This window comes from Callithrix jacchus, chromosome 4, assembly GCF_049354715.1.
Source record: "Callithrix jacchus isolate 240 chromosome 4, calJac240_pri, whole genome shotgun sequence".
In the NCBI taxonomy this organism is placed as follows: domain Eukaryota; kingdom Metazoa; phylum Chordata; class Mammalia; order Primates; family Cebidae; genus Callithrix; species Callithrix jacchus.
In genome coordinates, this window is record NC_133505.1 from 68,516,886 (window position 1) to 68,588,974 (window position 72,089).

Here is a 72,089-nt window from a genome sequence, read left to right on the forward strand (position 1 = left end):
CAAGATTGTGCTACTGTGCTCCAGCCTGGGCAGCAGAGAAGGACTCTTAAAAAAAAAAAAAAAAATGAAGTCAAGTAACTATTTATCTCTTAAAAGAAAGAATAGATTTTACTATTCCTGGATGGGATTTTTTAGTGTTTGACCAACAAATCATCCACTTCCCTCTTGCAAGTTCTTTTTTTCTTGCTGAATCCTTTTTTTCCACCATCATTTTACCTCCCAACAATGGAAAGACTTCTCTTAATTTTCAGTTTCTTTATGAGTCTGTGGTTCAGAAAATTGTTTTGTCATTTCCAGAAGACTTTTCTTCTTCCCTCCAAGTAATTCCAACATTTGACATAATAGAGGTAACTACCTTTATTCTTGAGAAACTCATTAGCTATCCTGAGGCAAGTATTGCTAATAGAAATTCATTCTTATCAGAAATGGTCTGCCTTTGGCTTTACTGTCCAATGTGATGGCAACCATCCAGTTTTAAAATGTATAAAGACTTCTGATTTACCATGCAATTCATAGAAGCTAAAAGGTGAATCCTATTGTGAATCTCCATTGATTTAAAGTACAGAGAAACTTACCATGTAATTCTCTTGTAAAATGCTATTGATTTACTGTACAATATAGAAGCTCATACGTAGCTTTATTGTGAGACTCCTATTCACTGTGCAGTAGCATGAAACCAACTGAGTCACTTTATGGTGAAACTCTGATTTAATATGGATCCCAAAGGATTGTACTGTGTCTCTCTATGGTAATAAAACTTGAAATTTTGTTATTTCATTGATAATTTCTCAGTAGAAGCCCTTTTGTAGCCTGAGACAAGGCTTTAGCCAGCCACGGGCAACAGCAAGCACAGTCTTACTATATGGAAGTCATTAAAAAAAAGAAACAGAAGATGTTCATCTTCTGGCTTAAGACATGTGTGTTACTAATCTTCCTCTTGATAAGAAAGAGTAAGGATTTTATGCTTATCAGGAAATTATTAATAACAAAGTTCTTAGTATAAATATGCCCAAATCTGAGAAGGAAAATAACAATGTGATCATCTTTAGTGTTAATTCACTTTAAGATTAGCTATATTTTGGCTTTTGATGCCATTGCTTTTGGTGTTTTAGTTATGAAGTCCTTGCCTCTGCCTTTGTCCTGAATGGTGTTGCCTAGGTTTTCTTCTAGGGTTTTTATGGTTTTTGGTCTTAGGTTTAAATCTTTAATCCATCTGGAGTTAGTTTTTGTACAAGTGTAAGGAAGGAATACAGTTTCAGCTTTCTGTATCTGGCTAGCCAGTTTTCCCAACACCAGTGGGATCTAATTAAACTTAAGAGCTTCTGCACAGCAAAAGAAGCTATCATAGAGTGAAGTGGCAACCAACAGAATAGGAAAAAGTTTTTGCACTCTACCCATCTGAAAAAGGGCTAATATCCAGAATCTACAAAGAACTAAAACAGATTTATAAGAAAAAAACATACAACCCCATCAAAAAGTGGGCAAAGGTCATATACAGACACTTCCCAAAAGAAGACATTTATGCAGCCAACAAATATATATTTTAAAAAAAGCTCATTATCACTGATCATTAGAGAAATGCAAATCAAAACCATATGATACCATCTCATGTCGTTAGAATGGTGATCATTACAGAAGACAACAGAGGCTGGAGAGGATGTGGAGAAATAGGAACACTTTTACACTGTTGGTGGGAGTGTAAATTAGTTCAACCATGTTAAAGACAGTGTGATGATCCCTCAAGGATCTAGAACCAGAAATACCATTTGACCCAGCAATCCCATTACTGGGTATATATGTTGCATTGAACTTAGCACAGAAAGTCAACACCAGAACAAAAGTATGCCAAATTGCAGGGTTTATTGCCGGCGACCATGGAGGACTCATGTCTCTCCAACCCGTGGCAGAGAAAGAAGAGTGACAAGACCTTTTTATACCCGCAAAACCACCTTGGGAGTGGGGGTGAGGAGCGGAGATGGGAATGAAAGCTGTCAATCACCTCCTAGGCTGAGACGAGGGTGAGGGGGCTCCAGATATTCCAAGGGCCAGGGGACTTTTGTCATTCCGATTGCCACTTAAGTGGTTTACAGAAGTCAAGATAAACATTAATTTATACATTATTTGGACAGGTGTGGGGTCCACATAATTTTAGGTTACTTGGCGCCAGGATGGAATTATCTGGGGGTGCTTACTTTGGTAAACAAAGGCCAGCAATTCTGGCAGTTACAGATAGGAGAAAGTATGCAGCTTGTCCTCTCTTTGCATTTTGCAAGGTAATCTTAGTAGTTTACAGAAGCCATGGCTAGCAGTCATTGTGAGGAGAATGGAAACAGTTTTCCCATTTTAAAATGGCATTGTACTGGTTCTAATTCTAGGCCAGCTATATCACATATACATAAAGGATTATAAATCATTCAATTATAAAGAAACGTGCACTTGTATTTATTGTAGCACTGTTTACAATAGTAAAGACTTGGAACCAACCCAAATGCCCATCAATGATAGACTGGATAAAGAAAATGGGGCACATATACACCATGGAATACTATGCAGCCACAAAAAAGGATGAGTTAATGTCCTTTGCAAGGACATGGATGAATCTGGAAACCATCATTCTCAGCAAATTCACACAAGAACAGAAAACCAAATACCACATGTTCTCACTCATAAATGGGTGTTGAACAATGAGAACACATGGACACAGGGAGGGGATTATCACACAGCAGGGCCTGTTGGGGGATGGGGGGCTAGGGGAGGGATTGCACAGAGTCGAGGGATTAGGAAGGGATAACATTAGGAGAAATGTAGATGACGGGAGGATAGATGCAGCAAACCACCATGGCACATGTATACCTATGTAACAAACCTGCACGTTCTACACATGTGCCCCGGAACTTAAAGTATAATAAAAAAGAGAGAAAAAAAGAAAGATTAGCTCTATTATATAAATACTTTGAGATTGCTTGTGACTATCTTAAGTTGCCCACATTTTATTTTCTATTTAGATAGTCTGTTCATTATTATTTGAACTACAGAACTAAATGAGATAGCATAAAATAGGTTATTATTTGAGGAGTGATGTTTTAAATCTTCAGAAAAAAAAGTATATTGTGGAATATTTTCAAATTTGAAAATTATATAGAAAAGGCCATAAAATATATAAAATTTTATGCTATTTCTTCGTCTAAATACCATATTTATAATCTTTTTTCTAAATTTACAGATATTTTTCATTGAGAAAGAGTTATTGCTTAAAAGGTTATAAATCTGTTACTCTTTAGAATAGGCTTACTTTCTTGAAATTTAATAAAATAAGCTATTTTCAGAAGAATCTCAGTGTCAGACATCATTTTTTAAATATGTTGGGGTTTTGTCTTTTTTATAAATTATCAAATCTATCTTTTCCTTAACTCTGCATGTATCTTCTCTAACTTGTACATATCTACTTAGTAGTAAGAAAATTAGTGAATAACTGTATTTTCAGTCCTGTCTATTGTTCAATAAATACATTGTGATTTAGTGTGCTGGAAAGATTCTTTTGAACTTTATAGGCAGATACAAATCTGTAAGCTGTCTTCCAGAAAGTTTCATTTCTGAATGTTCTCTTTTGCTCTCTTTTTCTTAAATGTATAAAGAATTTAACTGTGAAGAACCATGTTTGAGGGACTGCTTGAATCTGATGCATCATTATAATTATCTGTCAGTCAAAAACTAAATACCTCCACAGTCTATTACAAGTAATCAAGTATTTTTTTTTAAAAAAAAATCACACACACTCAAAGAAAAGTGATTATCCTATTGAGAGCAGTGAGAATTATTGAGAATGGAAAAAGGGAAACAAGCCAAGAGGCCAGAACATATTGGGTTTAAAAGCCTGAAACTGGTCCCACGTTTGCTTCTTCCTCTTCCCCTCAGCACCGCATATCTGCCTCCAAGGGAACTCCTTTCCTGCTTCCTTCTCCAACTGGAATAGAAAAAAAAAACTGGAGAAAAATGTAAATGCATGCTTAAGAAATGTCAGGTACTGTTTTAGTAGTTCTGTCTGCATTAATTAATTTAATCCTCACATTGACTTTTGAGGTTTTATCGTGACCCTCATTTTACCAGTGCAGAAGCTGAGCACAAAACGTGTAAAAAAAAAAAAAACTACTTGAAGACTCAAAAGATAGTAAGTGGTAGAGCTGAGCCTTCAACCCAGATAGTCTAATTCCAGAGACTACACCATGTAAGACTCCACACTCAACTTCCCCAATAAGCATAGTAACTATACTTTTTCAAGTTGTACAGTTGTGTGTGTTTCTTTGTAGAGAGTTAGATCTATTATAGATAAATACATTATTTTTCTCTAACCCATTACTCTCATTCTCTCTGTCTCCCTCTGTCTGTGTGTGTGTGAGTGCACGCGCGTGTGTGTATGCATGTGTGAATCTGCAGTGAATAGTGCGTTTCAGAATGCTTTACAGTACTGTGGGCAAATGCAATGTGTAAAATGTCCTTTCCTGTTATAAGTACATATCCTGGCATAGCTGTCTCCGTCCTATGAAAAACTGGGCTTTTTAGTAAAGAGAATTAAGAGGCATTGCATAACTCCAATCAGTATCAAATAAAAACCATGTTATCTCTTGACATTGCAAGAATTTTCTCTCTTAGGAATATCAGATAGCTCAATAAGGTTAAATGTGCTGCCAAAATTATGTTCTCAAAAATATCCCAAACCAAATAATACAGAAGCCATTCAATCAGAAACTATTCTTTATAGAGTTTCTTTGCTTCCTAAAAGAAGTAAGTGATAATGCAAAATGAGATCGTTCACGTGTCAAGAAGCTTTTAACTGTCTTAACTGCAAATTTGATTAATAGTCATCACATTGGACCTAATAGCACCGTGGATAACATATTTTTGAAGCATTTAAAAGCCTTCCTTGGATATTAAGAAAATACTCTAGGTGTGAGAACAGCTGTTTGGCTTCTGTAGCAGTTTAGAATAGCAAATGTTAGCTCCAAGGGCACAAGAAACTATAGACATGGAAGTGCATCTTGAAAGCAGCAGAACCTCTGTGGATTTTTTTTCCCTCAGATTCAGGGCTATGGAAATCTCTGTGAACTATCAGACAGGTCTTCATCTTGTAGGACACTTCTTCTCAAACTTAAGCATTCAGAGAATATGCCTAAAGCACTTGTGAAAATACACATTTCTGAGTCTGTAAGTTTGCACTTCTAAAAAGCTCAGAGCTAATGCTTCTGCTGCTACAAGGACCCCAGTCTAAGTCACTTTGAATAGTGTTATTTCAAGTCATCCCATAACCACCGTGATTCCTGAAACTGCCTCACTTTTTTCACTATTCTTTTCTTTCATACCAATGAGACAGAGAAAGAGCTCTGGCAGCCATAAGGTCACTGTGCAGTATAGGGCTTCTCTAACTGGGCACAAGAGTATGAAAAATCAGTATTTCTGAAAAATGAGTATTCTGAAATGAATTGTTTCATTCTATGAAGGGAACCCACGAGGATCTGAAGTACATGTAGGGTCCAATTCAAATGCTCTTTGCAGATTTCAGTTAAAACATTTCTTTATTCTCCACTTGGCTTTAGGCTTCTGTTAATCCAACCTGTAGCATAGTTTTCAGTTTAAGTGTTGAGTAATTAAATCACACAATCATTCACTTAGTGCCACATCTTAAGAGGAATATCCAAAGGAGCTTAATATAATACATTTGTGAAGCTTCTTAGCAACAGGATCTGATGTTGCATGTAGTATTTTTATGTTAAAAAAAAAAAGAAAAACAATTAGTGTAACAGATTTGTTGTTATAGGTAAAAAGGATATCCTCATTTAATAGACTGGGGAATTGTGGCTCTGAATGTTAGATGAATTTTTCAAGAACATTGAGAGACAGACAGCAGGCCTGCTGTGTGCCATAGTATGTGGATTGAGGTGATAGCTGAAACAAGCTGCCCAGCGGGCCACCTAGGTCCGTCATTGGATGAAGGACACAGCTGAAGCTAGAGCACCTACAGTGTCAGAAACAGTTGAAGTAGTGCTGAGATGGCAGAAGAAAGGGATCTGGAGGATGCCCTGACCATGTGAAGAAAAGAGACTGCATGTCTTCACCAGCCCTCCTAGCCTGAAACAATAGACAGCAGCAGATGACTAACGCCGGGTGTGACGAGGCACTTCTTCTAGAAGGAGGCCAGTGAAAACTCAAAAAATAGTGAAGAATGAATATGTAGATTTTAAGGCCAAGAGAGTGAGGAAGAGCTCATAAATTAAACACCGATGTCTTGACTTTGAAATACCTGTGGGACATTCGAGTGGATTTACATTTTGAGAAACTAATTTGATAATCATTTGCTTGTAAGTAAAAACTGAAGGTATGGGCCTTAGCATCAGCATCATTTGGTTTTTATGCCTTCTCACCAGGACTCCCTTTGCCTGTCCCATCTGTATTTATTATAAATAAACAGCCATGTTCACACAATGTGATATCTCCTTTCCAGGCCACAGTTAACTGGATGAGGAGTGAGTACATTGCCCAAACTGAACCAATGAATTTGGAGTTGGGACTAGAAGAGACTAACTTCAAACATGTTGCTTGTTCAACATAAAAGACATAAATTTAGGAAGTCGTTTCAGCAGCCGTTTTCCATCATGTAGAGAAAGTAACAAAGAAAGCCAGTCTAAAGCAGGAGTGAGAGGATGATGCGGCATGAGGAGAAACACAACAGGGCATGGTGGCTCAAGCCTGTAATCCCAGCACTTTCGGAGACCGAGGCGGGTGGATCACGAGGTCAAGAGATCGAGACCATCCTGGTCAACATGGTGAAACCCCGTCTCTACTAAAAATACAAAAAAAAAATTAGCTGGGCATGGTGGCGCGTGCCTGTAATCGCAGCTACTCAGGAGGCTGAGGCAGGAGAATTGCCTGAACCCAGGAGGCAGAGGTTGCAGTGAGCCGAGATTGCGCCATTGCACTCCAGCCTGGGTAACAAGAGTGAAACTCCATCTCAAGGAAAAAAAAAAGAAAAGATGTCCTGGGTTATCTACAATGCTTCAGTATCTTAGACTCATTCCCAAGACCTAGACACACTGAAGGTCTTAGGGTCCATGAGGCACTCTTCTATCTCAAGCAAAAAAAATCCTTATTTTATTTAATCAAGTTCAATTTGATTTCCATTACTTCAAACCAAGAGTCTTGTCCAGGCACAGTGGCTCATGCCTGTAATCTCAGCACTTTGGGACGCTGAGGCGGGTGGATCAGTTGAGGCCAGGAGTTCAAGACCAGACTGGCCAACATGATGAAACCCCATCTCCACTAAAGATACAAAAATTAGCCAGGCATGGCGGTGGGTGCTTGTCACCACAGCTACTTAGGCTAAGGCAGGAGATTTGTTTGAACCTGGGAGACAGAGGTTGCAGGAAGCCAAGATCATGCTACTGCACTCTGGCCTGGGTAACAAAATGAGACTTCGTCTCATAAATAAATAAATAAGAGTCTTAATCCATGGAAAGTAATATTGATAAGATGTTGTTGAGACAACTTTTAGAAGGAGGAAAGGACGAAGAATGGAAAGATCTTGAATAATAACATTGAATTTTGGGCAGAAAAGAGGAATTCACAAGACGTTGAAAAGCTAAGAAGTGGCCAGAGACAGATCATCTAGAACCTCTATTGTCTTGCAAGTCAGGAGAAAACCATTTTGACAAAGAGGTAGAGGTCAGCAACTTTAAATTCTGTTTGCTCATCATAAAACATAAATGAGATATATCCCTTCTATTTAACAAGAGGGAGTTTATTATTAACCTTGGTGAGAACAGTTGGAGTGGCTTGGTGGAGGAAGAAACCAAAATTTTGCGGGGCAGTGATGGAGAACTATGAGGAGTAATAGTAAGAGGAAGTAGAAAGAGCAAGGACATGTAACCCAGCCAATAAATTTGATTTTAAAGACAGAGAGAAGTGAGAAGAGTACTTGGGATTAATAGATTTTTTTTTTCAGGTGTGTGAGTGTGTGCATGCGTGTGCATGTGCACTATGCACCTTGTAACCATGTCAACGTGATACCAGGAGAGGGACATACTGGAGATACAGTAGACAGAGGGTACTGGTAACAGGCCATGAGGTGGCCAGAGAGGTGGGATCTTGACAACTGTGAGAGGCACCTCTTCCACTGCAAGTTGAGAGAAGGGAGAAAGGTGGTAAGTCTGAGATAAGATGCTTATTCTTTGTCAGGGAATTAAGCAAGTGTGGCCATATGACACAGCTCTATTTTAGAATTAGTTTATTTGCCCCTTCCTAGCCATATTCCTTTTCCTTCTTCAAGTGCTGGAGACGTGGGACCTTATTACTTTGCCATCCTGTGAGAAAGGTGGTTGGAGCCAAGGAAATCTGTGATTCAGCCCAAGCCTTCTCATTGTTTGATCAATGTCAGCCTGCTGTTTTGTTGTCTCCTCACCACAAAATTTCTGTCCTCTGTCCATGGACGTTTAGAAACATTTATTCTCTTAATTAAATTAAAAGCTCTTTGTGGGAGAAAAACATGTATTGTCTAGTTTGTATCTTCCCCTTTAGTAATTTACATACAAATGGCTCTCAAAAACAATTATTTCATAAATTGAATAAAAATTCTACCTAATATCTAACTTAAACAACAATTTATTATCTAACAATCCTTTTTCACTTGAAATACTAAAGTATTATAATTTCTGTTTACCTCATAAAAAGTGGTTGATATATGTTTTCTAAAGATCACAGAAGATACTTTGTAGCATTTATTTCATTTGTAGATATTGTAGAAGCTCTTATAATGTGATTCATTTTAATGAACCTCCAAATAAGCAACAAATTACTGGATTTTCTTTTTTTCATAGTTTATTAAAGATTTCTTCTTTAGTTCTTTTCAGATCTATGTATTTCAAATCTCTTTCAGAGTCATCCAAAATTTAAGAAATCTAGATTAATTTTAGACATCACAGAATGCAGCTAGTGTTTCTGTGGTTTCATATGTCTAATGTCTCTTGAACACACCCTTCAATATTGGTAATGTCATATCCTGTCAACATTCCTTTTTCCCCCTCCCCTCTGACATAGAGCCTGTATTTAATACCTGTTAACCTAAATATATTCCAACGCAAGTCATATGGTTGGGAATTTCTTTCTGCTGTTAGTATTTCTAATACATTTTTTTTCGATTTTCATTTATTCAAAGTAACTAGATTCAAAATCCAGTTACTTTTACAAATGTTCAGCTTTGCCCTGAATTCTGAGCCACCTACATTGTCTATTTAATGGTACTTTGCTGCCCTCTAGCTTATGTTTGAAAAGTTTTCTGTAATGTAACAATTTATTCAATAGTCTCTTGGATATGCCCAATAAATTGATATTCATTTCGATTTAATGAATCATTTATTTGTGGTTTTATAAAAATTAAATTTTTATAGTTATAAATTAAAGTGTCACTTTTCTTTCCAAGTAAAACTGATCTTATTAATCTTAAGAAACATCTCAAAAGAAAAGAAAAAGCTTTGTTATGTCACTGTGTAGCAGGTTCTCAGCAAATTCCTTTTTCCCTTAACTTACACGTTTCCCCTCCATGTAGGTTGATTGTTTTCAAAAATCAATGTGTTTTCTATATTTTATTGCTTTAGCAGCCAGAGAGAAGTAACAGATCTTTTTTGCTCTCAGTGAATGTTGAGTTCTTATCAAAGAATATTTCTAAAAATAAAACAAAATAACTGAATAGCACTATTTTAAGTTCTAAGGATGGTTAGAAATTTCAACCACATGTTTTTTGTGTGTTCAAAAAAATTAAACTACTTAAGGCTTGAATTACTATTCTCAGACAAAAGTTCTGAAATAATGTCATGGCATCATACTTCTTTGTGATAAGATCTTCTGACCTGGATAGAGTTATCAAGCACATATCTACTACCAGAACAATTCCATGTCTGGTTTGCTGAGATTTATTTGTATTCTAACATATAACAATGCAGTGAAACTACATTAACTGGAACTGCATATTAACAGAAAGGACAGGTCCAATTATTTACCAACTTCTGTTCGTTTTAATGCCTAGAAGCCTGAAAATTAAAATGTAATGTTCAGCATAATTTTCAGTGTTGTACTCAGCTGAGACTGTGTAGTGAAGGGCATTTTGGTGTAGCGCAGAGACCGTGAGACTGAGTAGAAACCTGGATTTGATTTCTAGTTTTTTCAACACAAATTTTCGGGGTCTTAAATCTTTTGTTTTTAAAAATGATAAGCATACCTTTCTTGTAAGATCGTAGAGAGCATGAAATAAGGCAATGAATGACAAAGTGCCCACATGATATATGTTATACTAGGAGTTTAATAAACCTTCATTTATTCTGTATCTAGTATAAACATTCAATTGTTCCTAGTCTTCTAATTAAGGGTAATTCTCTGCCTTTCTTTCTCCTTTTCTCTTATCAAAGTTTTCATGCTCTTTGTGTGTCTTTTTATTTACTGTTTTTCAGTCAGGCTTCTTTTTACAAAATCTAGCGATTTTAAGGAAAAAAGAAATTTATTAAAAGATATTAGATATTTAACAGATTCTGGGAGGGCCAGAACAATCAGGTTCAGAAGCTGCACTTGACTGTTCCAGAGACCTAACAGCCACTGACACTGGGCAACAGTACCACCGACGCCCCCACCCCCACAGTGCCAGCCCAGAAGGGCACCCATGGCTTCCTGTCACTGCTGCCTCCCTCAGGCTCAGCAGAGTGGAGTCCAGGAGGATTTTATGTCTGCATCTGATTGGTGAAGTCCTTCTACCATGGCAGCATGAGCAACTGGGAAGGTGAGGTTCTGATTTCTACTTTGGGAGACAAGATCCCAAAGAAGAGGAATTCTGCAAATGTAAAAAAGCTATTGAAAGGTTCCACATGGCTAAAAAGCATTACAACCTCACCTTGCTCTCTGTTTTTTGTTTCTGTTGTTGTTGTTTTTGTTCATTTGATCCCATCAAGCTAATCAAATGGTGTTTACTTAGGAGTTTCTAGAAGCAGAAAACCTGAAGAAGTTCATCTAATGGCAGAAATAGTAGGATCAGCAAAAAAAAAAAAAAAACTGTTGATCTTCTCCACTATCTCCAACTCTATTCCCCCCTCTCTCTGGGTATGTGAATTTCTGTGTTTTATGCTGGACAAGCATAATACTAAACTATGCTAATAACACATGCATTGATTGATGGATTAAAGATTAATTGAATTCCAGAACATATGCAAGGAACAAAAAATATTAATGCAAATGTAAGTAAAATCTGTTCCTTTTATTCTTAGAATGTACATCCTATTTAGAAAATATCATATAAACCCCTAGTCACAGGCAGCATGAGAAGAGCTTTAACAGGGAAGGCACTGTGCACATAGGTAATGTTTAAAGATACAAATTCTAACCCCTGTAACAGAAAACCCAAGGTTAAAAGTATTTTTTAGTTATACCTTTATCACAAACATACTGGTAAGTGTATTTTGTTAAACAGGTGACTGGAGATATGTCAATAGACTGTTCTGTTTGTGATAAGCTCAGACTTCACTGTATGCTTTCAATTTTTATTCAGACTCAAGTTTTTTGATCTTTCATTGCCTTCAAATCATCATTTCAAGCTTTGTTGTTATTCAGACACTGTAAAATGAAATTTTAGATTATAGAATGTCCTTGAAAATAGACTACAATACTAATGTTTTAGTTTCTAGTCTTAAAACATTATTGCTTTTAATTTATATTTCTTCTGTATACGCATTTAATAACCAACTTTAAATTCAGTAATCACATTTTCCCCTAAGCTTTGATTAGAACAATTATAGTAAATTAAAATAAGAAAGTCATTTTTGTAAAACTATTCATAAAGCATCCTTTTCGAACCATAAAGAAGCTTTCCAAATAGTTTTTTTCAGTGTTAGGCCTATAAAAAAATTATTTTTGTTCTGCTCAAGCTACGCAGATCCAAAACTCTTTCATTGTCTGTTCATCTTCTTTGTCTTGGTCTCCCCTAGTATGATGGCTCCCAGAAGAAGGCTTAGCATAAAAATGGTACTCAGGAAATGCTGTTGAATGAATTTCTGACCCTCTTAACCCAGAACGAGAAGGTGGAAATATCAGCAGAAAGTCCCTTTAATAATAAAAAGTCTATGAACAGATGAAAGAAATAGAGAAAAAGATAACTGATTTTTACGTGTACCTACCCCAATTTGTCTTTAGCCCTGAAGTCTGTTGGCCAATGCCTCTTCTGGGGTTGCTTTAAAGAACAAGAATATACATCAGCACATACCTAACTGAAATCTTGGTGGAGACTGCCACACCAACTTACATTATCAATTGATTTGTAATCTATGGCTGAATATTTTCTGTTGATTCACTACTGTATGCTTAATACTGAAGATCATATTCCTAGTTATATAATTCCATCACATGGCATTCTGAATACTGTGTTTTTAAAGTTATGCTAATAATGTGCATGGGGAAAAAGGGACTTCAAACCACTGTGATTATCAGACTTTTTATAGCATCTTTTACTCATTATGGTAAAATGAAGTCAATGCATTAGACATGTTTCAGCCGGGCATGGTGGCTCACGCCTGTAATCCCAGCACTTTGGGAGGCCAGGGGGCAGATCACAAGGTCAGGAGTTCAAGACCGCCTGGCCAACCTAGTGAACCCCCATCTTTACTAAAAATACAAAAGTTAGCTGGCCATGCTAGCAGGCACCTGTAGTCCCAGCTACTTGGGAGGTTGAGGCAGGAGAACTGCTTGAACCAGGGAGGTGGAGGTTGCAGTGAGCTGAGATCACACCATTGCACTCCAGCCTGGGTGATAGAGCGAGACTCTGTCTCAATAAAACAAAAAGAAAAACATATTTCGTTAAGACCCATGGACTATAAAGGGATATGCCATTTTATAAGGATGGGGTAAAGCCAATCCCATTTTTTGCATGTGTGGATCCCTTTGATTAACTCAGATTATCCTCTCTGGAAGTGGGAAGATTGGAGAAGTCATCAATCACTGTTCTTATATCTTTATTCTTTCATCCCCAAATCCCTCAAATTTCCCGAGACTCCTTTGCAAAAAGAAAAGAAGAGAAAATGCACGAAAGAACTTCCATACAACACTTCTACTTTCACCTCTTTGCACTGAACCTATTAACGTGACCACATTCAATCTTAATGAAGGCTCAGAAGTTTCATTTTATTTTTTATTGCTTTCAACGAACACATTGAGGTTTTATTACTGAGAACAGATGGGAAAAGGAATATCAGCAGACAGCTAGAAAATTGGCATGAGGGTCCTCCTTATCCCTCCCATGATGTAATGTGTGGGATTTCATTCTGGAGGTTTCAGGAGAGATTCCCTTCTTTCCCCCACCTACACTACACTACCTTTCTCTCTACTCCATATGCATCCATGAGCTTTATTCTTTTCTTTTATTTTCCTTAGACAGTGTTTCACAATGTCACCCAAGCTGGAGTGCTGTGGTGTGATCATGGCTCACTCTACCCTCAAACTCCCAGGCTCAAGTGATCCTCCCTTCTCAGCCTCCTGAGTAGCTGGGACTACAGGCATGTGCCACCAAGCCAGGTTTTTTTTTTTTTTTTCTTTTTTTTTTTTGGTAGAAACAGGGGTCTCACTATTTGATCCAGGCTGGACTCAAACTCCTGGCCTCAAGCAGTCCTCCTGCCTTGGCCTCCCAAAGTGCTGGGAACTTTCTTCTTATGTATCCAAATACACTTCTCCTGCTCAAAGGAGAAAAGAAGGGAGTAATTAGTGAAGGACAGACCGACTTTCACTATTTATGCTACTGAGTACTCTGAATTTTAATAAGAGCATCTGAGCCAAATTCTAATCCTCTGCTTGTGTGTTTGCTATCTAAATTGAGACCACAGTCCATTTTAATTGAACATAAAATCTGCTGTTTGATCCTAAGCAGTAGAACAGTGTTTTCATTTGCTAGTAAGTAGATTTTGGTCTTCTTCCCAAAAGAAGCTAAACTTTAGTGATAGTTACAATATAATCTCATTCAAACAAAGGCCTGGAACATGTAATATTCTCTGGGGAGGTACCAACCTCTGTGAGCAGAAGATTCAGTGATTTGAATAACAAACTTAAACTCCAGACATAGCTCTGGCTCGCCAGGCAGTTATTCTCACACTCCACAGAACACTAGAGGTTTCAGAGGGACATCTAGTTTCAAAGAATGAAGCAGAGTAGATGGCCCACCCACCCTCACACACATACTTCATTCTATCTACATTTTATGTATTGAACTTCTATATGAAGGATTGTTTAAAGAAAGACTTTAACTTTTGAAATCTGACCTCGTTGTTTGCAACCCCAATTCTCTTCCTTATGGATTTGTTTCTTAAGGATGTTATAACCTTGAAGTTCATAAGCCTTTCAGGAGCAAGCGGAGAAGTGTGAAAAGAGAAGAACTTAGGGGTAACTTCTGCCTACTTGTCATTATATTTTGACAAAAGTTTCTTTAACTTATTGAGAAAGACCATAATGATGCATACAACCTAGATTCATAACATGATTTGATTAGCTAGACTATATTAGTGTGTTTGTCTCCCTGGAAGTCATAATTTATTTGTACCATTAAAATTATTCCTCCTTTTTTTAAGTCATTTAAATTTTGCTTTCTAATGCTAAGTCTTTTTTTAATGTGTGAATATATTTATTGCCCCCCAAAATTCGATATTTGTATCCAGGTCAGCATACACATAGAAGATGATGACTAACTGACAAGATCTGGTAATTTGCCTATTAAAGCTTCACCACAACTATTGTTTGTTTCTGTTATCAGGATCTTCTCAGCAGTCCTACTTCATCTGTCAAATATTCCATGGAGACAAAAAAAATAAAGGCAAGTGTTCTTAGTCTTGTTATTGTCACTGTTGTTAACTATAAAAGTTCAGTCTTTTTGTTTTGGTAGATTAAGTAATAATTACATCTCTAAAGAGTAATTGTGAGTTCTATTCTAAATAAAATACTCTAAGAATTTATTTCTCTCTGCATCTCTTTCTTCGCTCTCCAACTCATATTTCTTCATGGCAACAAAATACCGAATAAAGGTTTCTCCTAGAGCCTGCCTCAGACATTGGTCTTCTTCCAGTGCCACAAGGGCATCTTCCAGTTTTAAAGGGATCTCGGAAGGTTCTACTTGGTAAAAGTCTGTGCTCTCATCTGGACCGGCCAAGACCTCATCACTTGTATGAAGTCCATCTAGGCCTGCAGCCACAGTTGCAGCCAGCACCAAGTAAGGGTTTGCTGTTTCTGAGCCTAGTTTATTTTCTATCCGGGTGCCTTTCTCTCCATGACACTTGATATTAAATATACAGCTGTTATCATTGTATCCCCACGTTGTAGGCACACTCTCCTTCAGGTCTTTTCTGTCCTTGGAATAACGCTTTCGGCAGCTAACAGCAGGCGCCATCAGGCAGCTGAGAGCAGCAGAGTGTTTCAAGAGTCCTGCCAACCATTTTTTCCCAGTGATCGTGAGCTGCTCAGTTCCAGAACTGCTGCAGAACATGTTTTTCTTCCTTTCGACATCCCAGAGACTATGAGACAAAATCCCTGAATTACAAAATCCAGTCTCAATGAAGAAGCTGGTAATGTAATTATATTTGCTTGCTACTTCTTTGACACCTGTTCTGAGGGTAAATGCGTTATCAGCTGAACTAATGCCAAATTCAGGCAGAAAACAGATTTCCATCTGACCAGGCCTGGTAGAGGAGGAAAAACTCTCAACATTGGCTCCAGTGTGATATAAGCCATCAACAAGTTCCTGCATGAAGGGCTGATCATGGTTATTAAAAAATGTTGAAGCAGGAAAAGATATGGTCTTTGAATTTAAAATTTCGGGCACACCAAAAATGCAAAAATCATAGATGAAGGCAGAAAGCAAGGAAAAGCCAGACGCCTGTAGCTGGCTCAACTGCCTTTTTGCAATGTACCTTGGGGAAGTCAAAAGAGGCTCACCAGTCACAGTGAAGGTATCACATATCACTCTTGCAGTTCTCTCAGCCCATGGCAAAACTCTAAAGGTTGATACCTCTGGCATTAGTACTATGTCACTATTAAAACAGGTGGCTCTTAGGTGATTCATTTCATTGTCCTTAGGATTTGGCATCACTTCAAGATAACCTCGGGGCATGCAAACGCCTTGGCTCACTTTCTCCTAAAGAAGGGAAAAAATTAAGAAATTAGGTTTTGAAAACAAACAAAAGGGTTGGGGGAAAAAGAATTGCCAACTTTAAAAAAAAATATATATATATACACACATAAATATATATATACACATATACATATATATATGTAACATCTGTTGGTTAACACTAACTTGATATCAGATGTTAAATATTTTAAAATAAAACCCCCAAAGGCAACTTTATAAACAATGCATCGTTTTAAGCCTTGAGGGCCTTATATGCTCTTAGATCTGAAAATTGCAATTATAAATAAATGGCATAATGATAAAGAAAATCACATTATAGCAAAAGAGAAAGGTAAAGCCTTATGGAATTATTTTAAATTATCATCAAAACTACTTTCTGAAGCACATTTTATATTATAGTACAGTTAAGTCTTCAGATAAGGCTTTATTTTTGCTTATTTTATTGTAATCCTGAGTTAACTGACTCTCTAAAGTCTGCAGTAAACAATTCTCAATCCTTCTCAAATTGCAGACTATGGTCAGCACTGTGACACACAGCATGTCTGTCCTAACACCAGAGGAGCCAGGGAACTAACACCTGCCTTCCTCTCTTTATTCACCTTTACAACCCATTTAAGAATTTAAAACCTCACTGTCTCACAGTCCCAGAAACCTCATCTGTGAATGTGGACCTATAACTCCAAAGTTATAGCTTCCAAAATGTTGTTACCTTTAAGTCAGCATGAACTGGGTGTCAAAGATCTGCCTTCTCATCCTAGCTCTTTCATTAATTACTTCTGTAGATTTCAGCAAGTTACTGGACTATGTGCCTCAGCTTCCACATTGGTAAAACAAATGTTAGACTAGATGACTGCTAAGGTACTTTCTAGCTATCTGTCTCTGGGATTCAGTGATTTTGGTCCTTTATTTAACTTTTGCTCTGTGCCAGGCAATAGGGAAGTGATAATAAGGTTATTAAGTTGAACAGACACATAAAACAATTTCTGGAAATTATGTGTAAGAAATATCAACAAGGTTGAAGGTTACATTACTAGTTGGAGAAAAATCACTGACTGTAAAGGTTGATTCCCATGAAGTCAGTGAAGATCATGAGGTTAATAAAACACGCTAGCAATCTGCAAGGCAGATGCTTTCTTCTTCTTTCTTTCTTTTTCTCTTTTTTCCCCCCACTTATAAACAACAGAAACTTATTCCTCTTTAGTTCTGGAGACTGAGAAGTACAAGATCAAGGCACAAGCAGATTTGGGGTCTTATGAGGGCTGCTTTCTGGTTCCTGTCTTCTTGTGTATCCTCACATGCTGGAAGGAAGCCAGATTATTTATGTTACCTCCAGACCCCAACAAGCATGGCTATCAAAGAGGGGCTGGTATTAGCCAAAGTAATTTACTTGTTTACTCTTCTACATTTGCCCAGGAACCACTGCCTCCTTCTCTTTCCACCATCTCTACACATATTTTCAAATGCTGTTTGACCGAACTGATCCAAGTCTACTTTAACCAGTAATAAGTTGAGTGAGCCAAACACTATTTGGTGCCTACCTAATTCTCCAACTCACTCATGGACCCGTGCATGTAAACTTCATTCACACACACACATACACACACACACACACACACACACACACACACAGTGGGATATTAGAATACTATAATATGGAATCATTTAATTCATATTTTCCCTATCAGCAATAATGTTATTTCCCTGCTTGTCAGTTTTTTAGCTTGAAATTCTGTATATTACTTCTTTACATATCCAAAATGAGGAATAATATATTTTATTCATGAGACTTCTGTGAGTTTCTGCAATTTAAATCTGTGTTTGTATTCACTTGGCTGTGAGTAGCAGAGAACAGCCGGTTGCTATTTCATTCCAGTAGTCCTTCATGAACTCAAAAAATAGTAAAATATCACACTTTATTCTTTAGACTATTTAATCCATATTTTTCTGAGCACTCTTTCCTAACACTGTAATTTGTTTTATTCTTTTCTTGAACATAGAGAATGCAAACTACTTTCCATTACTTATGGAAAATATATAAATATATATGAATATATTCATGATAATATATTGTGTTAAATGGTGTTTATAGATATAAAGCACTGGAACAACTTCACTTAATAAAATTTTTTCAGGATAACTTAAATCCTTATCACAAATGAAACTTGGACCATAGTAAAGGTTATCTTTTGAAATAAGCCAAGAATTAATTATGCATCCTATAGCAAATATCATGTTTTGACTAGATCAAATATAGAAAGAGCCTACATTATTTGCATGTAATTTAAACAAAAATCAACCCTACTGATAGAACAGAGATAATATAAGTTGGTTGTAACGTTTACACCTTACACATCACACACACATGCAATATGTAGGTTACTTTGCACAAATGAATCTTGGTTTTTTAGGGGACAGAGTAAGGAATACACACACACACACACACACACACACGTACAGTGTTTAGATTATTTTGCACAAATTAATCTTGGTTTTTTTTTTTTTTTTGAGTCACAGTTTCACTCTTGTCACCCATGCTGGAGTGCAATGGCAAAATCTTGGCTCACTGCAACCTCAGTCTCCTGGGTTCAAACGATTCTCCTGCCTCAGCCTTCTGAGTAGCTGGATTACAGGCATCCACCACCAGACCCAGCTAATGTTTGTATTTTTAGTAGAGATGGGTTTCACCATGTTGGCCAGGCTGATCTCAAATTCCTGACCTCAGGTGATCTGCCCGCCTTGGCCTCCCAATGCTGGAATTACAAGCATGAGCCACCATGCCCAGCCTCTTAAACCTATTTTTAATGTCTATTCACAGCAAATTTTCCAGAATAAATTGTTTTGTCTTAAATTACAAATTTCAATTGTGCTAATATTTATTATTTGTATCTTTGCAAGTTTCAAAAATAAATTTTAAAAAGTTTATTAAAAAATATATACATACTCTGTGATTATTGAATGAGAAGAAAATAACTGGGTAATGAAATTGGAAAATTAGTTATTCAGAAGCTGGTACTAAGATTAAATTTAGCCTTTGTGAAGATGTATAATAAGTTACATTAAAATTCCCATGATAAACAAACTTTATCTCTAGATAAACTCCAGAAAAAAAAAGTGTTTTTTATATGTGGGATATTGAACAAAATAATGAAAAATATTTTCAGTAGCAGTTAGATTTTAAAAAGCATGTAGAATCTTTCTTATGTCAATTATATCAATCCTTAGCAAGAATAAACAGCATATTGTTTTATTTTTGTAAAAGGATTCCACTGAGAAACTAGGGTAATGTTCTATATATGGTCTTTTAGATGCCATTAGTAAACTAAATGACTAAATTTTGACAAAAACTGAATAGCAAACAGTTTTATATTGAAGTATTTGGCAAGTACTTTGAAGTGCCAGTTATTTTTCCTTATGATTCAAAGAGATTCATTTGAATTATATTCTGAGCCAGTCCACAAGAAAATACACATTTTTCATAAAAATTAAACAACATGTATTCTTGCCTGGATGAAGAAGAAACAATATCTGCAAGCAGGTCCAAGTAATTCCTTAAGAAACAAGTTTGAATCTGTTAGAATTCTTTAAAAAGTGTTTTTGGAGATGCCAAGTTTTTCCCAACATAAAGCAAATTTTAAAATTAGGATCCGATATTAAAGTGATAAAAGTATAACATTTTTAAATAGTTAAACCTGGAGCATGCTTAACTTTTACACTTTCTTAAATAGTACCTACCTGATGTCCCTTGCTAAGAAATGTGATGTTTGATTAACACAACTCAGTCATCGCAATAAACACATGACAAATACTGACACAAAAATTAAGGAAGTCTCAAAACAACAAAAACACAATATCCCTTTTTATCATTTTTAGGAATTTGATATATATTAAGTCATCCAACAATGGAATGTTTTCTTATCAGAATTAGGAGCTGAAAGGGATATGTTGCTTAACTAGAAAATTCTTTCTATTTAATCATTTTTTCCCTTTTATGTTTGCTCTTGGGTCTTCTGTTGCAATTTTCTCATGTCATATAAAATATAATCTTCATAATTGCAGTAAGGGAGAAAACATAATTCTGTGGCACAAAATTAACTCAATGCAGAAGGACTAAAATTACCAGTCTTAATTAGTTTTGTATTTCTATTGGGTAAAGAAATTGCTGTTTGAGAGCTGAGAGTAAATGTTTAGCTCCTTGGGGAGCAATAATGTGTTTGGGAGGAACAAGAGAAGAAACAAAATAAGTTATTGATTTTCAGCTTGAATTACTGTATAGATTACAAGAAAATAAGAAAGAGTAATAAGAACCATTTGCTTGCTAATGGTCATGAAATTACATTCAGTCACAACTGTGTATAAAACTCACTTGAAAAAAGTGTGCAGGGATACTCTTAAACCTGGACACACCATGAAGGTCTGTTGCTTCAAATCGTACAAACTGGAGACGATTTTTGGCCATAGCTTGTCTAATGTGTTTCATTCTAGAAGAGAGTTGAGGTGGGGTCAATATTTGACTGCTGTCCCTCATGCAATCTGCAAAATAAAAAAAAGTTCTAACTCAGTAGATCATGATGAACTAAGAAGCAAAGGAAACTATAGAGTAGTGAATTAATCCTTATGATTAGCAACAACATTAAATATTCATCATGTCACTGGCTTAGAGTTGGATATCTTACCTTTTTTATCCTGACCTTACCATCTTCCCAAAGTTACTGCGTCTAAACAGCCTAAGAGATCGTTTATCAATTAGGATGAGGACAAAATTGACATTATTGGCATAAGGATATAGCAATATCATATGTAGATACTTACTGAAAATCCCTTCGCTTATGGAAATTAGAATATATTTGCATGAGTTCACAGCAAAAAAGAGACCATAAAAGTCTTTCTGCAAGTGACTATTGAACATATTTTGGCCTCTTGAACTGTTAATTTCTATATCATTAAAAGTGAATTTGGTTTTGTTTATTTTCTGGGATTTTGTTTCATTCTGGGAGTTTTTTGCCCAAAGGGCTTTATATCTTTTTAATGGCATCTAACTTTAAGAAGTCTACATATTTCTATCAAATTTAAAACTTGCTTAAATAAGCAAACAAAAGTGTTTTTTTTTTAAAGAATGAGTGTGTAGGAGATGAAAAATCTGGACTGCATACTCAATTTAAAATTAGAAACATAAATAAATGTTCTTTTCAAGATTTTTAAGATACTTTGCGAATTCTAACTTTAGAGCTAGAACTTTGGAGATAAGTCATCTAATTTAACCAACTCATTAGCTAGAGTCCCAAAGTGGTACAATGAGTTACTCCAAACCATACTATCAGTCCTCTGCAGGTTTGAAACTACAATTCATGCTTTTGATTCATGCTGTGTAACTTATTACCACAAATTAGAATAATATGTCTATAGGACATAGAACAGTCAGGCAAATAGTATACATTATAAATGTTAGTTGCTGTCAGAACTTTTAGGAGAGACAGCAGAGTATAGTGGTTAGCACAAAACACTGAGGCCCATCTACCTCCCTTCCAATCCTGCCTTTGCCCTAGCAACAATCTTATCTTCATGCCTCAACTTTCTCATCAATAACATACAACCTACTTCATAGGCTTGTTGTGAGGATTAAACACCTTATTAACAGTTACTGGCAGACAGTAAGCACCATATAAGTGGCACTTAAATGCATAAAGTGAGTACAATTACTCTAGCCCTAGTAAATGATGCCACAATCATGTCTGCATCCAAACACCCATCTGTCACATCACTGATATTGAGCAGCTATAATTTTAAAGTGATATATGCGTATCCTTTTTGAAGATATAATTAGGCTTTAGAAATAAGCATAAAGACTGACAGTTTAGAAACATAGATTAAGTAGATTTTAAGTACATGAAGCATGGGAAAAAACAAATGACTGCTTCCACATATGCAAATATATTACTGATAATGTCCTATCACTGATACATTTGGCTACTCTGAAAGTCTGGAGGCTTTATAACTACCTTCCATTTAACACAAACAATTAAACTGTAGCAATTAAAGTGTTTCATGCTACATTAGCGCTTGCTGTATTCCCAACCTACTCTGAAATACTGGGTGTTCAGCCCAAAATGAATAATGCTCCTTAAACAAAATTTATAGGCATTTTAAAACGTGGAAATAGGGGTCAGGTATGGTGGCTCACTCCTGTAATACCAGCACTTTGGGAAGCTGGGGTGGGCAGATCACTTGAGGCCAGGAGTTCAAGACCAGCTTGGGCAACATGGCAAAACTCTGTCTCTACTAAAAATACAAAAATTTGCTGGGTGTAGTGTCATGCACCTGTAGTCCCAGCTACTGAAGAAGCTGAGGAATGAGAATCGCTTGAGCCTTGGAGGTGGAGGTTGCAGTGAGCCTAGATCACAACATTCTAGCCTGGGTGACAGAGACTGTCTTAACAAATAATAATAATAATATGGAAATTTTTAGACAATGAATATTCTTAACATAATAAGCAATTATGTATAAGCTATAAAGAAGACATCTCCTATAAAAGGAGAAAGGTAATTTTATTGGTTCACCAGTAATAGGATAACAGATCATCTTACTAGTGTTTTGCCTTATCTGTATCTCCTAAATTTTCTATAATGAATACATATTATTTTTAAATAAGTATAATATTTATTCACTCAACATAGATATTTTTCATCATCACATACTGTTCATACTGAACGTGTATCTAAGAATCAGCCAGAAAGAGCCTTGCCCTAATAGAACTTTATATTATAAAGTGGGGCAACTATAGATAATAAACCTGCCATCAAATGCAAAGGTGGGAGAAATTCACTCAGTGAAAGTGCTGAAAAAATATTAAACATAGGGCCGGGCGCGGTGGCTCAAGACTGTAATCCCAGCACTTTGGGAGGCCGAGGCAGGTGGATCACCAGGTCAACAGATCGAGACCAACCCGGTCAACATGGTGAAACCACGTCTCTACTAAAAATACAAAAAATTAACTGGGCGTGGTGGCACGTGCCTGTAATCCCGGCTACTAAGGAGGCTGAGGCAGGAGAATCGCCTGAACCCAGGAGGCGGCGGTTGCAGTGAGCCGAGATCGCGCCATTGCACTCCAGCCTGGGTAATAAGAGCGAAACTCTGTCTCAAAAATAAAAATAAAAATAAACATAATCACCTGAAGTATTAATTGTGTGAGACTTGATCACAATGTGGACAGGTCTAACCCTTGATTCATTTTTAAGTCTCCAAGTTGCCCTGTGGTTGGACAGTGAGTACAGTACATGTATTCATTTGGTAGGGCCACCATAACAGATGCCCCAGACCAGGTGGCTTAAACAGAAATTTTTTTTCTCACAGTTCTGGCGGCTAGAAGTCCAAAGTCAAAGGTGTCCACAGATTTGTTTCTTCTAAAGTCCCTCTCTCCTTTGCTTGTAGGCAGCCATCTTCTTCCAGCATCTTCACATGTTTTTTTCTCTGTGCATGTCCGTGACCTAATATCCTCTTCTTATGAAGACAGGAGTCATACTGTATTAAGGTCCACCGTACTAATCTTATTTAACCTTAATTATCTCTTTAAAGAGCATATCTCCAAATTTGGTCAGATTCTCAGGTACTGAAGGTTAGGATTTCATTATACCAATTTTGGAGAAACACCATTCAACACATAACAGTGAATAATTCTGTTTCTATTTTCTTCAGTGTCCTTCCTTACTGGCACCTGCCACACTGTATATGCATATGTTCCTGTCATCCCCCATTGCCTATCAGCTCCATGAGAGCCGAGGCTTAATTTTATGAGCTGCTGTTTTTTTGGTACTTGTAACAGTACAGGCATCTCATAGGCACTCGACAAATATTTTTTGAAAGAGTGAGTGAATGAACAAACACATCCTGTGTGATTTGATCTTGTTTAATTAATAAAAGTTGTCATGATATATTTTAGTATATATCCTAAATATCAATTTTTTATTTAAAAGTTCAATTCGTTCACCACATATGAGAACCCTATCCAATTCAATTTTATTTTCAAGGCATCAACTGATCTTGCTGCATCATTGTCTGAATTTCTTTTCTTCAAGTAAATCATACTTGTTACTTACAATTAAACCTTTTGGTCAGCCTCTCCCAGCTGCACATGATGAATAGCAGGCAGATAATTGCCAGTTCAGGAGTTCATTTGTTTTTCCTACAGTGTGGTTCCTGGGAGGTGTTCTTCTTTTCTATTCCCTCAGAGGACTAATAAATTAAATCAATGTGTTTTTAGAGAAGATGTTTTAGTGCTGTGAATGTTTAGGGAAAAAATAAGAAAACATTTTTAAAGAAAAAAAACCTCAAAGCTCTATAGCAACTAGAAGGCCTTAGAGAAATTTTATCCATGTTCATGACGAGGACATGTATCAGTTATAGAGAACAAGCCATGGTCACTTATAAAAGGGAGATTGAAGAGGTATTTGGGCTTTCAGAAATGCCAACTCAAAGAAAGAAAAAAGTGCATTTGACAGAAAACTCCAGAATACATTCAGTTATTGCACATGTAGCATAAGACCGTGCTCTTTCAAGGTCCCACCATCTTTCATTATTGTGGCTATGTTTGTACAAATTTAACCCTGCCTTCTGGCCACATTATACTAGCCCAGCCATTGGTGGGAAGCCCAGGTGGCAGAATAACCAGGTACAAAGCAGGAAAAAGAAAAAAAAAAGCAATACATAAAAAGTAGGAGGAAAGGGCAGTTTTTCTTTGGAAGAAAAGAAAAAGTTTTGTTTTTAAAAAAACTTGGAGAAGTTATTCCAAAGAAGAAATACCATATCAAAATTCCTTACAGTCATTTTGGTGGGGTTATTTTTAAATTTATTTTTAAATTATGTATAGGTGATTGGTTTGTGGTTTAAATGTTTGGTACTGAGGGCCTATAGAGAACTTAATATACCCTGGGCCAAAAAGAGAGCTTCTGAGCTAAAGAAGTTAAGTTAGTAATGATACCCATGCTCCAAGTCATGGTTGACAGTGCAAAGAGAGCTCATGACACAAGACCTTTCTCCATATTTTTGACTTACGACAAAGAAACAGTAAATCCATCTCTCTTTTGTAGCTAAAACTAGAATATATAAAACAGTTGTCACAATCTCTGGAGGAGCCTATGTGGCCAGCAGATGTTATCTGATTAGTCTTCCCAGTGTTTAGAAACTTTTTTGAAATAGTGGGCAGCATTTCACTATTAGAAAATTTTATGTAGAAATCTTGAGTTCAAATTTCTTTTGAAACTAGATCTGGCAATCAGGGTAGATATTTCTCCATAGCAACAACTTGTTGGAACTCTGAGGTAGTCTAGATGGGACAGGCAACCTTTACTTCATGGGGTAGCAAACATTTCTGTAAAGGACCAGATAGTAAATATTTGCAACTGTGTAGGCCATATGGTATTCATTGCAGCTACTGATTAAGCACAATGTCATCTTAGCAGCTATCAATAATATGTAAACGAAACGTTATTTACAAAAACTGACCAGCAAGTTGAATTTGGCCCTGGGGCCCTAGTTGGTTGCTCTCTGCTCCAGTTTCTCATGAGCAGCACCACTCCCTATTTTCTTACACCAGTCCATCATTTGTATTAACCGTCTGGCCCCTGTGGGCATTTTTATCAATAGCTGCCTGATGTTCAGAGGTCATTAGTGCTCCTGTTCTCCACTTCAGAGAAATTCAGATATGAGAGATAGTGTGGTAGTGAGACCAGAGAGTTCCCTTACCCCCTCGAGAGACTTGCAATGGGGATGTGACTCATTTACTGGGCCACTGTGCTCAAACCACTTGTGGGAGGGGGAACAAGCCTGTGAGCCAAGCTGAGAGCTTTTGGGCTGCAGCCCTACGGCAGTGTTTAGGGGTGTTACCATGCTCTTTTAGCTTTGTCATTCACCAATCGCTAGGTGTTAACCAGCTCAGTTGAGAGTCAGGAAAGCAGCCTTTTACACCACCCTGTCCTCTAGGTACCTTGCTCCTTATCTGGAGTTTAGGAAGAAACAGGTCACGTGGACTTGAAGGATGGTGAATGTGGGGATTTTACTGAGTGATGGAGGTGGCTCTCAGTGGGATGGTTGGGGATCAGGAAATGAGATGGAGTGGGAATATTATTTTCCCCTGGAGTTCGGCTGTCCCACCACAGATCTCCTGTCCAACCATCCCCAGCCAAGCTCCTCTCCACATTCACATGCTCCTTCTCTTCTCTCCTCTCCCTTGCTGTTCTGCTGCTCTGCCAGTGGAGCTTGGAGTTCATATGGGCATAGGATAGGGGCATGGTGGGCCAGAGTGCTCTTGGAAAAGGCAACATTTTCCTTTGTTGGAAAAAGGCAAAAACAGAAATACCTTTTTCCATTTAGAGCCATGGGTTTCCAGGCTTTAGGGTGGGGTCTTTGCCAGGGAACTGCCCTCTTCTACCCAGTATTTCAGTGGCTAGTCTCCGTATCAGTAGGGAGAATAGCCCATGGAAAATTTCTACCATGCCTAATCCCTGGAGCACGTGAATGTATTAAATTGCATGGCAAAAGGAAATTTGCAAATGTAATTAAGGTTATGAACCTTAAAATAGGAATATTATCTTTGATTATCCATCGAAGCCCTTGAAAGCAGAGGGCTTTTCCCAGCTGAGAGCAGAAAAGGGATGTGGAAGAAGGGGAATTCGGAAAAGTTCTAAATAGGAGAAGGATTTGAGGCGTGCTATCTCTGAGATATAAAACCAGAGAGAGGCTACTGGGAGACAAGGGCCACCCCAGTTGACCAGCCAGGACAGAATAACTTCACTTCTACAGTCACAAAGAACTGGATTCTCTCAACAATCTGAATGAACTTGTAAGTGTACTGTTCCCTAGAGGGTCTAGATAAGAACCCAGATGGCAACGCCTTGACTTTAGCCTTGCAAAGCCCGAAACAAGGAAAGCAGATGAGCCGGCCTAGACTTCTGAGGTACAGAACTGTGAGATAGTACATTTGTATTTTTTAAAAGACAGTAAATTTGTGGTGATTTGGTATGGTGGCAATAGAAGACTAATACATACAGAATTCTGAGAGTGTTTATTTTCCAGGCTCTAGCTCCTCCCTAGGCCCTGTGTGTACTAAAGGATTTACCCTTGCCCAAGGAGAGCTCTGGTCTCTGCCCTTGGTCCCTGGGAGATAATCTCCAAGCAGTTCGAATGTCTTGCCAGACAAGAGTGTCTGTTTATCTAGGGGTTCTAGACCATGCCAGAAACTCTAACAATGTTATTTATAGTGGTGATTTCAACTCATGCAGTAACCAATTGATTCCCAAAGGGGCTGGAGAGTGAGGTCAGCCAAATGCCCAATTAACCATGATGCCCCAGTAAAGACTCTGGACACCATGACTCAAGTGAGCTTCCCTGGCTGGCAACATTTCTCACATCATTGCCAAGAGAATAGTGCTGTCTGTCCGTGACTCCACTAAGAAAGGGCAAGGGAACAAAGGACAAGTGAATATTCTGTGCTTAGAACTTCCCTGGACTGCCCATGGCCGATTTTAATTTGTATTTTTTTAGTGTAATCAATCATAACTGTGAATATAACAGCTTTCTGTGAGTTCAGTGAGTCCTTACTTGGGGAATTCCAAAACTTGTAATTGGTGTCAGAAGTGAGGGTAATGTGGTAGAAACTAACCCTCTAACTTCCAACTCTGGTATATTCTCATCTTTCCAAATCTTATATGTTTAACCTGTCATTATAGATTTCCTTCTTTTTTTGGCAAGGGGTGGAGGAGGCAAGGTCTCTCTCTGTTACCCTGGCTTGAATGAAATATCACAATCACAACTTCCTGTAGCCTCAACCTCCTGGGCTCAAGTGATCCTTCCACTTCAGCCCCCTAAGTAGCTAGAACCACAGGCATGTATCACCACATACAGCCAATTTTTTTATTATGTAGGAAGAGAGTCTGTGTATGTTGCTCAGGCTGATCTCGAAATCCAGGTCTCAAATGATCCTCCCACCTCAGCCTCCGAAAGTGCTGGGATCACAGGTGTAAGCCACTATGCCTGGCCTTTAGACTTCCTTTTAGAACCAAAATCTAGCATTTTCATACAAGAGAGTTTTAAACAATACATTCATGTACCAAAATAGTTACATTACTATCAATAAGCCAGAAACTTAGAAATAGGATTTTACTTTTAGAAAAAGTGAGACATCTTCCATTGCAAACCTTCTATTTTTCACATGAGCAGCCTAAAGGATAAAAAAAACTACAAAGTATTTTATAAAAGATAGGTATATAAATTTTTTAAGTGTTCTGACTCCCAGGCTGGTATTCCTCAGCCAACATTACATTCTGTCAATTCAAATACAAACTTGGGGTTAGTGGCTAGAACCACATATCAGTTTGTTCCAGAATCCTTACCAGTAAATCCTTACCAGAGTTTGGGTTAAATTCACCACCAGGAACATTGGTTGTTGTTCTGGGGGACAATAGTTTTATCACTGTTGTCTCATCCTGAGAGTCCTTGTTATCATGTGACAGTTGAGACTCAGCAGAGCCAGCTCCCGTGACTGGTTTGCTCATGTTCCCTAATTTGTGGCACACCATTTGGTCTCTGATCCTCTCTGCAGTAATAAGGAAAAATGTTAACATATGTTGCCCTTGTTTTCAGCTGTCTCTTAATATAATATGGAGAGGAATACTTGAGAAAATAGTATATTCCTGGCAGTGACATATTAAATGAGAGGCAATGAGAGTGGTCTACCCTAGTCGCTGACCAACAAAAGTGCATTGTTTGTAGAGAATTAAAAATAGGCCAGGCACAGTGGCTCATGTCTGTAGCCTGTAATCCCAGCACTTTGGGAGGCCAAGGCAGGTAGATCACTTGAGGTCAGGAGTTCAAGACCAGACGGACCAACATGGTGAAAATCCGTCTCTACTAAAAATACAAAAAAAAATTAGACTGGCGTGGTGGCACACCCCTGTAATTCCAGCTACCCAGGAGGCTGAGATAGGAGGATGGCTTGGGCCCGGGAGGCGGAAGTTGCAGTGACCAAGATCATGTCACTGCGCTCCAGCATGGGTGACAGAGTGAGACTCTGTCTCAAAAAAATTATACATAAATAATAAAATCTTCTAAAATCTCACTGCTTTTTATTGTAACCATATGCTGGGAATTCCTACTGTCCTGCCTTGGGACACAGTGATTCCTAGGATTGAGCCTGTTGCCCAAATTAACTTCTAGGTTTAGCAGTGTCTCAGATCTGTTGAAATCTAGTTGGAATTCCAACATGTGTTATGAAAACACCTTCCCTACCATTCTTATGACCCCCCCCCAAATCCTCAGTAATGATTTCTGTATTCAGTTTCAGAGCAGAAGACTGTTTGTCTTCCTACTCATGCTTTCCTCTGTTTTGTTCTTTTTTTTCCCTACTATTACCACTCTAATTCTAACCCTCTTTAAATTGTAAATATTTTGATTATTTTTATATATTTACATTGTAAGCTTATATTTGCCATCTTTTATGTCACCTATATAGGAATAAATTTAGTTCCTTTTTCCTTTTGCTTCTCCCAAAGAAGAAAGGAAGATGTTTTATTGAAAGAAAGACCAAATGGAGATTGCCATTGACCACACCATTTTTGAGGGCTCAGAGGAGTTAGATACCATTTAAATTGGATATATCCATTTCTCCCACTTCAGTTGAACAAACATGTGATTTAGTGACTTTCTTCCTCGTCTTTCTTAATTTATACATGCTGTTGGCTTCAGTCTCATTGCCTTCATCTCTTTTTGAGTCCTGTTGATAATAAATAAAAAGCCAAATAAAAGATTATTTATGCAACTACATATGGATGTCAAAAAACTATGACAATTGAATAGCTAGATTTCTTAATGAGCATAGAACACTTTTATAATGATGAAAATTTTGTCACTTCTAAAATCACTTGAATAACTCAATATTTAAAAGCCCAATTTGTACTTATAGGCTAGATATTCTCTATCTCCTTTTATATGTGGCACAGAAAATATCATTAAGTAAATTAAGATCTTGTCTAATTACTCAATATTTCTATGTTTATTTTTTACTTTGGGAATTTTATGTTATTTATTTCTAAATAATTTTGCAAAATCTATTTCAGCTAAAAAGATTACTTTTTATGATTTCTGTTTTTCAGGATCTCTAACCTTTCTGTCTGAAGCCATAAGTATCTGAAGAATTGTATTCTCTGCTCTCTTTTTTCTTATGAAAGAGGAAATATGAATATTGATGCAATGAATAATTAATAATTGCATCAATATTTAATTCAAAAAAGTACTTGAATTCATCAAGTGCTATTTTGTGACTGTGTTTTATATGTGTAAAACAAATATCATACCCAAACCATTTTATAGCTTAAGAAAATGCATTTAAAAATAATAACCTAACTTTCACAATCCAGTTATAATCCTTGACATGACAGGATATGCCCAGCAGGGAGTTGGGCAGTGAGGCAGGGGCTGGCGCTGGGGAGTTCAGGAATCTCAGCACTATCAGTGAACAGAGTCACCCCTGCAGTCCCAAGACAAAGAAGTTGTCACTGAAAAAATATATTAAAATTTTTGAAAAAGCTGACACTGGCATTTTTAAGGTTTTTTTCTTTTTGCAAACCTCTCACAGTGGTTTGAGGGTAGAGGAAAGTGACAGGGTTGGGGTCAAAAAGTATATTGCAAATGTTTTGAGCTTAGTATCTTTTTGAAAAGCGGTCTCTGAGAGGTTTTACATCTGTGAGAAAGTTACATAAATATATGTTGAGTAGTTGCTGGGGAACAGCTGTATCAGTTTGTCTATAAAACCGATTCAGTCTCCCAAGGCTAAAACAGAAAAAGAAAGATTTTCATTTTTTGGTGTTTATATGTAATTATGATACATTAATATTATTGTTATATTAGCAAAGTTATAGTTCCCAGATTTCTGTTATTTTAAATTTTTCTGTAATTTTAAAGTTTCACTTATTAGAAAATTGTGGTCTTTTTCACTCCAGATAACCTTATATTTGGATAATATGGTACTTAATATGTGATATAATAATTAATTTTTTAAGTAATTTAGGATTTAATTTCAATATTTGCATAAATTTTCTCAATACACTTCTGATAAAATCTGGCAGTAATATAAATCTTTATTGTACATATTCATTATGTCTAAAAATTGTTTTGCTAGAAATGCATAGTCTAATTGTACTTTTGTTTTATACACACACACACACACACACACACACACACACACACACACATATATATATATATATATATATGGTCTTTTAAAGAAGTGTTATTTAGAAAATGAAATACTTAGCCAGGTATTATCAATGCAATAAGAGCAGACTAACATTTATCTTAGCTTGACACTTTAGGAATCTTTTCATATATAAATTGAAGGAATCCGGTGAGAGAAACTTTACATCTCAAACTCTAACCTGCAACTGAATGAACAATTAAATAATTATGTTTAAAATTAAACACACTGTCAAGCATGTTTTCTCATGGTACCCTTCAAGGTAATAAAATCACACCATTTTACAAATAAGAAAAGTGAGACTCAGAGTAACTCGCCCCAGGCCACAAGAATTAATGAAAGATGCAGTTTCTAAAACGATCTTCTGATTTTCAAAATGCCAACCTACTCCCTAAAAGCCAGAGATCCAAGACAAGAAAAGGTCATTTTAAAAACATTCACCTTCCCTCATATAAACCAAATCAAAAGGGAAAGTTTCTTAACCAAAGTAAAAACAAACCTAGTTACTAACTGAGAATTTCACCAATAAGAGCCCAAAAACTGGCCAGGTGTCATGGCTCAACCTGTAATCCCAGCACTTTGGGAGGCTGAGATGGGCAGATCACCTGAGGTCAGCAGTTTGAGACCAGCCTGGTCAACATGGTGAAACCCTGTCTCTACTAAAAATACAAAAATAAGCCAGGCATGGTGACACATGCCAGGTACTCATGAGGCTGAGGCAAAAGAATCACTTGAACCTGGGAGGCGGAGGTGGCTGTGAGCTATATCGCCATTGTGCTCCAGCCTTGGCAACAGAGCAAGATTCTGTCTCAAAAAGAAAACAAAGAAAAGAAAAAGCCCAAAAACTAAGTTGTAATACATTACCTACTCCATAAAAATGCTCAGAAAAGGGAGTAGGGGTTTCAAATAAAGAATACATGTCACACATTTCATTCAGTCCTTTAGTTTTATTTTATATACTAAGGTGATCAACATATAAACATAGCTATAATAGATGAAACAAATGTATTGAATCCCTCATTTGCCCCAGCTTCAGTAGAGTATTTTTTTTATTCCCTTTAATCCTTCATCTTTTCATTACACTTAGGTGCAATGTGAATGATGTTTCAGTAAAAACCTACTATCCCTGGTGATTGAGGTTTGGGTTGTAATTCTGACCTTTCCACAAAGTAGCAAGTCCTGCTAGAGCTTTGGCATTCTCCTTTATAAACACTTATATAAATTAAATCATACTGTTAAATTAAGTTGAGCCTAAAGCTGCCTCCTTACATATTTTAAGTTTGTCTTAAAAAAATTTCTTGGCAAACTATAAACTACTCTTGTACCAATCACAGTGTTTCAGCCAACCATAGTGGCTAATTTTTCAAACCCTGTTCAAACACTAATTCTGTACCTCATTTCCATCTTCTGTACCTCACTTTCCTTTTCCTGTCCATGAATGTCATCTGACCATGTAACAGGCTAAGAGTCGCTCTGAACATATTCTCGTTCTAAGGGCTGCCTGATTCTTGAATTGTTCTTTAACTGAATTTAAAATTTTATTTTTCTAAAGGTTTCATCTAACAGATGGCTTTAGAAGTGGGTTTGAAGTAGAGCTTCCAGCAACCCCCAGGAGCATTGAGTGATTAAGCAATGTTCGAGCTGGGTCCATTGTATGCATTGCTCTCTAGAAGCAACTGGGGATCATGGGTAAGTTGTCTCTCAGATTATGAAGATCCATGCGTTTGTGTTTTGATTACTTGAATCTGTATGTGCACATTTTTTGTCTTAACTGGGTTCAGAAGTCATGACAGAAACTGGACTGGCTTGGACTCAATAATTAACTGGATTATATCCAGTTAGAAGTCTTAGAGGCTGACTGGGCAGACAAACTAGAAGGAAGTGGCAATACTACAGAAGGTGTGAACTCTGGCTTTCAGAAATTCACCAGGATTTTGTGTTCTAACCTTTTTGTTTTTCTAATGCTTTAGGTAGGGGAAAATCTTTGGCTAAGTTGCTCATGATGTGAGTGCCAAAAGCAATATTCAACATAAAAATGGGATCCTTAATTTCTGAAGAACTGAGCGCTCCATTTTCGTCTACCTGTACCTCTACATGCATAATTATTAGGTCCTACCAGCCGCAAATATTTACAAAAAAGGCAAAATCTTATAAAGATAATTTAAAATTATAGTGAAATGTTCCAAATGAACAACACCTAACTTTAAGAAGTGCATTTAAAAAATGAGGACTCCCAGCCGGGCGCGGTGGTTCAAGCCTGTAATCCCAGCACTTTAGGAGGCCGAGGCGGATGGATCACGAGGTCAAGAGATCGAGACCATCCTGGTCAACATGGTGAAACCCCGTCTCTACTAAAAATACAAAAAATTAGCTGGGCATGGTGGCGCGTGCCTGTAATCCCAGCTACTCAGGAGGCTGAGGCAGGAGAATTGCCTGAACCCAGGAGGCGGAGGTTGCGGTGAGCCGAGATTGCGCCATTGCACTCCAGCCTGGGTAACAAGAGTGAAACTCCGTCTCAAAAAAAAAAAAAAAAATGAGGACTCCCAAATTAGCCATATCTAGGGACACCTGTTGATGTGCAGAAGCTTGTAAAAAATGTGAATATTTCTATTGCCTTTTTTTAAAGCCTTTCAAAAGGCAAATAAAAAGCTTAACAACTAATTGATAAGAAAAATTGAATCTGCTAATCTTTTGGCTTAGTTACTATCCTGCCCCAAGGATAAAAAGAGTTATATAAAGTGTTCATGAAAGGTAAGCCCTCAAGTAAAGTAGACTTTTTTCTTTTTCAGAGCTATCGATGCTGAGTCCACACAGAGAATTATTTCCTGGCCTTATTAATTAATGAGCTCCAAACTGACCTCAGTAATTTTAGCTAAAAAATAGTGGCTAACTTAAAAAGACTGCCTATTGAACTAAATTGGTCTCCAAATTCACCTTTCTGGCACTTAGCTGGCTATTTTGAAACACTTTTGTAAAATAAATGTAGATCTATAAAAGAAATCTTCATTTTTAAGGATGCCTGCCTCTGTGCAGCAGGAAGAGAGGAAGGACTAAGTTACTAGAGACTTGTAATCGACTTAGATTTATGTAACAAGTCTCATCTTTAACGTACTTTTTCTTGTCCATCGTGTCTTAGCTGGGCATTTATCCACATCCTCCTTTGTTGATTTGGGCAAAAGACGGAACAATATTTAGGCCTAAAGTCTCAACTGTATGCATTTGAGAGATAAAGTTTCTATCTTGTTTTACCTAAAAGTCATCCCTTTAGAAGTGAAATTTTAGGGTTGTCTACCTAACAATCGCTTAGGGCATTGAAACAGGTAATTGGAAAATCTATAGTCTGAACTGGGGGAAAGAAAAACGATTTGGAAGCTAGCAAATGAAAAAAATTTCTGAAAACTATAACTTCTGCTGTTGTCTCTGTGTCTGTCTATACGTGTTATTTGTATCAGATATTTCTTTCTGATACAATATTTGGCAAATGTAGCTAGTTTTTAAATTGTTGGCAAAATAAAACAGGAATGTCTTCAGAATTGTCAGTATTAAATATAATTCAGACTTTTTTTTCTGGATCTACTGGTCAGAAAGGTTTATGCTGTTTTTGCCATGTTTTAAGGTCATAAAATTGCTGCTTCTGTAAAGTTTTGATATGTGCTTGCCTGTAAGCTGACACTGAAAGGGCTGGCTACTGGGCTCCCCTGAAGCCTTTCGCACATCTTACTGTGAGCTTATGTCTTTGATTTTGTGCCTTTGAATTCTGAGACCTGGAGACATGTGTGTCCACTGTACCTGAGCCACCAGCTGCAGGGTATTGCCAAGCCCAATATGGCCCTATCCTCCCTCCTCCAGCTTTGCCTCCTGGCCATGCTGAGAGGGGTTGGATCCTCCAGACATCCTTTTCATAGCTCTGTCCTCCGTCCTTAACTCTACACCTGGTGTGTAAATTAAGGACCCAGATGGGCACTGGCCTTCCTAGCCATCCTAGGTGTCACTCAGGATGCAGGATGACTGGGACAGACATTAGGGAGAAAACCTATGTTATTTTTTCAAAATTATTTTCAGTAACTTAAAATCTTAATGCCATGTTAAATTCAGAAATAGGGCAAGGAGCAGTGGCTCACTCCTATAATCCAAGCACTTTGGGAGACTGAGGTGGGAGGATCACTTAAGCCCAAGGATTTGAGACTACCATAGGCAACATGGTGAGATGCATCTCTACAACATTTGTAAAAATTAGCTGGGCATGGTTGTGTGTGCCCATAGTCTTAGCCACTCAGAAGGCTGAGGTGGGAGAATAACTTGAGCTTGGGAGGCAAACATTGCAGTGAGCCAAGATCATGCCACTGCACTCCAATCTAGGTGATAGACCAAGACTCTATCTCAAGAAATAAAAATAAGAAATTCAGAAATACTCACTAAATATCTGAGTCATTTCTAAGTCAGTTAAAATATTGAAGTATTAATTATTAACATATATTTATATTTTAGCATCTTATTTTTATATGATACTGAAAAGGTAAGTATATTGAGATCTATTAAAAATAATTGAAGAAATAATTTTCTAAAAATTATGAAATAGTTTTCATCTACAAATACTGATATAAAACATTTCAAAAATCACTTATTTCCTAGGTTTTACTCTGATAGTTAGAATTACTCTAAGAGTTAAAATGTAAGTTAATATATGTAATTATAACTACTAAAATAAATAATTCGGTTGGGTACAGTATCCATGCCTGTAATCCTAGAACTCTGGGAGGCCAAGCTGGGAGGATCACTTGACGTCAGGAGTTGGAGACCAGCCTGGCCAACATAGTAAAACCCCGTCTCTACTAAAAATGCAAAAACTAGCCAGGCATGGTGGTGAATGCCTGTAACCCCTGTAACTTGGGAGGCTGAGGCAGGATGATCGCTTGAATCTGGGAGGCAGAGTTTGCAGTGAGCCAAGATCACACCACTGCACTTCAACCCAGGTGACAGAGTGAGTCTCTGTCTCAAAAAATAAATAAATAAAATAAAATAAAAATAATTCTATATACAAAGTACACAAGAAAAGCAAGATTATTTTTGATGAGAAAATGAAAATGAGTTTGTTGAGAAAAAACAATTTTGTCTAGTTTAGAAGTTATTTAAAATTTGTTTCAAAATGAAAAAATGATATAGATAAAATTAAATGGATATTCAAAGTTGGGGAAAATAGAAAAAATGTAACATTCTACAAAAGATTTTGGAAATTTTGTGTGTTGAAAAACTGATTGAGGGTGGATGTATTTGTTTATAAGGTTTTATTAAAATTAGCTGTGGTATTGATTAGATACTAATGCATAAGTAAAATTCATATTTCTCTGAAGAGTTCACAGGGAAAAAGGTGAAATTCTGTTTTCTCCTTTGAATAATAATTTCTTGTAGTATTAATAAGAGTAAAAGATTTTCTGTCACCTTTTAAGTAAAATGCCAAGAAAAATAGAGGAGAGACAGATTTTGTTTCATGTTGTCTTTATTATGTCTTTTGATTATTTGGAAAATTGAGTCTCCTCTTCATCAAAGAATTAGAATTTTTGCTTTTGAAAACCTTTTAATTATCAATTAGGCTAAATGAAATACTATTATTTTGCAGTAATCTGTGATTCTGTTTTGATAGTGTTTAAAACCTTTGACTTCCTAAAATTCAATTTTGAATTCTAAAAGTAAGTATTTTTTACTTCATACTAACTTTAGGATGTTCCAAAAATTCCCTGAAGCATCCAAAGAAGAGATAATAAACAGGCTAATTTGATATATTAAATAACATGGAAAGCATTATAAAATAAATGATACTTAACTTTGAGTTATATTTTTATGGCTATATTATGAATATGTGTTTCAAAATTGTATGTGATTCCTAATATTCTGATATGTCTTAGTATATATTATCAGTAATAATTACTTTTATTTATCTAAAATTATTGTAGGACACAGAAACAGCCAAATTTCCCTGTTAATTGCATCTTTAACCACAACCATTTTAAGTCTTATCCATAGTTTATTAATTCTGATGAACTTTCTGAAAGCTCTTCACAATCAAGTAAAATTCTAAAATGTTGTGTTCTTACAAAGGTTTGTGGAAAGGATGTAAAGAATACTTACAAACACTCATGAATACAGGTTTCTGATAACTCAAGAATTATATCATTTGGATGGGATAGGAATGCTAAAAACACAAATGAAGAAGTTGACCAGTTTATAAAATTGCTAACTTAAGTAGAACAAGAACTAGTTGAATGTCAAGGAAAGACTTTGGCAAATTTCCATGCTATATCAGCCAGGGTCAAAATCGTTAAAATATGCAATTTGAATATGGGTCATGGTTCAAGTTAAATTGCCTATAACCCATTTACTAAACAATGCTGTGCAGCTGAATTGAAGAAACACAATTTGCATTTAAGAGAATATGAATTCAGTGTTGAGTGTGGACTCATGGAGAGTCTGGAGAACTGCCTGGTCCTTCCTGAGTGATTAAAACTTCCATCATTGAAAGCTCTACACTAGGCTGGGTGTGGTGGCTCTCACCCATAATCTCAGCACTTTGGGATGCCGAGGTGGGTGGATCACTTGAGGTCTGGAGTTCAAGACCAGCCTGGCCAATATGGTGACCCCATCTCTACTAAAAATGCAAAAATTATTCAGGCGTGGTGGCACATACCTGTAATCCCAGCTACTCGGGAGGCTGAGGCAGGAGAATTGCTTAAACCCAGGAGGCAGAGGTTGAAGTGAGCTGAGATTGCATGACTACAGTCCAGCCTAGGCAACAGAGTGAGACTTTCTCAAAAAAAAAAGAGAGAAAGAGAAAGAAAGAAAGAAAGAAAGAAAGAAAGAAAGAAAGAAAGAAAGAAAGAAAGAAAGAAAGAAGAAGAAAGGAAGGAAGGAAGGAAGGAAGGAAGGAAGGAAGGAAGGAAGGAAGGAAGGAAGGAAGGAAGGAAGGAAGGAGGGAGGGAGGGAGGGAAGGAAAGAAAGAAAGTGCTACACTTCATGAGTCATCATGGAAGAGATTAAATGAACCAAATTATATTTTAAAAAATATATTGGTGTCATGACTATTCTAAGTTGCCAAGGCTGTTTATTTTGTTTGGTCAAATCCATAATCCTGGGAAGACAATAAAAACTTGAGGTACATTTTTGCTATTTGATGGGTCATTTGAACATTTACAGATGGCTTCTATTCAATTGTCATTTTTAATGAATGTTTTCCAGTTATATAGAAGCTTTCTCATGCACGAAGGCTAATGCAATAACAATAGGTAAACAGTTATCAAGAAATGTGTTTCTCAGTGGCCAGGCACCGTGGCTTATGCCTGTAATCCCAGCACTTTGGGAGGCCGAAGTTGGTGGATCACGAGGTCAGGAGTTTGAGACCAGCCTAGCCAATATAGTGAAACCCCATCTCTACTAAAAATACAAAAATTAGCTGGGCATGGTGGTGCTCACTTGTAGTCCCAGCTACTCAGGAGGCTGAGGCAGAAGAATTGATTTAACCTGGAGGCAGAGGTTGCCGTGAGACGAGATCATGCCACTGCACTCTAGCCTGGGTGACAGAGTGAGACTCTATCTCAAAAAAACAAAACAAAACAAAACAGAAAAAAGAAATGTTTTTCTTTCATGGAACATTCCTAGAGAAATCACCAACAATAAAGGTACTTGTTTCACTGGACAAGTTGTAAAACATAAGGTGTTACAGATATAATGGCATTAGGCAAATCTAAATGAATGGACTGAATTGTCTTGGTCCAAGGTATTGCAGGTTGATGACAATCAGGTCCTCTTCCAATCAAAAACATAAGTTGACCATTTGTGAAATAGTCACTGCAAGGTCTCTAATAACAGAACCTTATGTCTCTTCTGCACCTAAATTCTGATATGAACAAATGCTACAATGTAGGCTTTAATGCATTGTGCCAAAGTGTATTTTCATCAGGTAAAGAGAGCTTTTTATGATCCACTAAGTGCAGACAAACCCCAGATGGTCTGAAATTTAGAGTTTGGGCCTTCTGGAAACACCATCAGAGAAAGACTTCCCTTGCCACCCATACTGCAGTAAAATGTTGGGACCCTGAACCTTGAGTCTGTAATATTACAACTCAGAAGGCCTGTCCAGCCTCTTGAAACCATACACTTGTTAGAGATCTTAAGGTAAAACTAACCAGAGAAATTTCTCCCTATAAGCAGATGCTGTCCTAGACGTAGAAAGCTGTCCCAAGATCATAGAACAAGACTCTGTCCTGTCATGAGACTCTTAACTTTTCTTAACTTTTTCCTTGCTTATGCCTCTTTAAACAATAGAGTGGAAAAAGGGGCCCTGTTACCCATGGAGTATATTTTTATTTGTGTTCAATTTCACAGACAACCTTATAACACAAGCAACCTTATCCTTTGATGGATGCAAGATGAAGGGTCAGTGTAGCCTAGGAATTTTAATGACATCTTTGTTGCTCCATGACCAGTCAGAAACAGAACATCAGTCCACTTCTCTTCACCTATATCCTAGGTTAAAGAAAACATTACCAGGAGGCCTTCACCTTTCTAGATGGGCATGATCTGTTAGGTCCCTTTTTCCGTGGCTTGGAGTAAATGAGGTCATGACTAGAAATGTATCTCTTACAGTCATCTCTATAGCAGATTTTACTGCAAAACCTGTGGCTGCACGTCAGTCTTCATCAAATTCTCTTACTAAAGTTGTGCTAGATAATCAAATTTCTCTAGATTACCTCCTGACTGAACAGGGAGAAATCTGTGCAGTGGCTTACACTTTTTATTGTACGTGAATGAATACATTGGGTTTTGTAGCGATTCAGTTGCAAGAAATTAATGAACAGGCTGTTTAATTAAAACATGTAGACTTTTCATCTGGCTTATTCTTTGATCTATTTGATTTTACTTGCTTAATAGGAACTAATAAGCATTCTGACTAAGGAGCATACTCCAAATTCGTGGTATGCTCCTGCCAGTCACAATAGTAGTCATTATCATTATCATTCTGCCAATCACAATAGTATTCTCCCTGGTGTGCTGTATTCTTTCCAGTTTTAAATGTTTGCATACAGCCATGTGTAGAATGTCAAATGATCACTTTAACTGGAATGACAAAAACTCAAAAAAATGCCTGATCATGAGTACACTATAACCTATCAATAGTGTGCTAAGACAGAAAACCCAAAATAATGGTAATAGGAAGTAGCAGCAAAGCCCTAAGTTTTGGTCACACTCTCATCTAGGTGAGGACCAGACCAAAAGAAGGTAATTGTTAAAATTATGAAAGACCATTGTTCTGGACTGAACTCTTGCATTAGGCCCCAGCAGACCACATCAAATCAAAAGAAAATCACTCACGCTAATGCAGCATAATCACAGTGAAACTTTAGGGAAGTAGATAGATTCCAAAACAGTTTTTTTTTTTCTTAGAGCAGGAGATGCCAGCATAATAAAGAAGTTCCCTCTGCTTTAACCCTTACAAAAATTAACCTAAAGTAAACAATCAGGTTGTTCTTCTCTCTTTCTGTTTCCATATTCGCACCTTACAAAACCCACTGTGCTGCTATTTCTCAGTGGAATTTGAGACCAAATAAGGCCCTTTGCAATGGTGTGAGAGTGACGTCAATGCCTAAGGTTTTGGTCAACTTCTCAATCTTAAGAGGTTGACCCAAAGGGAGGAGTGGTTTACATAAAGCTGCCTCTTTACATATCTTAAATTTGGCCTAGAACTTTATAAACAGACTGTGACTTACTCGTACCAATCAAAATTTCAGATTCCTGCCAATCACAGGCAGCCAACTGTTCAAACTATGAAGCTGTACTTCATTTCTGTCTTCTGTACATCACTTTTCTTGTTCTGCCCATAAATGTTATCCATCAATATGGCGGCTCCAGAGTCGCTTTGAACCTATTTCTGTTCTGAGGGAGACCCAATTCTGAAATCATTCTTTGCTCAATTAAACTCTGTTAAATTTGTCTAAAATATTTTAAACAATATCCAGCTGAGTATGGTGGCTCACACTGTAATCCCAGCACTTTGGGAGGCTATGGTGGGCGGATCACTTGAGGCCAGGAATTCAGCACCAGCCTGGGAAATGTGGCAAAACTCTCTACTAAAAATACAAAAATTAGCCAGACGTGGCAGCACATGTCTGTAGTCCCAGCTACTCAGGAGGCTGAGGCATGAGAATCGCTTAAACCCAGGAGGTGGTGGTTGCAGTGAGATAAGATTGAGCCACTGCACTCCAGCCTGGGCAACAGAATGAGACTCTGTCTCAACAAAAAGAATAAAGTATTTTAAACTATAAAATATTAACATTTTAGGCCGGGCGCAGTGGCTCACCACTGTAATCCCAGCACTTTGAGAGGCTGAGGCGGGTGGATCACAAGGTCAAGAGATCAAGACTATCTTGGTCAACATGGTGAAACCCTGTCTCTACTAAAAATACAAAAAATTATCTGGGCATGGTGGCGCGTGCCTGTAATCCCAGCCACTCAGAAGGCTGAGGCAGGAGAATTGCCTGAACCCAGGAGGTGGAGGTTGCAGTGAGCCAAGATCACACCATTGAACTCCAGCCTGGGTAACAAGAGTGGAACTCTGTCTCAAAAAGAAAAATGTGTATATACATACATATATATATATATATATATATATATATATATATATACACACACACACATTTTAAAAACATTGTTATATCTAGACAATATTTTGTATTTCATTTAATGCTATTATTACCTACATTTTTTTCCAAAGCAGAAAGAAGCCCACAGGAGTTAGGTAATTTGTTCAAGGTCCTGTCTGAGGAACAATGGGATTTCAAATCCAAGTATTTCATTTGAGATGCTTCCTACATCACCATAGCTTGACAGTTAACTTAAATGGAATTCCATTTTTATTGTATAATGTTATCAGTATAACTCATAAAACTTGTTCAACCTCTTCAATTATATATTCTTTTTCAATTGTATTTTTATAACTCTTTTCTGTATAAGGGTTAAACCCATCTTAATTCATATCACCACCAGTTTAAACTTTCATTAGTCCCAACAGTGAGGATGTAACCTACTATGGATAAGGCAAAAATCAAAGAAATAAAAATAAATAAAACATAAAACATGAGTCACAAAGAATATTATAATCTAGTAGAGACAATAAGTGTTGTTGTGGCAGTTAAGAGCCTACATGTTATAAAGAAAGAGATATGTTTAGGTTAGCCTAGCTCAAGCAGTGCAAACTCACATACCAGACAGATAACAAAAAAACACAGTGGGCTGGAAGGTGAACACAGCAATTGATACCCCTTCACAGGAAGGAACCAACACTTGAGTCCAGCCAGTTGTTGCCATATTAAAACGTGACTCTGACTGGACTCAGTGCCTCACGCCTGTAATCCCAGCACTTTGGGAGACCAGGGCAGTTGGATCATGAGGTCAAGAGATTGAGACCATCCTGGTCAACATGGTAAAACCCCGTCTCTGCCAAAAATTAGCTGGGTGTGGTGGTGCATGCCTGTAGTCCCAGCTACTCAGGAGGCTGAGGCAGGAGAATCACTTGAACCCAGGAGGCAGAGGTTACAGTGAGCCAAGAACACATCATTGCACTTCAGCCTTGCAACAGAGACTCCATCTCAGAAAAAAAAAAAAAAAAAAAAGTGGCCCTAGTGTTACCAGTTTTACAAATTTTCAAGAAAATGCCAGAAATCTGGATTTTTATTTGAAATTTCATGATTGTTAAATACTGTCAATTGATTTAAAATACAAGGTAAAAAGTAAAGAAATAGAGTTTCTCAACTACCACACAACTAGGTCTCAAAACTACCAGAATGCTAAGCAAAATAGGCAGCGGCTCTAGAGATACGAGGCACAACATATCAGCAGTGACCACCTGTCTTTTCCCCAATGGTGGTATCTAGTGTGGTACTAGAGGGTGATAGTCAAAATATTTAGCCATTAGTATATCTAATAAAAATAACCAACACTTATATTGCACCTATTATGTTCTAGATCTCTTCTAAATGCTTTACCTGTATTAATTTATGTATTTACCTGTATTAATTTATCCCATGTGATAAATACATTACCATCCTGTTTCAGAGATGAGAAAAATTGAGTCAAAGAAAAATTAATCAACTAACCCAAGCTCACAAGTCTCAGAGTGACAAAGCTAAGATTTAAAGCCAGTCAATTAGCTCCAAAGTACCAAGTACTTGGCACACTCTTAAGGAACACTGTCATCAGAATATCCTCCCAACCATTGCTAGGGTACTGGGAAGCTATGGCAAGGTCCTGGAGGAACCCTTTAGGGTCAGGTCCTAGTTCTTTAACTCTTTAATTGATGGATTATGGACAGGTCCAAGATCTCCAGGGGAGTAGTAGGACAGATAGAAAAGTTTGGGTAGAGTGGACCGTTAAGAGGCTCTTGTTAGCCACTGTTTACCAGTTAATTTAGAAACATTTGTCCGTTTATCAAGTATTCAATTATGCGGTTCTCCCTGCTTGCACCATTATGTTGGAAAAGCAACATCTGATGCATAGTAAGTACTAAATAGAGGTCAGCCACAATTGTTACCTGTGCACCATGCATTACTGAGGATTCCTGGTGGAAAGGTAATTCATCCTAGATTACCTCACAGGCCCTGGCCAGCCTACAGGTGACTTTCATTGGGTCAGGCTCTATCCTCTAATCTAAGAAGCTCTAGATTCTAAACACAATAAAACAGGGAAACTCTCAGAATCATGAAGGCATATCAAGTGGTCCAAGGATTCTCAGAGTGGGGCAGTGTAACCCAAATAGCCTTGCTTGGACTGCACAGTAATGCTATTTCTACACAGGCAGAATATGTCAGTCTTCAGATAGGCCAAGCTTAAACAGAAGAGGGAGCATTTGAGCTGAAGATGGGGGTGAGGTAAACCAGGCTGGAAGAATCATGAGCATAAATACAGATATGCCATTTCATTTTGATTGCATGGCATAAATATACAAATTTAATTCATGCTTAATTTGGACAATCCCAAATTTCTACTGCAACAGGTTGATTTTCATTCTTTTGACATTTTCACCAGAGCCACTTTTCGCAATTCCAAAATGTTTCCGCTATCATTTTGTCAGATGGCTCATTTTTGTCTCCTACATGAGAATGGCCATAAAGAATGTTTCCTTCTTACATTCAAGTTCATTATAAGACATTTTCATAATTCATGTTTTTCTCACCATGGTGATTCTTTTGAAATGGTGTTTATATGGTTTAAGTTTGTCATTTTGCATTTCAACTCAGTGACTTGATCAAATTAACTAAAAAAGATAACCGAAATGAACACTGCCAGGCATTCAATTTAGACCCTAATTTGACCTAGTAAATTTCTTTCCAATATAATAATTAATTATTTAATTTCTAAATATCACTTATTTTATTCATTTACTTTTAATTTTCTCTAAAAGTTACCTTTTTAGTATCAATACCTTAAAAAAATGAAAACCTTTGTTTTGACCCTGTGTAATAGTTATAGTCTGAGGTGTAACTATTAATGCATTTGCCAAACACTCTGATTTTGTTAGTGAGAGAGGTGCATGAAAAAGCAAGCAAGCAAAACAAAGTTTCATCAAGTTTTAAATTCTGTTAGAAATAGTGGGAAAAAGGATCAATAACTATCAAATTTAAAAGAATATGTCAAAGAGGAAAGAATGTGCCTTCAGTTGCCTTAAAGTGTATTCTTCAAAGAAAAAAGAAAGAAAATGTACCTAAAATATTTACAAAAATGTAATTTCAAAGACTACATCAGATACTAGTATTAACTACTTTAAAAATATTTGAAACTATTAACCTTGTATTCCTACTTCTAGCAACTGGTTTAAGAAAAGAATCTAAAATATGTTATGTTCAGTGTCAACTTTATAGTAAAAATGTAAAAGCATACAACAAAGTAGGAAGAGATAAATACACATGGCAATTCTTTTCAATTGATTTACCATTTAAAAATAAGTGCTTCTGGCCAGGTGTAGTGGCTCACCCCCGTAATCCCACCACTTTAGGAGCCTGAGGCTGGCGGATCACCTGAGGTCAGGAGTTCAAGACCAGCCTGGCCAACATGGCAAAACCCCATCTCTACTAAAAATACAAAAATTAGTCAGGCATGGTGGCAAGCACCTGTAATCTCAGCTACTCTGATGACTGAGGCAGGAGAATTGCTTGAACTCAGGAGGCAGAGGTTGTAGTGAGCCAAGATTGGCCATTGCACTCCAGCCCGGGCAACAGAACGAGACTCTGTCTCAAAAACAAAACAGAACAAAAGTGCTTCCATTTTACAGGATTGCCTGGTGGGGTTTTGTTTCTTTTTGTTTGGTTTGGTTTGGTTTTCCTTTAATTTTTTACATTGACAGGTAAAATTATATGTATGGTATATCATATAATGTTTTAAAGTATATATACATTACAGAATAGTTACATCTAGCTAATTAAATATGAATTATCTCACATAGTTATCATTTTAATAATGAGAACACTTAGCATCTGCTTTCTTCGCATTTTCAAGAACGTATATTATTAGCTATAGCCACAATGCTGCATAGATGTCTTGAGTAGATGTTTTGAACTTCTTCCTATTTAACTATAATTTTGTATTCTTTGACAAACTCCACAATCTCTAACCATTCTCTGTGCATCCATTGTTACCCTTCTTCTACCCATCCTTCATACTAATGCCATATTATTTTTCTGCAGCACAATTTTGGTTTTGTTATTTCTTTGCTGAAAATACCTCCACAATTCCCCCTTCACCTTCAGTGATAACTCAAATTGGTATCCACTAAGTCTCTGCATAATCTACCCTCTCAGCAATCTCTGCAGCCTACAGAGCTGGCTATTTTCACATACAAACCCTGTCTCCATCTGAACAAAAGTCGTTTTATCATTTCTTGGGCCCACGCTGTTTTCTTATTTCCTAGGCTCCTGTTGATTATCTAGCCTATTCTGGTAAAACAGTTACCTACTTTCCTGACCAAAAATTAACCTGCAGGGTGGTTTGATGTAGCCATCCAGTTCAAAATGATTAATGTTCTTATTTGGGGAGAGAGGGGCTGCAAAAAGTGATCTAGATTCTACTCCTTTCCTTTTAAAATGTGTATTAATTTTAATTGACAAATAAAAATTGTATGTTTATGGTATACAATGTAATCTTTTGATATATGTATACATTGTAGAATGGCTAACTCAAGCCTTTAGGATAGCTATTATCTCCCTTTTTTTGTGGTGAAAACACAAAATCTATTCTCTCAGCAATTTTTACATATACAATATGAGGGTATGTCAGAAAGTTCATGGAAAATGGAATTAAAAGATAAAAATATAAAATATAAACTTTATTTCTCAACATAGGCTCTATCAAGCTTAATATACTTTTGTAAGCAACCATAGCAGCCATTTAGTGCATCCCTTTCAAAATGAGGGTCCTGAAATTTATATCAATGCAGTCTTTTGACATTATTAACTAAAGAAAAATGAATGGTCTTTACAGATTTTTGTAAGATTAGGAAACAAAAGGAATGCAGAAGGAGTTACAAATCAGTGCTGTAAACTGGATGCATATGATCTCCCGTCAAAAAGGTCACAAAATTACCATTGTTTGATGAAAGGCATGAGCAGGAACATCATCGTGGTGAAGTAGAACTCTTTGGCGAAGCTTTCCTGGGCATTATTCTGCTAAAGCTTTGTCTAACTTTCTCAAAAGGCTTTCATAATAAGTTGGTATCATTCTTTGGTCCTCCAGAAAGTCAACAAGCAAAATCCCTTGAGCATCTCAAAAAACTATTGCCATGACTTTTGCTCTTGACTGGACCACTTTTTGCTTTGACTGGACCACTTCCACCTCTTGGTAGCCATTGCTTTGATTGTGCAGTATCTTCAGGGTTATACAGATAAAGCCATGTTAATCTCCTGCTACAATTCTTTGAAGAAATGCTTCAGAATCTTGATCACACTTGTTTAAGATTTCCACTGAAGGCTCTGCTCCTGTCTCCAGTTGATCTTGGTACAATAATTTTGGTACACATCAAGTAGAAAGTTTGCTGTACTTTAAGTTTTCAGTCAGAATTGTGTAAACTTAACTAATCGAGATGTCTGTGGTGTTGGCTATGGTTTCTGCTGTTAATTGCCAGTCCTCTTCAACCAAGGCATGAACAACTACGGCAAACTGATGTGGATGGTCTGCCACTGAAGCCTTCATCTTCGACATTGTTTAATCCCTTCTTAAAAGAGTCATCCATTTTAAACTGCTGACTTTTTTTTGAGTATTGTCCCCACAAACTTTTTATAAAGCATCAAAGATTTCACCATGCTTCCACCCCAGGTTCACTATAAATTTGATGTTCATTCTTGCTTCTATTTTAGCAGAATTCATGCTGTTCTGATAGATCCTCTATTCAAACTGATGTCTTACCCATCTTAGTGCCTCAAACTATATCCTGTTCAGGCATGTTATAATAAGTTAGCATGAGTTTACTTTGGTTCAAAAAGATTTTTAAATCCATGCATAGTATTTTTATAATATACATTTTCCATGAGCTTTTTGAGGTCCCCTCATATGTTGTTATTAACTGTAGTCACCATGTTGTACAGTAGCTCTCTCAAAACTATTCCTCTTTCTAAATAAAATCTTGTATTCTTTGACCAACATTTCCCCAATTCTTCTACCACCTACCCTCTGTCAACAACATTCTACTCTCTGCTTCTCTGAGTTCAACCTTTTTACACGTCACATATAAGTGAGATCATAAAGTATTTGTCTTTCTGTGTCTGGCTTATTTCACTTAATATAATGTCCTCCAGGTTGATTCATGCTTTAGCAAATGACAGAATTTTATTTGGCTCTTAAGGGATTATGATGCCTGGGCTATGCTAATTATTGCCTGTTTGAGGCTTCCTTCTTTTTAAAGGCTGAGTACTATCCTGTTGTGTATATATGTCACCTTTTCTTTATCCATTCATCTATTGCCACATACTTAGGTCAACTCTATATCTTGGCTATTATGAATAATACTTTAATAAACGTGGGAGTGCAGATATCTCTTCAACATATTGATTTCACATTTTTTGGATATATATCCAGTAGTGGGATTGCTGAATCATATATGGTAGATCTGTTTTTTATAGATGATTGATGTTCTTCAGTCTCTAATGAAACTAGAGCCCTTATTAAACTTTGTGTCCTGTTCAAATAACTCATAGTTATGTTGTCTTCATTATAATTGGTAAATTGTATAGTCTCCCTTTGGAGATCTTACCTATTGCTTCATTAAATAACTTTCAATATCATTAAAGTAGAGCTTTCTTCCATCTAAAAGTTATTTTTCTACAAACTAAAAGGCATTGATTACTTTAATCCAGACATTATGATCTCTTAAGTGCTAAGTATACATTCAAGTGTCTCTTGTAGAATAAAGAAACACTACAGATAGGTCAGGATACTATAAACCAGGGAACCATTTATATCTATAATGCCCACTTGGGTAATCTAGAGTAGCAATTACATTGATCTGAACTAGGAGAATAGCCCTGGAGTAGGGGGTGAAATGAGCGTAGTGCAGACACACTTGGGAAGTAGACTTGGAAGTTTGGTAACTGGCTGGATACAGGAAGTGTCAAAGACAGAGGACTGAAAAATGACAGCCACATTTCTGACTAGGAAACCCAAAAAGCAAAAGCTTGAGAAGGGAAATTATGGGTTCTGTTTTGGGCATATGGAACCTAAGACTATTGTGTCATCTGGAGGTGTCCCAGCAGGCATTGACCATAAGGGTCAAAATGCAAAAGACACAATGGAAGGAAAAAATAGCTTTGACAGTGGTTGGAATGATTAAGGGAAAGAACAGGGACTAAGAAAATAAAAAGGCTGAAACAGAGATGTTCATTTAAATGACATACAATAAGAAAAAATAATAAATAGAACTGAAAAGCCACCATATTTAATGAGTAAACATAAAAAGGAAGTACCAATGGACCATGCTGCTGAAATGATAAATAAGGTTGGTATTAATACTTGCCCAATGTACTTTGCAACTCAAGACACTGAAGGCCTTGGTAAAAATAGTCACAGTGGAAGCATGTGAGGAGCAGCTAGATCAAGTGAGTTGAAGAGTAATGTGAGTTGCTTAGCCCAGGATCTACACCCACTAAGTGCACAAGAAATGTTATCAAATGAAGATATAAAATACAACTCACAAATACAAAGTAAAGAACACAGAAATGATATCTACCAGGGGAGTACATAGAGGCTCGAGAAAAGTTTATGTTGCTTTTGGGTAAAGAAGACTTGAATATATTTAAATGCTTAAGATCGCCAGGTACAGTGCCTCACACTTGTAATTCCAGCACTTTGGGAGGCCAAGGTAGACAAATCACTTGAGGTCAGGAGTTTGAAACCAGCCTGGCCAACATAGTGAGACCCCCCATCTCTACGAAAAAGACAAAAATTAGCCAGACATGCTGTCACAGGGAAGCTGAGGCACGAGAATCTCTTGAATCTGGGAGGCAGATGTTGCAGTGAGCCAAGATTGCGCCACTGCACTCCAGCCTGGATGACAGAGTGAGACCCTGTCTCAAAAATAAATACATACATACATACATATATACATATATATATAGATGCTTAATGAAAGGAACCAACAAAGGAGATGGAGAGAGTAGAAAAAGAATAAATGGAGGTCACTGGGAGGGCAGAAAAGATGGAGACTGGGGTTGAAATAAAATAATTCGCTTTAATACATCTTCCACTATCAAAGGGAAGAAAAAAAGGATAGATCATTAGAAGAAAGAGCAGGGTTATGAACAGCATGTTTGTTCCCCAACAATTAATACAGTGAAACCTTAACACCTAATGCAATGGTATTAGGAAGTAGAGACTTTGAGAAGTGATTAGGTCATGTGACCGCAGTCTCATGGTAGAATTAGTGTCCTTATGGGAAAAAAAAAAATAGAGGAGTGCTTACTTCCTCTCTCTCTGCTCTCCACCATATGAGGATACAGGAATATGTACATCTACAAGCCAGAAAGTGAGGCCTCACTAGATACTAGCAGCATTAACTTGGACTTACAGCCTCCGGAACTGTGAGAAATAAATGTTTGTAGTTTAAGCCAGCTAATCTATGGCGATTTGTTATAGCAGCCCAAACTGACTAAGACAAGGAAGGAAGAGAAAAAATGAGGAGGAAGAGGCCTATCAGGAGGAGAAAGAGAGAAAGAAGAAAATTGTTGACATTTTATGAGTGCCTTTCAGATGAGATAACTGAACCTCAGGAAGATTTTCACCCAATAAATGGCAGAATTTTAATCTAAAACTGATTTTAAACCTTAATCTATCTTATACATTCTAGATAAGAAAAGGTGGAAAGTTATGGTGCTTCCAGTTTTCCCTTTAAGGTAAGAAGTGCTCAGAGAGAGTAGGAATATAGACGACTAAAGGCTTAAGGAGAATGGAAATGGTTTAACCTAGTTATAGTGGAGACTCAGAAAGAACCAACTCAGGAAAGAAAAATATCAAGGGCCCAGAAAGAACTGGAAACTTTAAAGTTGTAGGGACACCAATCTGCACAGTTAAATTATTTTCTCTAGAAAAGCTCAGCTGGAAATATGAAGACACTGTGGTTTAAGGTTTCATGAGGTCACAAACTCAGAAGGACAATGACCAAAATAAGTTGAGGATTTGGGCAAGGAAGACACTAAAATAATGGGATATGGAATCCAAGACAGATGGGATAGGAAGTAAAGTCAGGAAAGGCTGACAGGAAGAACATGCAAGGACTGAACATTCTTAGAAGGTGACATTTAGATGTATCCTTGTGCCTAATATATTGCCTAGCATAAAGTAGTAATTTAGTAAGTAATTTCTAATTTATTAATTACAACAAAGACCTACCAATTTGACGTATATGGCCAGAAGGGACATTTGATTCAGACTTCTTTATAAAAGATTCTAAATGAGACTTCTTTGGATGTCAACAGGACTTGATGGTAACCCAGTAGGACAATTCCGTCAAAACAGCTTTCCCAGATAAACTATGGCATGGACTTCTTCAAAGTTTTCTCTAGAAGGGCTTAAACTTGTGCTTCTTCTCTTAGATGGACTTCTACTAGTGAAAGGCTGCTCTACAATGCCTCTGTAGCTTTATTCTGTAAATTTTACCTTTTCTTAAGTTTTTTTCACTGTAGTTATCCTCAATATTATGCCTTTTCACCTGGGTTATGATTACCCCTTTTAAGATACTTAGTAAACATTATTTCTCATGCTTTTCTGAAGCATAGCTAAAAGGTTGTGTGTGTGTGTGTGTGTGTGTGTGTGTGTGTATGTTTTCACTCCATGTATCTATATAAATATACATATATATTTGCATATATTTATATATTTATAAATATATATATTTCAGTGAGGCAACTTGAGGTTTTGACAAATGCAGCAACGTGCCTGGCTTCATACCTAGAACATAGCAGAATTCAATTACGTGTGGTTTGAAACTCTTACTTCATTTCTTCATGCTCCTTACAAACTTTGTAGGTGACAAAATACTGAAAACTAAGGAAATCCGAATCTTTAAAAACAAACTCTGGAGTGAGAGTTCCATAGTATCTCCATCTTCTGAAGTTAAACAAAGCACGGAAGGAAAATCCAGATAGATTTCTTGGAATTTGCAAGGACAGAATTTTGCTTAATAAAATGGACCCAAAATGGGATAGACTATTTGTCAAAGTGTTGAGTTTCTTATCTGCAAGCATATTTGTAGGGAGATTAGTAGCCAACTGTTGCAACCTGGTTAATTTCTACTTCTACCATCAAATTTTCACTTTCTAACTTTTTAATCCTCACCACATTTACAAGAAAATAACCTAGATCTGAGGTGGTAGATTAGGTAGAACATTCACGTGTGACAAAGAATGATGGAACAATGATCATTATTGAGAGCATCTGTGTGAAAAAAAGTATTAGAATGTAAATGATGTAGCCGCTGCCATATGAAAAGCTATGAGTCTTGTTTTTCTTTCCAACAAAATGGCAAACAGTCAACAGTAGCACCAACCCATAAACAAATCTCACTCTATGGGCAAGTTATACAAAATCTACAATAGAAAGTTCTACACAAGAAAAGTATACCTAACCAAACTTTTTCAGAGAAGGAAAAAAGTAATTTTACAAAGGTCTAACACCATGTGATTTTGATAATATGAAGCTAAATAATAAGGAAAACTAATATAACAAAGGAAGAAAAAAGTTTTGTTTTATTTAGTATTTTCATAAGTAAATCAAAAAAGATTTCTCTGTATTTTTTAGAGAAATTAAGACTGTATGGATAAAAATAAATTTATCCATGTAGACAGAACAAAAATAATTTGTGAAGGCTGTGGGTGAGCAGAAAAGCAAGAAAAAATGTTTCAAAGGTAAGAAAGACGTGTTTAAAAAATTTAAATATTCATGTATATATAATACATATTTATGATAATGGGCTCTGTAATATAGTGTGAAAAAAGATCCAAGAACGTGATGGAACCATTAGTGAAAATATCAGCTAATGGGCTGCTGCAGCTTATAAAAATACTGCAAATATGAATATAAAAATACTTTAAATGTGATAGAGGAATGTGTTCTATCCTTTAAAAGAATTTGTAGTATGCCAGTAACTAGAGTGTTAAAAATAGTTCCAGTCATCATGCTTAGGGAAGCCTTAATAGGCTAGAAGTGGATGGATATGTAAAAAGGTACATTATATATAATTGTTACCATTACTATCATAGGCAAATAAATTCTGTCATGTAAAGGAAAACATGTAAAACTCTTTAAGGCTGTAAAAAGGAAAACAGGAGAGCTCTTCGGGGTCAACATAACATAATAAAATATAGGTAATGAATGACTCCTTTTTAATGAGTGCTCACTAGGTTGTAAGCACAATTCTAAGCACTTTACTTGTATTAATGCATTTAATCTCCATAAAATCTCTTCCTGTGGGCACTATTAATGTCCCAGTGAGGTACAGAGAAGTCCAATAATTTTCCCCATGTCACACAGCTAGTAAGTAGCAAAGCCAAGATTAAAACACAGGCATTCTGATTTCAAAGAATGTGAGCTTACCCCACTGCACTTGAAACTCAAATCGAATCTTGTCAATGGAGAGCTATTGGCTGCACTTCATGCCCCCAACACATACGGCTGCAGAGCAGGATGAATCTCTGACTTCACCCCCAGATGGAGTGCACTCCTTCTGTGACATGGAAATGTCAGAACTGTGTCTACCTGTGTCAGGGTTCTCTGTGCTGAGTTATAAATATCTGTAGGGCAGACAACAGATCTTACTCACTCACTTGACATATTACCCAGCTCAACACCACACACAAGGTTCTTGATAAACAGATTTTAATTGTTATGATATGCTACTCTTTCACTTAATTTCACAACTTCATACAACCATAGGATCTAATTTAAGAAATAAGAATGTGTTTTCCATCTATTTTTTGTTTGCCACTGCTAAGAATTTGGCTGACTGCGTGACTTTACAGCATTGTTTTAAGTAGAGAATCTCAGTAAAATATTCTTCAGGGAAGTACCAAATCTAAGATTAATAACTGTTAATTTTACTGAAGATTCTGACAAATAATTTGTTCAGGCTGTGGAAGTAATTATTATGAGAGATTTTTCTCTATACATACAATCTGCCCTTCTGAATCCATTGAGCTTTTGTTCAGCTGCTGTTTTGCAGTTAACTTCATGCTGCTCTTGCTCACATTAGCAGAGCATCTAGTATGGAACACAATCTTTTCCTTTTTCAGACATCAGTTAGCCGGAAAAGGAATGTCTCATGCCATCTCTCTCCCTCCTTCCATATTCTTTCTCTTCCTAAGAATGTGGCCCTATATAGGAGAGTATAAAAGAGCTTATTCAATGGAGTTGGGGCAAGCGGCCCACCAAGATTCGGTTCTATAACATCTGTTAAATAAAATGCTTTATTCCAATTCTGAAGGAACTCTTCCTGAAAAGACAGAGGATGTCTCTTGCTGTGAGAATTGTGTAGTTTAAAAATCATATTGTTCATTTTTCTGTTCTCCTGAGAATCAACAATCAATATTTGGTCTAGACTGGTCTCGAGGAGAGTATGACTTTTAAGGACTTTAGCAGAAGCTGTATCACCTATAATTCTGAGCTAAAACTGTGGGAGCTGGGGGAAAAAGGCAGAGTTCTGCCATAGGGTCAGGAGTAGTGTAAAACCTAGTTCAAGAAGAAGTTACGTAGTTGAAATCAAAATCCCAAAAAGCTAATGATGTACATGCTAGTTACCTGTACTTTCTTTCTATAAGCCTTCATTTGCAGCTATGAACTTACTTTTAGCTAAATTCTTTGTAATGACGTTACCATGTCCACCATTTGATGCCTACAACAGTGACATAGTACAGAATAAACCACAACTCCTCCTCTGGGAGTCCCTTCTTCACGTAGCCTTGCCCAGTTTCCTTATGGAAAGTGTATTTGTTCTTGTCTCCATTTTAAAACAACTGCTTGTATTCACTATATAGATCAGTGAACTCATTCTTAGATTTTAGCTATCGTCTCCACTACATGCATAAATGAGGACAAGGTTTGTTCTCTATATGCCACTATCTCATACAAAATGCACTGGTCTTCCACTGCACTCTGCACATAGTAGGTATGGGTTCTTGCATTGTATTTTCTTAACCTACTAAAGATAATCCACATGCTCCCAAATTTTATCACAGCTTGCCTCCAAGTCTGCACTTTGGTCAGAAATACAAGAATAAAGTTTGGATGCACACACATTAAGGAGTGATGAGAAATGCTATATGTTGACAACTGATTATTTTAATGTGTGCTAGACCCAATGAGTGGCTACCACTATACATGCTGTACATTTCAAATATAATTTGAAAACAGGTTTCCACCTTTAGTCATTTAATCTCAAAGCATATTTATTAGAATGAGGACAAAGCCTTGAGAAAAACAAAGATTATTCTCCCAACGCAACCAAAATAGAAATAAAAATTTTTATAACATACTTATGCTTCTAAAACTCAGGCCTATTGAATTTAAATGATTATTTAAACCAAATGAGCTTTCCTAGATGAACATTTTTGAATTATTTAGCTTCTATTATCTTTATGAACTCACTGTGTAGTAGAGAAGAGGAATTCTTCATAAAGTTCTCCAAAGTGGGCATATAACAAGTTTAAGTAGCTGCCTTTATTCTTACCAGCACTCAAATAATTGACATTTTTTAAAAAGATTTGCTGTCAATATTTTTGGAAACAACATTTTAATGATTAGCTTCATACCTCCTGCAGAAGGTCCTCTTCATTATTCATCTCAACACTTTTTATTTAAGTTCAGCTTTGGAAACCACAATATCTTCAACAAATGCATTCAACATGTATTTATATGTATACCTACAACAAAGACTGCAGATGATGAATGCCGTGGAGGCTTTTCCAGAGGTGTCTGGCAGGTAATAAAAGATAAACATCAGAGTCTGATGTGTCATGCCTAAGGCACAGTATGCTGGAAATGCACTAGAAGAATCGAATGACAAATGCTTGTTTATGCCTGACTCCCTGCAAACAAAAGACATACAAAGCTTAAAATTGTGTTGATTGACTTTTTTCTCCAACATACTGAATTTCTGTTATATAGCAATTGTATTCTGGAATGATATCTATTGTCAGATTCAGATGATGAAACACAATAGAATGATATCTATTGTCAGATTCAGATGATTAGACAACTATGCTGTCAAAGCCCACAGACAAAAGCCCAAATGGAAAAATACAGCTGTAAGTGACCCAGATTTTTACCAATGGCAAAGATCCACTCATTTGTGATTCTCATTTTTATTTTCTTTTTTGGATCCCTCTGGCCTCCAAATTAATTCTGGACCTTCATTTTAAAACTGAAGTATCTTTCTTAGCCTTTCCAGTTCTCCAAATGTCAGTCTCTAACAAATCCCAGACCATCCCCACTGTCCACAATGAACATGGAATTATCTACAGGCTGTCCCATAGGGTCCCATAAATAATCCTAACTCAGTAGAGGAAATAGGGAATGCTTTCTTGTCACTAGAAAAGAGAATTTGAAATTACACTTCTTTTCCATCAACTCAACTTCAAGTATAGTTGATGATGGAGGCTATGGAGTTTCTTCTGAACCAAACCAAATTCTCTCTAAGCATTTTCCATGTGAAAGGGTAGAGCCTTCATGGCTAATACTTCTGCTCAGGTCTTCTGGGCCTGAGGAAGGCCAAGCCAATACTACAACCAGTCAGTCCTGCCTGACTCTCTTGGCCCATTTTAAAAGCCCCATTTTCTAAAGACAGTGATTAACTATTCCTATTTGCATTCCATTGGTACTGGTTCCATGACTAAATCCAAAGCTTCTTCTCTGTGTAGCCTGATCTACAACCAAGATCTTGGATTTGGACCTAGTTCTGAGGCTGATGCCAACCTGAAGCTGGCTATTTTGGACTCTTGAACCTCCCCAAGAAAAGGAATTCTATCACCTCTCTTGGTATTCAACTTGCTCTTGGTGCTTTTCCACAGATCTCTAGTAGGGTGTTTAATTCCCACAACATCTTGTACCAGAGCCTTACCTAAGTTTTTGTCAATCTTCTTCTGAGACCACGTTTGCTTCGAGTCTTAAAACTTTTTCCTGCATGTGCTTGTCTCTGTGCAAAATAGGTGCCATTGAGCTATGGAAAAAAATATTTTGTGAAAAATTTTATTTCCATTTCTGAAACATCCCCTTCCTATGTCAAAGAAAAGAACGCCAAGCTGGGTTACATATTCAGTTACATATTGGGACATGTTTTTAAAAATCATTTCTTTATAGTACTGCTTACCCAGATTTTCTCTTGGGAATTTTATTGTTATTGAATATGCAATTTGATTCATTTCATCTTCTTTTCCTTATCTTATTTTGACAATCTCTTTTCCTCAATGTATATTCATGAGCTTCTTCTAATATCCTTTCCTGGATTATATCAATTTCCCTTGATTTTATATCAATGTACCAATACCATCATGCCCATTTTTGTAAAAAGTGTTCTAAAGCTTGGTTGGACATATGGTATATAACTTAATTCATGATATTAGCCTGATACATATTTTAAAACTATTACCATTATTTAGAATCAGTGTTTCCAAAGGAGAAAACAAATGTCCATAAAGGGCTTAACAAATAGATGAGAAAAATAGTTAATGGTCAATAAGTCCATATTCAACACTCTTCATTCACAAGCATTTGTTCAATATGTACTATATCCAGAAATGAATGTAGTCATTGAGCCATGAATGTAACAGATACAAGCCTTTCCCTTACCACTCTTCTGAGACAACATATGGAAAGACTGTTCAACTCAAGTACTTCTCTTGCCAAAAAGTTATAATCTAATTGAATGGATCCAGACAAGAGTAACTAAAATGATTAAAGGAATTATGGGATTCATTTCATGAGAACAGATTGCTGAAGCTAAAGCTTACTAAGTACCAACAGGGGGAAACAATATGTTGTGTACCACTAAGTTACTGCCTTCTGATGAATTATTGAACAGGATTGGAAGAGCAAAGGATGCAAATTAAGTAAAGGATTAAATCTATTCCTTTATTGTGGGAGAAAATGAAATCACAATGAATCTGCTTTTGTTTCATGCTTACATATATTACATGTTACAGAACAGTGTATAAAATACAAAAGTTCTTGTCTTCCCAGCACTAACTGCTAAGGAAATAGGGTAAAAACATGCTCAATGAGACCAAGGAAATAACTGACTTGTGAGAATAATAGACAAGTTCAGTGAAGGAAATAGTCTTTCTCAGGATCTTTATCAATCACAAAAATGTGGTTTCAGGTCAGCATAAGAACATAACAACCATGGCAGAAGGACACTTCCACTCTATCTTTCTCCAGATTTTTTGTTGCTCTAAAAGCTGCATGGGTTCGTTCCTCCTTTATATACATCTAATTATGACATACACAACTGGAAGACTACACTGACACCCTTTATTGAAGAAATGATATTGGAGCTCCCCTAGTTCTAGAACTCCTGTTCACAAAGGCCCCAAAAGTTCCTTTCATGAATCGTGTCCCAGCTCTTTCTAGTTCTGCGCAGAAATAGCTCATTTTCTAAGAAGATGGTAGCTGTGTTTACAGAATTAAGATTTAAAACCGATCATTAAAAAAAACTGGAGTGGGTACAGATAAAAAATCAGTGAATTCAGGGCTGAGTGGAAATACACATTGGTAGGGAAACTGAAGAATGTTTTTGTGTTTCCTTTTCATTTGTTCTAGAAAGGGAATTTCTCCTCTTATCTACCCCTTTGATAAACCTGAATAAGCAATGAGTAGAAAAGAATGTAACTCCCCAAAAAAAAATTTTTGTGTAAAGTTGATACAATTTAAAACTAGTTTAAAATCATTTTAATTTAGCATTTTCGATGATTTTCACATATCCTTAAGCATGTATATATTTTAGCACAAGCTTCAGAAAGTTAAACGAAGTCAGTTGTGAAAGTGGAAGCATGAAATTCTGAATTCCAAGGCACATAAGGAGCTTGCAATCACATATAATAAGTTAAAAATCATTCCAAAACAGTCCAAGCTATTTTTAGAAGAAGGAGAGTGCCACAGAATACATTTCTTTTTATTTTTAAGATTTATGGGGTCCAAGTGCAGTTTTGTTACATAAGTATAGTGCATGGTGATGAAGTCTGGACTTTTAGTGCAGCCATCACCAGAAGAGTATACATTGTACCTATTAAGTAATTTCTCATCACTCATCCTACTCCACCCTTTTGAGTCTCCAGTGTCTATTTCCAGAATACATTTTTAATTTAAAAACACTATTAATTTTAAAAAATTGGTAGCTGGTGTAGTCCTTATTTCCTTCTTTTAATGACATCAGTCCATTTGTTGGGAGAGTACCTACGAATTCTTGAGAGAACCAAAACAGGTTATTAATATAATCTCTTTATATATATTTTATATATTACATTATATATACTGTATATATCCCTAGTAGTTCTAGTAGATATACAAATGTGGTTTAGGGCATATACAAATCACTCAACTGCAGTATACACATTGTCTTCATGAGCACATGGAATATTCTCCAGTATAGACTATATGTTAGGCGATAAAACAAGTCTTAACAAATTTTTTAAAATTAAAATTATATCAAATGTTTTCTCAGACTCCAATTAAATATATATATTATATATATAATGTAATATATATAAACAGGTTATGTTAATTAATATTACCATATTTTAAAATATAATAATGAACATAGTACATAATAACATAAATAGCATTTTTTATAGAAAATTGATGCTATTTCTTATTTTTGCAAATTGCTTTCATATCTAGTGTAAGAGAAAAACCACTGAAATGTTACACCTGCTTTTGCATTCACCTATTTTTTTCTTTTCTTTCCTTTTTTTGAGATAGAGTCTGTTCTGTCACCCAGGCTGGAGTGCAGTGGTGTGATCTCAGCTCACTGCAACCTCCACCTCCCGGGTTCAAGCAATTCTCCTGCCTCATCCTTCCAGGTAGCTGGGATTACAGGCACCCGCTACCACATTCAGCCAATTTTTTGTATTTTTAGTAGAGATGGGGGTTCACCATGTTGGCCAGGCTGGTCTCGATCTCCTGACTTAAGGTGATCTACCCGCCTCAGCCTCCCAAAGTGCTGGGATGACAAGCCTGAGCCGCCACGCCTGGCCTGCAGTCATTCTTTTGAGTTCATGTCAAAGAACTCATGCAACCTCTGGAAATTTTCACTATAGGCTCATGCTAGAATGGGAGTGAAAAGGCAAATAGGGTCTTACTATCATTGTGAAAATAACTTTGACCTCACAGTCTCCTCATGGGATCTTGGAATCCCGAAGAGTCCCTTAACCATACTTTAAGAACTGCTGCTGTACTAAAACAACCAGCAGATTAAAGACCCAAGTTTACAGGAAACACTGTATTTATAAGGCATATCACATAGTTTTCTTGTTAACAATTTCCTTTTGTGTAAAATGTGGTTTAGGGCAGATTCTCTCAGGTTCCTCTCAACTCTGTTCTGTGATTGTGTAAAATATTAAAGGGATTTTATAAAACAACTGCAAAATACACATTGTATTCATGAGCACATGGAATATTCTCTAGGAAAGACTATATGTTAGGCCATAAAACAAGTCTTAACAAATTTTTAAAAATTAAAATTATATCAAATGTTTTCTCAGACTCCAATTAGATAAAAGCAAAAATCAATATCAAGAGGAACGTTGGAAACTATACAACATGCTCCTGAATGGCCACTGGGTCAATGAAAAATTAAGAAGGAAATCAAAAACATTTTTGAAACAAATGAAAATAGAAACTAAACATAACAAAATGTGTGGGGTACAGCAAAAGCTCTGTTAAGAGAGAATTTGATAGCAATGAACACCTACATCAAAAAAAGGAGAATTTCAAATATACATTCTTTTTTTTTTTTGAGACGGAGTTTCACTCTCGTTACCCAAGCTGGAGTGCAATGGCGTGATCTCGGCTCACCGCAACCTCCGCCTCCTGGGTTCAGGCAATTCTCCTGCCTCAGCCTCCTGAGTAGCTGGGATTACAGGCACACGCCACTGTGCCCAGCAATTTTTTTGTATTTTTAGTAGAGGCGGGGTTTCACCATGTTGACCAGGATGGTCTCGATCTCTTGACCTCGTGATCCACCCGCCTCGGCCTCCCAAAGTGCTGGGATTACAGCCTCAAATATAAATTCTAATGATGCACCTTAAGAAACTTGGTTAAGAAACAAACAAAAAAGAAGAAGAAGGAACCATACCCAAAGGTAGTGCAAGGAAAGAAATAATAAGTATCAGAGCAGAACTCAATGAGATAGAAACTAACAAAATAATACAAAGGTTCAACCAAAAATGTTGGCTCCTTGAAAAGATAAACAAGGTTAATAAATCCCTAGCTAGACTAACAAAGAAGAGAGAAGATCCAAATAAGCAAAATTAGAAATGGAAAAGGAGACATTATAACGTATACTACAGAAACACAAAAGATCATGAGAGACTATGAACAATTATACACTAACAAACTGGAAAATCTGGAGAAAAACATGAAATTCCTAGAAACATAGAACCTACCAAGATTGAATCAGGAATATATAGAAAACCTGAAGAAACAAATAATGAGTAGCAAACTAGAACCAGTAATAAAAATTCTCCCAACACAGATTAACTGCTGAAGTCTGCCAAATGTACACAGAAGAACTAATAACAAGGCCAGGCACGGTGGCTCAAGCCTGTAATCCCAGCACTTTGGGAGGCCGAGGCAGGTGGATCACGAGGTCAAGAGATCAAGACCATCCTGGTCAATATGGTGAAACCCCGTCTCTACTAAAAATAGAAAAAATTAGCTGGGCATGGTGGCACATGCCTGTAATCCCAGCTACTCAGGAGGCTAAGGCAGGAGAATTGCCTGAATCCAGGAGGCGGAGGTTGCAGTGAGCCGAGATCGCGCCATTGCACTCCAGCCTGGGAAACAAGAGTGAAACACCGACTCAAAAAAAAAAAAAAAAAAAAGAAGAAGAACTAATAACAAACCTCCTATTACAAAAAGTTGAAAAGAAGGAAATTCTCCCTAAGTAATTCTACAAGGCAAGCATTACTCTGGCACCAAAACCAGGCAAGAAAAGAACACAGAAGAGGGGAGGGAAGAAGAGTTGAGGGGAAGAGAAAAGGAGAGAGAGAAGAAAGAAAAGAAAAGAAAAGAAAAAGGAAAGAAGAAGGGGCAGAGAAGGGGAAGGGGGAAACTACAGGCCTATATGCCTGATGAACATAAATGCAAAAATACTCAACAAAATACTGACAAACTGAATGCAACAGTACATCAAAAAGATAATACACTATGATCAAATGGCATTTATACTGTGGATGCAAGGATGGGTCAACATAGGCATATCAATAAACATGAAACATTACATCAACAGAATGAACAAAAACCATATGATCATCTAAATAGGTGCGGAAAAAGCATTTGATGGAAGCATTATCAAAGCTCTCAAAAAACTGGGTATAGAAGGAATATACTTCACCATCATAAAGGCCATATATAACAAATGCCCAGCAAGCATTTTACTAAATAGGAAAAAGTTGAATGCCTTTTCTCTAAGAACTGGAAAAAAATAAGGATGCCCACTTTAACCACTCATATTCAACATAGAATTAGAAGTCCTAGCCAGAGCATCAGGCAAAAGAAAGAAATAAAAGGCATTCAAATTGGAAAACAGCAAGGCAAATTGTTCTTCTTTGCATATGATGTGATTTGACATTTAGAAAAGCTAAAAGACTACAAAAAAAACCAGGAATGATAAATTCAGTAAAGTTGCAGGATACAAAATTAACATATTAAAAACCAGCAGCATTTCTCTACACCAATCATGAAATATCTTAGAAAGAAACCAAGAAGGCAATCTCATTTACAATAGCTACCAAAAAAAAAAAAAAACCTAAAAATAAATTTAACCTATTAGATGAAAGATCTCTACAAGGAAAACTAAAAAACATTAATGAAAGTAATTGAAAAGGACACAAACAAAAGGAAACAATAAACTAATTCCATGCTCAAGGATTGGAAAAATCAACACTGAAAATCTGCCTGAAGCAATCTACGGATTCAATGCAATCCTTATCAAAACATCAATGTCACTTTTACAGAAACAGAAAAAAATAATTCTAAAATTTCTATGGAACTGAAAATGAGCCCAAATAGCCAAAGTAATCCTTAGCAAAAAGAACAAAGCTGGAAGCATCACACTAACTGACTTCAAAATATATTATAAGTTTATAGTAACCAAAACATCTTGGTTCTGGTATAAAAATAGGCACAGAGACCAAAGAAACAGAATAGAAAACCCAGAAACGAATCTACATACTTACAGCTAACTGATCTTCAACAAAGCCATTAAAAAAATATATTGAAGAAAGGACAGTCTCTTCAGTAATTAGTGCTGGGGAAATGGGATGACTGTAGGCAGAAGAATGAAACTAGACCCCTATCTCTCACCGCAGACAAAAATAAACTCAGAATGGATTAAAGACTTACAAGTGAGACCTGAAACTCTAAAACTACTGGAAGAAAACATGGGGGAAACTCTTCAGGACATTGGTGTAAGCAAAGATTTTATAACTAAAACCTCAAAAGCACAGGCAACAAAAACAACTCAACAGTAAAAAAATCCAATAATCCCATTAAAAAGTGGGTAAAGAACATGAACAGACATTTCTCAAAGAAGACATACAAATGGCCAACAGGTATATGAAAAAGTTCTCAACATCTCTAATCATCAGGGAAATGCAAATAAAAACCACATCAAAATCACATGAGATGTCCTATTACCCCAGTTAGAATAGCTATTGTCAAAAAAACAATAACATGTTGAAGAGGATGTGGAGAAAAAAGAACTCTTACAGACTGTTAGTAGAAACGTAAATTAATATAGCCACTATGGAGAACAGAATGGAAGTTTCTCAAAAAAAAAATAAATAGAGCTACCATACAATACAATTCAGCAACCCCACTATTGGGGCAGATAAATCAATGTATCAAAAGGATAAATGTACTCCTATGTTTATTGCAGTACTATTCAGAATAGAAAAGACATGAAATCAATCTATGTGTCCATCAACATTTAAATGGATAAAGAAAATGTCCTATACATACACAATGGAATACTATTTAGCCAGAGAAAATAATGAAATCATGTCTTTGGCAGCAACTTGGATAGAACTGAAGGTCATTCTGATAAGTGAAATAGCCAGACACAGAAAGACGAAGATTGCATGTTCTCACTCATATATAGGAGCTAAAAAAGTTGATAACATGGAGGTAAAGATATCATAAACTAGTAAGATAGTATGAGTGGAGGATGATTAAGAGAAGTTGGTTAATGGATACAAACATACAGTTAAATAGAAAAAATAATTTATAGTGTTGATAGTAGAGTAGGGTGATTATTCAATGTATTGTATTTTTTAAGTTAACACCAATGTTTTGTATTTTGTTAAAGAGCTAAAAAAGAGGACTTGAAATGTACTGAACAAACAGAAACTATTAATAGTTGAATAATTGATACCCTAAATAGCTTGATCATTACACATTCTATACATGTAACAATGTTTCACATGTAACCTATAAATATGTACACATATAATTTATAAAAATAAAGGAAAGAGAGAGAGACTCATCTGCAGTCCCCTACACTTATTTATGCTTCAGATTGTATTACTTGTTTTACATATGTCTTCGGTTCCATGCTGTAATTGTAATACAATTTATGAAGTCATTTTGCTTATATGATGTGTATATATGTATACATGTATAAAATTGTAAAGTTTCTATGTATAGATTATATGGAATAATAAAAAATAATAACTTTTTTTGAGATGTACTCTCGCTTTGTTAACCAGGCTGGAGTGCAGTGATGCAATATTGCCTCACTGCAATCTCTGCCTCCCAAATTCAAGCAATTCTGCCACATCAGCCTCCAAAATAGTAGCTAGGATTACAGGTGTGTGTTATCACAGCCGGCTAATCTTTGCATTTTTAGTAGGGACAGGGTTTTACCATGTTGGCCAGGCTGTTCTCAAACTCCCAGCCTCAGGCGATAGTACCATCTTGGCCTCCCAAAGTGCTGGGATTACAGGTGTGAGCCACCATGCCCAGCCACAAAAATGGTGACACTTCTAAATGTAATGTAGGATCCTAAAATACAGAACGCCAGCCTGGCCAACATGGCAAAACCCTGTCTCTATCTACTAAAAATATAAAAATTAGCCAAGCATGGTGGCATATGCCTGTAATCTCAACTACTAATGTGACTGAGTCATGAGAATCACTTGAACCCCGGAGGCAGAGGTTACAGTGAGCCACGATCGCACCACTGCACTCCAGCCTGGGAGACAAAAGTGAGACTCTGTCTCAATTTAAAATATAAATAAATAAATATTAAAAAGACTTTGGGGCCGGGCATGGTGGCTCATGCCTGTAATCCCAGCACTTTGGGAGGCCAAGGCGGGTGGAACATGAGGTCAACAGATCGTCACCATCCTGGTCAACGTGGTGAAACCCCGTCTCTACTAAAAATACAAAAAATTAGCTGGGCATGGTGGTGCGTGCCTGTAATCCCAGCTACTCAGGAGGCTGAGGCAGGAGAATTGCCTGAACCCAGGAGGCGGAGGTTGCGGTGAGCAGAGATCGCGCCATTGCACTCCAGCCTGGTAGCAAGAGTGAAACTCGGTCTCAAAAAAAAAAAAAAAGAAGAAGAAGACTTTGAGCCAGGTGAGGTAGTTCTCACCAGTAATTCAGCACTTTAGGAGACTGAGGTAGGAGAATTGCTTGAGCTCGGGAGTTTGAGACCAGCCTGGGCAACATGGCCAGATGACATCTCTACAAAAAATACAAAAAATGTAGTCAGGCATGGTGACACATGCCTGTGGTCCCAGCTACTTGGGAGGCTGAGATAGGAGGATCACTTGAGCCCAGGAAGTTAAGCCTGCAGTGAGCCATGATTGTACCACTGCACTCCAGCCTGCACGACAGAGTGAGATACTGTCTCAAAAACAACAAAAATATATAACATAGGAGAAAGCTTGGAGATTATCGTATAGGACTATTTTATTTATTTATTTATTCATTCATTTATTTATTTTTCTTCTGAAATGGAGTCTTACTCTGTTGCCGAGGCTGGAGTGCAGTAGTTTAATCTTGGCTCACTGTAACCTCCACTTCCCAGGTTCTCCTGCCTCAGCCTCCCAAGTAGCTGGGATTACAGGTAGGTAGCACCACACCTGGCTAATTTTTGTATTTCTGGTAGAGACAGGGTTTCACCGTCTTGGCCAGGCTGATCTCAAATTCCTGACCTCAGGTGATCCACCTGCCTCGGCCTCCCAAAGTTCTGAGATTACAGGTATGAGCCACTGTGCCCGGCCAGAACTTTGTACTATTTTGACAAATCTTCCATAAGTTCAAATTATCTCAAAAATAAATAAATTAGATGCCATTATAGGCAGTCTAACATCACCATAATTGAGATCATAGGAGTAGGATTTGGGATGAGGGTAGAAATACACTTCAGATCCTTCCATATCACCTGTCTGCTTTTCAGGCCCTCACTGAAGCTCTGAACCTCAGGGATTTTTTATCTCTTCCTAGTGGAATCTCAGTAGGTTATACATGTCCAGGAATTCACCTATTTCTTCCAGCTTTTCCAATTTGTTGCCATGTGATTGTTCTTAACAGTCTGTGACGATCTTTTGTATTTCTGTAGTCTCAGTTGTAATGGCTCCTTTTCCATTTCTGATTTTACTTGTTTGGGTCTTCTCTCTCGTTTTCTTGGTTAGTCTAGCTAGCAGTTTACTGATTTTATTTTTTAAGAAAACAAACTTTTCATTTTATTGATCCTTTTCTTTTTAGTCTCTATTTTGTTTCATTCTGCTTTGATATTCATTATTTTTATTTCTTTCTACTAATTTTGGGTTTGGTTTTTTCTTGCTTTTCTGCTTCCTTGAGGTACATCATTAGGTTGTTTATTTGAAATCTTTCTCTTGTAATGTAAGCATTTGTTACTACAAAAATATTCTGTTCCTTCCCTTCACTTTCAGTATATATGTGTCTTCACAGATGAAATTAGTTTCTTGTAGCTAGCATATATTAGACTCTTGTTTTTTTCCAAAAAAAAAAAAAAAAAAACTCTTCAGCCAGTCTGTATCTTTTACTTGGAAAATTTAAACCATTTATATTCAAAATTGTTATTGATAGGTGAGGACTTGCTCCTGTGATTATGTTACGTGTTTTCTAATTGTTTTCTATATCTTTTGTTCCTTTCTTCCTCTTTCATTCTTTACCTTTATGATTTGGTGGTGCTCTGTAATGATAACTTGATTTATTTCTCTCTCTCATTTATGTATCTGCTCTACCAGTAACTTTTATACTCTCATGTGTTTTCATGATGTTAGATATTATTCATTTGCTTCCAGATGTAAGATTCCCTTAAGCTTTTTTTGTAGATCTCCTCTAACAGTGAAATCCCTTAGTTTTTGGTTTTCTTAGACTTTACTTCTCCTTATTTTCTGAAAGAAAGATAGCTGTACTGGTTATAGTATTTTTTTTTTTTTTTTTTTTTTTTGAGGCAGAATTTCACTGTGTCACGAAGGCTGGAGTGCAGTGGCACAATCTTGGCTCACTGCAACCTCTGCCTCCCAGGTTCAAGCGATTATTCTCCCTCAGCCTCCCAAGTAGCTGGGACTATATGTGTGCACCACCACACCCAGCTAATTTTTTATTTTTAGTAGAGATGGTATTTCACCATATTGGCCATGCTGGTCTTGAACTCGTGACCTCATGATCCACCCGCCTCATCCTCCCAAAGTGCTGGGATTATAGGCGTGAGCCACTATGCCCTGCCAGTTATAGTATTCTTAAGTAGCAGGGTGTTTTGTTTTGTTTTTTTCCTTTCAGCACTTTGAATATATCACCCTATTTCCTCCTGGCCTATAAGATACCTACTGAGAAATATGCTGTTAGTATGATAAGAATTCCCTCATATGTGACTTGACACTTTTCTCCTGGCTGTCCTTAGAATTCTCTCTTTGAGTTTTAATAGTTTGACTATAATGTACCTTGGAGAAGACATTTTGGGATTAAATCTATTTGGGGATCTTTGAGCTTCCTGTATCTAGATGTCTATATCTCTCTGAAGATTTGGGGAGTTTTCAGCTATTATATTATTAAATCGATTTTCTACATGCTTCCTCATCTCCTCTCCTTCTGAAACTCCCAGAATTAAATATTTGTTCACCTTTTAATGCCTTAAATGTAACATAGGCTTTCTTTATTCTTTTTTATTCTGTTGTTGTTATGCTTTTGTCTAACTGGGTTACTTCAGACCTGTCTTCAAGTTCAGAAATTTTTTTTTCTGCTTGATCCAGTCCATTGTTGAAGCTCTCCCTTGTATTTCTTTTTCCTTTCTTTGAATTCTTTAATTCTGATGTGAATTTTTTTTCAGATTTCTTTGGTTTATCTTTTATATCTCACTGAGTTGCTTTAAGATCATTATTTTGAATTTCTTAGGCATTTCATAGTTTTCCTTTACTTCAGATTTGTTATTACAGAACTATTGTTTTCCTTTGGAAAGTCATATTCCCTTGCTTTTTTATGGTTTTGTGTGTGTGTGTGTGTGCACGCGCGTGTGTGTGTGTGTGTGTGTCTTTATGTCTTTACAGTGTTATCTGCACACTTAGTATAACAGTCACTTATTCCAAATTTATGGATTGGTATTTCTAGAGAAAGGCTTTTTTCCTGTAGAAGTATCTGTAGTGTTGGTTGGGTAGGGTGCTTTGGCTTTGATTATAGGTGGATGCAGTAGTGTAGTCTCCATATGATTTCTTCAGCTGTAATCAACATCAACAGTGTCTCTGAGTTCCTCATGGCTTACGCTGAGCTTCTTAGTGTTGGCTTTGGTGAGGCTTTGCTGGAAACTGGGGCCCTAGGCAGGCCAATCCTCAGGCTTCTGGGTAGTGCAAGTAGGTACCAGCAGTAGCAAGCTGATCCTCAGGCCCCTAGATGGCAAACATAGATGCCAGCAGTGGCAGTGGCAGTGGGCAGGGCCAGTCAATCCTCAGGTTCCCACACAGCATACATGGGCACCGCTGGTTAGAGGTGGTGTGGACTGATCCTCAAGCCTCCAAACAACATGTATAGGCACTGGCAGTGGTGGTTCCCAAACAGTGTTTGTGAGTGGATTGATCTTCAGGCTCCCAGAAGGCATGCTCAGGTGCTTGTCTGCCCTGTCTCTGGAGTGGGTGGGGTTGCTTTCAGTAGCAGCAGCCCCAGGAAGGAAACTCCGAGGCTCTGGGGATTATGAACTTTGACTCCCTTTGTCCTGGGGGTAGACTTCCTGGTGTGCTAGTCCACTGTTCCCTGGGATATAGGACACTGCATTGGCTAGTGAGATGGAGCCCCCTACAACACTGGAAAGAATGGGTCCAGCTGGCGTTGTGACACTGCATCCCTCAATTTGACATTTGAGAATGTCAGTGGGGCTCAAGGGATATTTGCTTTGCCTTTTGTTTTCTGCCTAGAATCTAAAACCCTTCCTATATTGGGGGAAGACCCTATCCTGAGAGTCTTTGTGCACGCTCTACACTGTTTCTCACAACAGAAACAGAAAGTATTAGATTCTCAAATGTCTAATAATGCAACCAACTTGTGTTCCTTATCTAGGCATAGACATGTGTCCTCTGTTCAACCACTTAGAGCTACCAGGATTCTGAGTCAAAGGAGCAAAGATGCAAAGGATCAGGGATGGTGAAGATTTCATTTTAGAGCTGGTAGCAGTGACTGAAAGTTCTGGTTTTCAGAGGCAGAAGTTGCAATGGTACAAGTGGCAAGACATGGTGTCTGTCCCTTGAGTGATACAATGGGTCAAGCTACATCACCCAGTGTACAGTGGCAGAGGTATCTTTGTAAGGCCAGTTCTGGGTCATGCTTTTAGTTGTAGTTCAGTCTGTTACTCTTCATTTCCAAGATCCCTGATGACTCTGCAAGCTGTTCAGTGTCTTTACAATTTCATTTTCTGTTTAAATCAACCAATTTGATTTCTGTCACTGAGAACCCCAATTGATACATATCATTTATGCAGTTATAGAATTTGTTCAGTTCAAATGATTTGAACAATAGTATTTTTAACTTGAAATGGTAGTATTTATGTATTGGCATATAATAGATTATTTAAAGCTGTTAAAATATTATTTAAAATAGTTAAAAAGAGAGTTGGAAATAGTAATGACACATGCTATGATTGAATAAACATAATGCACATAGCAAGCAGTACACAGAAAATAGTTATGCTTTATCTCTATGTAGAAAATATGACAATATTTTTAAAATTCAGTCAACAAACTGAACTTGAATGTCAGTTTCCAATAACTACCAAATAGGAAATTGGTTGACCATTTCATTATAATGTGATTCATAAGCTCTCACTAAAAGTATGTAAGTGTTACTCTATATAGGAAGGTTTGGTGATCAGCTTTTTAAATTTTACTCATGAAATAATAGAAATTAATACTGTCCCTTTTTACATTAATCACAACCATGCATTGAGATTCACACATAACACTAGACTTCCAAATTCTGGCCCTAGCCTCTATCAGCTTGATTGTGTCAGTTAGCCTTAATCCTTTATCCACCAATCATGTTTCCTGCAGTGATGTCACTCTGACCATTAACCATATGGGAGTCAATCTCCTCTCTCCCCTACATTCACTTGGGCTTATTCAGCCTGCTTTTCAGTTGAAAAATTTTTCTTAGTAGATCAAACTATTGCTCCTTCTCAAACATATGAGATGTTTTCAGATTCACTTCTTGGTTTTAATGACATAATAAAACGTGTTTAATATAAAAGGCTTCAAGTTCCTTATGCTTTCATTGCAATCATGACTTGCCTACTCATATCAGAGTTATAAATATAATAGTTTGAACAGTGTTAATTATGATTTTATGCCAATAAAATAGTTGAAAGAAAGCAGTTTGTAGGCTAACTTATTATGTAAGCTTGCATAATTTTTTAATTAAGTTCTATTCACATTTTAGCCTGAATCTCCATAAAATACTAGGCATTCAGTTACATGTTTATTGTTTCCCAGTTTCTTTCATCAGTCTGAGATATGATCTGGCATATAAGAGTTCCTATCACTTTAAATTCTATGTTTACAAAACGGAACAGTCAAAAAATGTAACTAAATGTATGTCAAAAAAGGAATTACCCAGCTCACAATTTTTCAGCTTATAAATAAGCAGTCCTGCTCTGCCCTTAGTTGCTTCTCTGTCACTCTTCATGTGATCTATAGTGGAAATGTAGTCTCTGGCAGATGACCATGAGTAGGGTATTGGGAGCATTCCCTATTCAAGCAGCAAAGAAGTGTATCAGAACTTCCCAGGAAAGGGAATGCTCTTTTGCAAAATATGAATGGTTACTGAGGTAGGCAGCATCCTAAAGAGAGATCACCGAAGATTTCCTTCCTCTGATTATTCAATTCAACTACTCTAGGTACTGCTGTGAAGGGATTTTTGCTAATGCAACTAAAATCCCAAATCACTGATTTTAACTGTGTGGCCCTAGTCATATCCAATAAGCCTTTTAGAAGCAGTTTTCTCCGGCTGGCAGGAGGGAAATTCAGAGAGGTAGGAAGCCATTAGGATTCAGTGCACCATTGCTGGCTTGAAGACAGAGGAGGCCATGTGACAAACAATGAGAGGGGCCTCTAGGAGCTGAGGGCAGCCCCCAAAGAACCACCAGCAAGGAAACAGGGACCTGAGTCCTACATATGGAAGCCATATTAGGTCAAGAATCTGAAAGAGCTTGGAAATACATTCTTCCCCATAACCTCTGTATGAGCACCCATCCCAGAATCAAAAACCTTGATTTTGGGCTTGTGAGACCCTAAAAGAAGAAAACTCACCCCGACTTCCAAGTTATAGAACTATGATATATAATAAGTAGATGTTGTCTCTAAATTAGTGGTAACTTGTTACATAGTAGTAGAAAATGAATACAGTGATAAAGGGCTGGAAAAA

The 72,089-nt window shown here is 36.9% G+C and overlaps 1 protein-coding gene across 12 annotated transcripts; it reads right to left on the reverse strand.

Annotated features, from left to right (window-relative positions):
* Nucleotides 1–9,380: 9,380 nt before the first annotated feature.
* LGSN (lengsin, lens protein with glutamine synthetase domain) lies at nucleotides 9,381–55,824 on the reverse strand. 12 transcript variants are annotated; one of them, XM_035296016.3, is made up of 7 exons: nucleotides 55,751–55,824; nucleotides 29,813–29,945; nucleotides 28,581–28,769; nucleotides 20,550–20,716; nucleotides 15,991–16,189; nucleotides 12,201–12,253; nucleotides 11,254–11,640 (listed from the first exon to the last, which is right to left on the reverse strand). In XM_035296016.3, exons 1-6 carry the CDS (start codon nucleotides 55,778–55,780, stop codon nucleotides 12,213–12,215), a joined length of 759 nt encoding a protein of 252 aa, XP_035151907.1. In that variant the 5' UTR covers nucleotides 55,781–55,824; the 3' UTR covers nucleotides 11,254–11,640; nucleotides 12,201–12,212. The 12 variants fall into 12 exon arrangements, 10 of the variants coding, with proteins under 10 accessions (XP_035151899.1, XP_002746744.1, XP_035151902.1 ...); XR_008480696.2 differs by having other exon boundaries at nucleotides 9,381–11,640; nucleotides 12,201–16,189; XR_013534823.1 differs by adding an exon at nucleotides 9,381–10,864 and having other exon boundaries at nucleotides 11,457–16,189.
* Between the last annotated feature and the right edge of the window lie 16,265 nt (nucleotides 55,825–72,089).

Excerpts from the sequence above, each read along its gene's own strand:
- LGSN (XM_035296008.3), bottom strand. The coding sequence starts at position 55,780 with ATGAATAATGAAGAGGACCTTCTGCAGGAG. Across the intron at positions 28,770-29,812 it reads GGATATATCCAATTTAAATG|AGAGGATCAGAGACCAAATG; the intron begins GTATCTAACTCC and ends TTATTACTGCAG. Across the intron at positions 20,717-28,580 it reads TGAATTTAACCCAAACTCTG|ATTGCATGAGGGACAGCAGT; the intron begins GTAAGGATTTAC and ends TTTATTTTGCAG.